At 42.2% G+C, this 71,598-nt stretch overlaps 3 protein-coding genes and 2 pseudogenes across 4 annotated transcripts; all 5 read right to left on the bottom strand.

The window, feature by feature from the left end:
- Positions 1 to 9,739: 9,739 nt before the first annotated feature.
- Positions 9,740 to 28,331, bottom strand: Taf7l (TATA-box binding protein associated factor 7 like). Its single transcript, XM_059250814.1, has 13 exons — positions 28,065 to 28,331; positions 24,513 to 24,577; positions 23,640 to 23,718; positions 23,039 to 23,172; positions 21,961 to 22,090; positions 21,690 to 21,745; positions 18,378 to 18,419; positions 17,555 to 17,627; positions 17,025 to 17,126; positions 16,344 to 16,604; positions 15,903 to 16,015; positions 14,592 to 14,651; positions 9,740 to 10,313 (listed from the first exon to the last, which is right to left on the bottom strand). The coding sequence occupies exons 1-13, from the start codon at positions 28,069 to 28,071 to the stop codon at positions 10,269 to 10,271; spliced, it is 1,167 nt and encodes a 388-aa protein (XP_059106797.1). The 5' UTR covers positions 28,072 to 28,331; the 3' UTR covers positions 9,740 to 10,268.
- Positions 28,079 to 28,948, bottom strand: LOC131900092 (elastin-like). The gene is made up of 2 exons (XM_059251493.1): positions 28,177 to 28,948; positions 28,079 to 28,123 (listed from the first exon to the last, which is right to left on the bottom strand). The coding sequence occupies exons 1-2, from the start codon at positions 28,906 to 28,908 to the stop codon at positions 28,079 to 28,081; spliced, it is 777 nt and encodes a 258-aa protein (XP_059107476.1). The 5' UTR covers positions 28,909 to 28,948.
- A 2,637-nt stretch (positions 28,949 to 31,585) lies between these two features.
- On the bottom strand, positions 31,586 to 32,258 carry LOC131899850 (small ribosomal subunit protein eS8-like; annotated as a pseudogene).
- Positions 32,259 to 39,110: 6,852 nt separating this feature from the next.
- Positions 39,111 to 52,218, bottom strand: LOC131900093 (osteoclast-stimulating factor 1-like; annotated as a pseudogene).
- Positions 52,219 to 57,527: 5,309 nt separating this feature from the next.
- On the bottom strand, positions 57,528 to 69,842 carry LOC131899353 (melanoma antigen preferentially expressed in tumors-like). 2 transcript variants are annotated; one of them, XM_059250788.1, is made up of 5 exons: positions 69,712 to 69,842; positions 69,388 to 69,502; positions 61,983 to 62,282; positions 59,975 to 60,559; positions 57,528 to 59,220 (listed from the first exon to the last, which is right to left on the bottom strand). In XM_059250788.1, the coding sequence occupies exons 3-5, from the start codon at positions 62,270 to 62,272 to the stop codon at positions 58,707 to 58,709; spliced, it is 1,389 nt and encodes a 462-aa protein (XP_059106771.1). In that variant the 5' UTR covers positions 62,273 to 62,282; positions 69,388 to 69,502; positions 69,712 to 69,842; the 3' UTR covers positions 57,528 to 58,706. The 2 variants fall into 2 exon arrangements, with proteins under 2 accessions (XP_059106771.1, XP_059106770.1); XM_059250787.1 differs by lacking the exons at positions 69,388 to 69,502; positions 69,712 to 69,842 and having other exon boundaries at positions 61,983 to 62,619.
- Positions 69,843 to 71,598: the final 1,756 nt, after the last annotated feature.

Consider the following 71,598-nt stretch of genomic DNA (forward strand, 5'->3'; position numbering starts at 1 on the left):
CAGCAGGAGTGAGATATTTGGAGTTCTGGTTTATAAACCTAGCCATGGTCAACATGTACAACTGCTAGGAACCTAGACTGATTTATTCTGGGTACATAGAGCAGTAGCTTGACTCAAGAAGCCAAGATTGCATTCTCCCCAACTAAGCTACAGGTTTAGGGGTCAAATTTCATGTCTGGAGGTCTCTGGGCCCAATAACTGGGTATCTGTTTATGTGGTGAGCATTTGGTAAGCAAGCATCAAACACAGAGCCAGGTCATCATCAGAATGAGGCATCTTTGTAGGGGCCTAGATTGTGGGCAGTATTCAGATAAATTTGTTGTGGAACAGAGGACTCAGAAACTATCAAGTGTGTGCCTCCCTATGCCTGCGGAGGACAGATGCTACGGAGCCATCTTTTATGAGAGTCCTTTCCTTAGCCTCCACTAAAGAGCTCTGAGGCTGCTGAGGGTCTGTGACAACTGCGTTGGACTGGAATTGGTAGAAAAGATGTTGATCTTGTCATGTAGGATTTGTGCTGGAGGTAGACCGAAGCAGCAAGTCAGGGTTGAAGCCTCGCTAAGGGAGTCACTGGCACTTTGCCATCTTGTGTTTAGCCGCAATGCCGGAGGTGAGCACATTGCTCAAGGGTCCACTAGCAGTCCTGGCTGCACACGTAGGCAGCTTGCATGCCGTGATGAAAAAGGCTCCTTGGACAGTGTAAATCCACACTGGAGATGAAGTTAGCAAAGATGCGTTCTATGTTTTGGGGGAAGTTGTGTGTTGTAACTCCTAAAGGAGTCTTGTGTAAGGCATGACTGGGAGGTAGCTAATGAGTTGCTGGGTTAGTAGCCTAAGGAAAACCTTCTGACTTAAGAGATTAGTATCAGTGATGAGGAACGTGTTTACTGGACGTGTTATCAAATAGTGGAGGCAATTTATTCTGGACAGAATTCGATAGAGAACAATAAGCCATTGAGAGGGTAGCTGTGCTTTCAGTTAGAGCAGTGATTGGCAATTGTTAGGGAAGGCTGACTGGCTGGAAAACGTAAGGCTGTGGTACACAGTTCGTTTCTTAGAGAGTGTTCCACCAAGGAGGAAATGTGCTTATCTCTTCAGAATGCAAAGGTTGCAATAAAGGCTCTCAATGTATCTCTCAAGTCCCAGAGTGAGGCAGTCTTTCCCTATGGAGAAACCTGCTTGCGATTGCAGGTGTTTTGTGAACTGGTCTGGCAGACCACACTAGTTAAAAACAAACTTAGGGGAAAGGCAGGGGCCGAGCCCGGGAGATCTTTATCACCAGATTAGGTCTAAGGAATAGCCTTGCTTCCTGGGGTGTGTGGGGTACGTGTTTTAAAAGGGTTTCGGGGCCTCATGTCCAGCTTCGGGCTAGAGCATTTTTTGAACTCATATTTTCATTGGCAGAGCTGTGGCCTTTGGGACCATTTTCTGTCAGTAATTCCATCCAATCTCCCTTGATACTGTTGACAGATAGCCAGCCAAGTTGCTGCCTTATTATGAACAGTCCTGGGAGAGAACCTGGAGGCACTCCCCCAAGTCTGTGGGCATTTAGCTCCTCAGCTGGGTTGCCCAATCTGTGGACCTCCCTGCAGAAAGCTGGTACTTGGAACAAAGAAGTACTTCTTACTGTTTTGACACTTGTGACTCAAGGCCAGGGCTCCTGTCCTTCTCCTCCTCACTTGTCATGTTTGGGAGGAGACCTGATGGATGGCCTTGCTGTTCCCACGGCAGTATGAAGGGCAGACTGAAATCGGCTGTGCTGTTTGCTGCAGGAACGAATCGAAAGGATGAAAATTAGGGATGGGATTGGGGAGGAGGTGTTAAGAATGGCATGCAATCGTCTAAAAGTTTGGGATTAAAGGTCGGGGCTAGGAGCAAATGGGTTAACATCAATTGCCACTCACTGTGGTGCTTTTCCCATTTTATCCTTGAATTCTGCTTTAAAAAGAATAAATTTGTATTTGTTTACTTCGGTCCCTCTGGTTATTTTCTCCAATTATGACATTCTACTCTCCTCCAATATTTCATCATGGAAAGAGAAGAGCTAGGTCAAGAAGCCACAGAGAGAGACACTGTCACACTGGCCTAGTTAGCTCTCTTCATGGCCCCTTCAAGTGTCCTTTTCCAAGAAGAAGAGCTCACTTTACAGGATAAGTAATGGTTCCGAAATTTTCTCATTGATCTGAGTTTTTTCTAGTAGGTGAAACAATATGAGAAAAATCAGGACCACTGCCATGAGTGTCCGTGAGAACATATCCATTCAGTTACCAGGGCCACTGCCGTGAGTGTCCATGAGAACATATCCATTCAGTCACCAGGGCCACTGCCGTGAGTGTCCATGAGAACATATCCATTCAGTTACCAGGGCCACTGCCGTGTCCGTGAAAACATATCCATTCAGTTACCAGGGCCACTGCCATGTCCGTGAAAACATATCCATTCAGTCACCAGGGCCACTGCCGTGTCCGTGAAAACATATCCATTCAGTCACCAGGGCCACTGCCGTGAGTGTCCATGAGAACATATCCATTCAGTTACCAGGGCCACTGCCGTGTCCATGAGAACATATCCATTCAGTCACCAGGGCCACTGCCGTGAGTGTCCATGAAAACATATCCATTCAGTCACCAGGGCCACTGGTGTGAGTGTCCATGAAAACATATCCATTCAGTCACCAGGGCCACTGGTGTGAGTGTCCATGAAAACATATCTATTCAGTCACCAGGGCCACTGCCATGAGTGTCCATGAGAACATATCCATTCAGTTACCAGGGCCACTGCCGTGAGTGTCCATGAAAACATATCTATTCAGTCACCAGGGTCACTGCCGTGAGTGTCCATGAAAACATATCTATTCAGTCACCAGGGCCACTGCCGTGAGTGTCCATGAAAACATATCTATTCAGTCACCAGGGCCACTGCCGTGAGTGTCCATGAAAACATATCCATTCAGTCACCAGGGCCACTGGTGTGAGTGTCCATGAAAACATATCCATTCAGTCACCAGGGCCACTGGTGTGAGTGTCCATGAAAACATATCTATTCAGTCACCAGGGCCACTGCTGTGAGTGGCCATAAAAACAAATCTATTCAGTTATGCTCTATCTTTTATTCTGAGATTGTGGCTATATATATTTTTTGTGTTAAAATGTCCCCATGTACTTATGATGATCATTTTTTTAATGCCATTTCATGGCAAAATAAAGCTCTATTAGTCCTTCATCTGCACCAATTTTTCTTTCCTTGCCAGTCCATAGCAATGCTGTCCAATACAAATGCAAGTCACATCCATAATTTAAAAATTTAAAGCACATCTAAAACATAAAGCTAAATATGGGGAATTCATTTTAATATTTTAGCTCACTGAACAAATACTATCCTTTCAACTATAGATTTATAATTAATATTATTAATCTAAACAATTATTTTAATATTTTGCCTGTTTTTCCTAAGTCTTCAGAATTGTCCAGATGTCAGCTTGTGATAAGATGAGAATCCAGATACATACAGTTTATTACTTACAGAGATAACAAAAACGGAATAGTGCTATAAGCCCCCGGGGCCTTTTGTCTCAAAGGATGCTGCTGTAATTAAAGGGTTCAGATGACATAGGAGATGGTGGACCCCCTGCTGTTGAGTTGCCAGTGTTATATTGTAGCTGAGCAGGGCTGTGGCCCGTAGCTGGACCCCAGAAGCAGAAAGCCCTTCATCCTACAATGAGGAAGGCTGATGAGACACTGCGTTATGGTAGCCTCCATCAAGATAGGGAGGTGAGTAAACAGTCTTGTAGTCACCTTTATATGTCACTTCCTGTGTCCTGGGAAAGTCACAGGGTCTTCCACCAAGACCCTCGTCAACTTGACACTGAGCTTTACCTGCATGGCCCATGTGGATGGTGCAAGATTTCAGGGTACCAGCACCAAGCAAGCATTTCTCCTATAGAAACCCAGTATATAATGCTCATTTACACACATCTCAGGTATGGATAGCTATATATTAGGCATGGCTTGCAGATACCCTACTAAAGATCACAGGACTCTAACATGTCAAGCAATCAGCGAGCTGGGCAAAGGAAAACCTTATAAGATGTCAGTGTGTATACATACCTTAAAGTATGTGTATGCCCACGTTAAGTTTGGCGAATCATGGCAACAAACACTTTGTGAAGGAAGCAATGGGAAAGCAGTCCCCGTGGATGACACTGAGGAGTGGCACTAGAGGGGACAGGGGCACTCAAGATGTGCAAGCGTGTCTTTATCTGTTTGTATCGTCCGACCTCCTTCCCTGCCTCTCAGCAGAACTCTTGGCTGCTCTCCAGCCACAGTATTGGACAGAGCCTGCGTGAAAGGTCTCCTCCACCTCTCACTCCCGAATGCCACCTGGGGCACACATGCCACCCTTACTGCTTCAGCCTGTCCAGTGTGTGTTTTAGATCTTTCTGCTGTCCCAGTCCTCCACCTTGGCTGCCCTGGAACGTTTGTCTCCATTTCAAACTCAACCTCTTGGCCTAGCCTGACATAGAATTTCTTTTCCCCATTATCCTTCTCTTTCTTCACATCTTTTCAGTTCTATGTGTTTCTAGAAAACAAATTTATATCATCTTTGCTTTTAAGATTTTCTCATACTTCTCTTCTCAAACAAGCTTGACTTTGTTTGGACATGCTTATGTCCTTTGGTCCTACTTCTTTCCACGTATTTCCCTTAGCATTCCTGCTGTCTTTGGCCTATGTTCCCAGGCCCCACCCATACATACTCATTTACTCTTCTCTTCCCAGTGCTTATTTTCATTTGGGAGAGAGCACTAAAGATGGTACAGAGATCCTAAGTGTGTGTCTCTTAGAGCAGCGTTCACTTTTTCTATTGGAACCAGACCTGGGTCTAGCTGGGCAGTAAAAACCTACAAGGCCTCCTGGTGATAAACTGGCCACCTCTGATAACTAGGTGACGGCTTGAAGAGGTGACCTACCTACAAATGGTGGAGCTGCAACTGCAACCATGTATTCATTCTACTACATGAACATTTGGTTCAAACACTGGAGCTGCTAATTTGTATTCCTTCTCTCTATCTTTTTCTCCAAATCCCAGTGTTACATAGTTATGACGTGATGGCTTGCTCGTTTCAAAGGGACATAGGCTGTTTTGTAACCCAAGAACTTTTTGGAAGGACTCTCTAGTATTGATGGCACCTTATGTCATTTCCCATCAGAAAATGCTACACTGTAAATGTGTCCACCTAACATTTCTATGTTAAAACGTCAGCTACAATATAGTGTTTTTAACATATGGGGCTTTTGAGTGCAATTAGGTCAAGAAGGCCTGAGTAATACCCTTATAAAAGAGGCCTGGAGAATATTTTTGCTCCTTCTTCCATGTAAAGATGCTCAAGAAGTCATGATCTGTAAGTCAGGTTGTATGCCATCAGGGTCAGATTACATCTGTGGGTGCCTTGATATTACATTTCTCATCCTCTAGGGGTCTGAGCAATAAACTTCTATTACTTATAAATTAAGAAAACTATGGTATTTATGGTATTTTTGTTATGGTAGCCTAAATGGACCAAGGCAGAGTTTACTGTTGTGTTTTAATACGATCCTGATTCTTGTACAGCAATGAGGGTAGGAGGTTTAGCTTAGTGGAACAGTACTTGCTTAGCTTGTGCAGAGCCTTGAACTTGATCACAAGCACCACAAAAAAATCGACAGACATTTGTTTCAAATAAACAGTTTTTTTCTTAAAGCACATGTACCAGAATATCATAATGACATAGCCCTTAAGAAATCCAGGGTTTATGAACTGCTCAGTGTCTCTAGACCTGGCAGGCTCTGGAGGACAAACACAGAATTCACTCACAAGCCCATCTGGGTGCAGAGGCACCAGGCTATCAGACATTATTATGGTGAGTGAGTACAGGGTGGCAAAATGGGAGAGAGAGAGGCAGGACAATTCATGTGCTGTGGAGAGAGACAGATCTGAAGAAGCAAGGGTGGTGAGGAATGGGCTGAGGTAGATGCCCTGCTTGCTACCCAGGGCCATGGCGATGTTTGGGCCTGGGCTGCAGCCAAGGGCCATGACTTGGTCCATGAGCCTAATGCAGCTGTTAGGGTCTGTGTTGATATCTATGGCTCCTGCTACCACTGAGGGCCTTGTGGTTGCCTTTGAGCCACTATCTGTGACCATGTTGATGTCCAAAGGATGTGCTCCCCACAGGGGCTATGCCAATCCTGGATTCCTGTACTGCCACCCAGGACCATAGTGACATCCAGCCAGACTGCTGCCTGGGGTCATGTCTGGGTCCGTGGCCCTGCTGTGGCCAGGCTCTGAGTTGACATCCACTGCTCCTGTTACCACCAAGGGTTGTGCAGAGGCCCTCAGTCTGGGCTGACACCTGATACCATGTTGGTCTTAGAGGGTTAAGCTGCCACCACTGGGACCATATAGAACTTGGTGGCCCATGCTGTCCCCCCAGGTCATGGTGTCCTCTGGTCCTGAACTGTGGCTGTGGGCCATGTCTGGGTCTATGGTCCTACCTCAGCCAGGGTCTTTGTCAATGTCTGTGGCTCCTTTTACCTCTGAAGGCTGAACAGATGCCCAGGGTCTGGGCTGCCACCTAGGAATGTGCTGGCATTTGGGGGCCATGCCACCACTGGGACCATGATGATCTGGGTGATCTGCAATGGCAACTAGGGCCACAATGACATCCAGGCCCAGGCTGTTGCCAAGGACCATGTCTGGGCCTGTGGTTCTACTGCAGCCTGAGTCTGTGCTGATGTTCATGGCCTGTGCTGCCACCAAAGGCCACACTGATGCCTGGCATCTGGGCCTCCCCCTGTGGCCTTCTTGGTGCCTGAAGGCTATACTGCTGCAGAGCCCATATAGACCTGAGTGACATGCACTGCCACCCAGGGCCAAGGTGTTATATAGGCATGAACTATAGCCAGGGCCATGTCTGGGTCCGTGGCCCTGCCATAGCCAGAGTCTTCGATAATATCTCAGGCTCCTGTTCCCATTGAAGGCAGTGCAGATACCCAGGATCTGGGCCCACACCTGGGGCCATGTGGGGGTTTGAGGACAACAGGGTTGTTGGGTCCATGCCAATATAAGTGACCTGCACTGCCAGCTGGGGACATGGTGACATCTGGGCCCTGGCTGCTGCCAAGGACCATGTTTGGATCCGTGGTCCACCCACAACTCGAGTCTGTATTGTTGTCCATGGCCTATAGCGCCAATTAGGGCCACACAGATGTCAGGGGTCTGGCCACCACCTAGGGCCATGTTAGTGTTGAGGGTTGAACCTCTGCCAGGGCCATGCAGATCTGAGTGGCCTGTGCTGCCACCCAGGGTCATGGTGTCATCCAGACCTGGGCTGCTGCCAGGGGCCCTGATACAGCCACAGTCTGTGTTGATGTCTGAGTGGCTCCTGTTACCACTGAAAGCAGTGAGGATAGGACTGCCGAGTTGGCCCAGGCCCTCAATAGCTGCAGCTCTAGGGAGAACTGGCCCTGCCCCTCACCAACTGTAGCACTTGGGAGATCAGGCCTTGCACCTCCCCAGGGCAGCACAGTAAGACTGTCCCTGCTGGCATGGGTGCAGGTGAGCTGGCCCTGAAGACACGAGAGAGGGCAAGCTAGTCCCACGGTCTGTCACATGGTGGCACGGGTAAGGGAAAGATAACCCCCTTGCCTCTCACCCTTTGCCACCTGCTGCTGGTGGGAAAAGCTGGTCCCGGGGTCACGAGTGGGGGAGCTGATCCTGCCCCTTACCAGATGCAGCACCCAAGACAATGAGCCCTGCACCTAGCCCAGGCAGCACAATAGAGCTGACCCCATTGATGGGGGCAGAAGAGGTCTGGTGCCTCAAACTTGCATGGGAGACCTGGCCTCACCCTTCATCTGCCATAGGGTAGTGGAAAAGAGATGACTTCTCCCCTCCCCCACCACTTGCCACCTGTGGCGGGGAGTAGAGCTGGCCCTGAGGTCCTGAGAGTGGGAGAACTGGCCTCCCCCACCAGCTGTAGCACGCAGGAAAGCGGCCCTGCACCTCCCCTGGGCAGCCCAATAGAGCTAACCTTGTTGGTGGGGGTGCAGGTGAGCTGGCCCAGCGGTTATGAGAGCAGGAGGATTGACTCTGCCCCCCTCATCTGCCATTGGTGACATGGGTGAGAAAAAAAGCCCTCCTTCCCCTCGACCCTTGCCACCTGTGGCAGGTGAGAGAGCTGGCCCTGGAGCCATGGGAGGGAATAGCTGGTCCTGCTCTGCACTAGCTGCAGCACACAGGAAGTGGGCACAGCACCTCACCTGGGCAGCACACAGGAAAGTGGGCACAGCACCTCACCTGGGCAGCACACAGGAAAGTGGGCACAGCACCTCACCTGGGCAGCACACTAGAGCTGAGTCTGTTGGTGGAGACACAGATGAAATGGGCCTGTGGGTGTGAGAGCAGGACATCTGCCCCCCCCTTCCTCATATACCTTGGGGTGGCAAGGGTAAGGGAAATGTGCTCCCTGCTCCCCCCACTACACCTGTGACAGGCAGGAGAGCTGGCCTCAGGGGCATGAGAATGAAAACAGAAGAGCTGGCCCTGCCCCTCACCAAGTGGAACAATCCGCAGAGTGGGCCCTGCACCTCGCCTGGGCAAAGCAATAAGCTAGCCATGGTGGTTGAGTATGGGTGAGCTAGACCCAATGGTGTGAGAGCAGAACTGGCCTCACTCCTTCCTGTCTGCTACATCGGGTGAGCTAGCCAGGGGCAGCGCTAGAGAGCTCACCTGGGTGGTGATGAGGAGGGAAAGCTGGCGGGCTGACCAACCCAGCTACCACCTTGCCCAGAAGCAGCACCACAAGGTAACCTACAAGGTAGCCCACCCCAACATCCATCTCATCTATGATCTGCAGGGGCATGCGAAGGGGCTGGACCTGCAGATCCAAAGCTACAGGATCTCCATGACACAGGGCAACAATAAGATATCCAAGAGGAGTCCCACTGAGGGCCCAGTATCGATAGTGTAACACAAGCCAGATTCCTCAGACCAGACCAATGACTCATAGCAATGAACACTTAAAAGTAAAGATGTGTGGACTAAAGGGCTTACTGTGTGACTCACTGGGCCACTCTACAGCTTCCAAGAGATTTTTTAAATTTGATTTTTGTTTTGTTTGTTTTTTGTTTTTACGAGACAGGGTTTCTCTGTGTATAGTCCTGGCTGTCCTGGATCTCACTCTGTAGATCAGGCTGGCCTCGAACTCACAGAGATCCACCTGCCTCTGCCTCCTGAGTGCTGGGATTAAAGGCGTGCGCCACCACCGCCCGGCTCTTGTTTTTACTTTTAAATTTTGTTTTTTTTAGGGGGGTGGAAGTGAGGGGACAGGGATATGAGTGGAATCAGGATGCATGATGTGAAATCCACAAAGAATCAATAAAAAGTTTTAAAAAAAAATCCAGGGTTACTAAGGAAGTCTTCATAGACAATACAGGAATCTACTTCTTACTAATCTTTTCTTCTGGGAGTTACAGTGGGAAGACATAGAAGGAGAGTAACATCTTTGCTCTAATTCTTCTCTTAGCTAAAGAATAACAACCAGCTACAGCCCTCAATACCTAATCATAGAGCAAAGATAAGTAGCGAGAAATCATCGGTGAGCAGGAAAGCAGCCTTGAACCTGAGAAAGGAAGAGCACAGCCTAGTACTTATTGCCGAGAGAGAGGTAGGCATTTAAATAAGTGTGACAGGATCTAGCCCTTGATAGAAATTAGGGGTGTTTTCATTTTTTATTTTGTTTTGCTTTTTAAGACAGGGTTTCGTATGTATCCCAGGCTGGCCTTCAACTGTGAGCCTTCTGCTTCTGCCTTTTGAATGCTGGGATATCAACCTGACAAGCTGATTATTTTCTATATTGTAGGAAATACTTAAAACAGAGTTTCAAAAGCTAATATCTGTAAAACAGTCAAACATCCTTCTAGGCTACACCATCTGCCTTTGACAAGCATGGTTGAATGATCTCATACCATAGAACGAAAGACAAAGATATATACACACACATATATAACCTCAAATTGACTAAGTAAAACAAAATCTCATGGTGAGTGGGGTTTCTAAACCTACTGTGCATTTTATACTGTCCCTTCTACATGACTATGATCTTTAAATTTACTGTAACTAGTGAAAAATATTCAATTAAACAAATACAGTTGGTCAAGATAAAGTAACTCGTGGTTCCACTCGGTCTTCATCTGGAAGGTGAATCCACTTTATATGCTAGACTGAGGGTTTCCTTACTCCTTCAGAAAACATTTCAGTTGTTCTTGTAGGTGATAAATCTGTAAGGAAAGAGAGGTAGAGAAACATTACAAAAGCTATATGAACTTTTTCTGGTATTCCAAACTTTATTTTTAAAAACATCTGTAATTACAATTTCAAAAATATGATAAAGATCCTTTTTACCATATGAAAGAAATGATAAACTTGTACAACAGGACAAACCCATTTTAAGAATATTCAAAAGGTTAAAAGGTAATGTCCTTAGGCATTTGTCCAACTTTTAAGATATAACATAACATTCAGGCAGTTTATTTCAAGGTTATTAAGGCTGCATAAATCACCCACATTTATACCTTAATTCCTCTACTTCGGATCAACCAAGATGTAAAGAAACACAGATAGTTTAACAAAGGAAAAACTGTTACTGACTGACTAGTATTTCTGCCTGGCCTCCTAAATATTCAACTTGAGGTGATACCGAGTCAGTGCTCCTTGGATTGTTTCCTCACATGTACTACAATTATTTTCTACCTTTTTTTCGTAAACATAAATCTAAATGTTCTTTGAACAGAACATATTAATGAGATATGGTCTCTGATATTTAAAGTCCCTGGTTCGTATGCAGATGAACTTTCAATGAGAATGACCCACATCTTAAAAAAAGGTTAAGAAGGTAAAGGATTCTACTTAGAGAGTGGTCAGTCCCTAGATACAACTCATAAGCACAGAATTGCAGCTCATCCACAAAAGGTTTTCTAATTTTGACCTGTAGCCAGTATTCAAAACAATCTCCAAATAAATCAAGACCCTAAACTGACACACAAAGAAAAAGAAACAAACAAACAAAAACCTCTCAACATGATAGAATTCCTCACTGCTTCATATCACAAACCAGAGGAAAACAGGGAACAGGTTATCTGCAATACTAAAATGTATTACTTCATCTAGTATTTACTTATATAGACCAAAGTAACTGTTTACTTGGCATTTTTCAGATCATTTTAGTTTTCACAACATTCCAAAGAGTAGTCACACTATCAAGAACTCAAGCACAATGCTGTGACCATAATGTCTTTTATTATACCAGACTTATAAAGGGAAGCTTAAAATTGAATATGCTCCAAAACTGAATAGGTTAACTGTTAAGAATCTAGACTTCTATAAAAAAATATACAGAGGTCACAGCACACAGTAAAAGAAAAGAGAATATCACTGTAGTCATTTTGTAAGAGTCAGATGATAAAGCGATTGGGATAATATTTTCTCAAAATGAACTTATGCTAAGTTTTTAATAAAATTTTTATGATTATAATTACATCATTTATCCCTCTCTCTTTCCTCCTTCCAGTCCCCCTCCCTCCCATGTATATCATGTAACACACACACATACTCCTAAATATATCGATGCAACCTGCTCAGCTTATATGTTACCTGTATATATATGCTTTCAGGGCTAACCATTTAGTACTATGACACTAAGGTAACCAACTGGTGTGCTCTCCCTGGGGAAGACAATTTCTCCCGCTCTCAGCATTCCTTAGCTGCCTGTAGTGCTTTTTCTAGGGTTGAGGCCTGTGAGCCTTTGCCAAGGTTTTTTTTTTTTTTTTTTTGTTTTGTTTTGTTTTGTTTTTTACAACTTTAAAATGTTATGTATGGGTAGCGGATGCACACATGCCACAGTAAACATGCTGTAGAGAGGGGACAACATGCTGGAGTCAGTTCTCTCCTTCCACCATGTAGATCCTAGGAGTCAAGTTTAGGTTGTAAGGCTCAGTAGGAAGTGCCTTTACAAGTTGAGCCATCTTGCTTCAAAAGGTTTTGTTAGAATCTACTAATTTTACATACTAAGGGTTGCATTACGGTATTTTCATACACGTACATACTGTACTTGTACTACCCCTCCTCCTTGCCCCGCTCCCACTCTAGTGAATCTCCTCCCTATTCCCAACCAGCACCACTTCTATTTCATGCTTTTAGACCCAGTGGTTTCATTAGGGTTCTTTATAGTGGCATGTGTACATTACGAGAAAAAAGTGTCTCTACTTCCCCCACCAAATGTTCTATGTAAATCCTCAGGGATAGGTGAGACCCTTCCATGACAAGCTATCGACAGGCCCAAATGCAACAACTGTGTCATGTCCAGAACTCAGTATCCTATACCAACCCCCCGCCCAGCTTTCTCTCTGTTACATTCTTTCTGTCCCTTCTTCCATGATGTTCCCAGAGTCTTGGGGAGGATGTTATGGATGGGTTGGGCATTCAATAGTAATTTAGTCTCTGGACTTTGCCCAGTTAATGAGACTCTGCCTTCACCACTGATGACTAATGCTGAATCACCACTAACTGACTACTGGTGCCAAGTTTCATTTGCTGCTCGTTGCCAGGTTACAGGACAATTTAGCAATTCAGAGTCCTGACCAATCAGCATCTTATATTCTACTCATGCTTTCTAAGTCAGACGTACAGGATCTAATATTTTAAAAACTTGAAATGGTAAAATGCATGCACGCACACACGCACACATACCCTCTTCCTCCTCTCCAGTGAGAAGGGGAGGGAAGGAGATATGAAGGACAATCATGGAGGCACAAGGTGTAATAATATATGTATGCGTATGGTAAATGTCATATGAAACCCATTATTTTGTATACTAAAACAATTTTTAAAGTTTTTTTAAAGATTAAAAGAAAAAAAATCCCTAACCTCTCATGAGTTTCCCTAACTGAAGTCAGAGACAAACTCCCTTCAGAACTTAGCTTAAATTAGGCACCAAATAAATTTTTAGTGAGTAAAGTTTACAACTACATTTCTGTGTTGGAAATGGCAGTTCTCGATACCAACTACTGAACATGGATGAAAACAATATAATCGTCGAACAACAAACTGGTTGTCTGGTTTGCTGAGAAGAAAGACACAAATTGTAAGAATGCCTCTGGCCTTGTAGAAATAGGGGCAATGAGCAATACCTTTACCATAAGAGCCTCATAATATAAACTCCAGACTCTTTCAAGTTGTTACCTGCAGGACTGTATAGTGAGAACTGTGCATACTATCTATATAGCTTCATAAGCTTAACTCATTTTACATTTTTCTCCCTTCGCTTCCCATGGGAAACTCTTCTGTGGCTTTGAACAACAGTCACTCAAGTTAGAAACCTGACATAACTCTTTTAATACTTTCTTTTCCTGCATCACCCTTTAACTGACCTAAGTCCTATCAATCCTTTAAAAATATATCCTCTCATATGTAAATGGTCACAGCAATATTATTTGTAATACTCAAAGAGCAGAAACAAATGAAATGTCTATCATCAGAAGAATAGTTAAATAAAATGTGGTTTATAAGTTCTTCTGAGTCAACTTTTAGGTCTGGTGTAGCCTGAGGCCTTGGTTGTTAATGAGATCGTTCAAAGATTCATCAAAAATGTCTGGGTCTTAGGCTAGCTAGATGACTCAGAATTTAAAAATGCTTGCTGCACAAGCCTGAAAACTTGAGTTTGATCCTAGGACCGACTTGAAAACTGAGTTTGATCCTAGGATCCATATGATGCAGATAGCTCATTCCCACCAGTTGTCCTATAATCTCCAAACACATGGCGCACACATACACAAAAACATGCGCACACATATATTTATAAAATAAAAAATTTAAATAAAAGTTTAAGCTAGGTCTGATTTTCCTGCTTCATACTCAGCAAGAAATTTCTTAAACTCACTTAAAACTAAAACCCATCTTTCCTATCCTAGCCTACTGTCAAGTGATGTAACTTCTGCTTTATTTTGTGATCTTATTGTAAAAAAACTCTCTTCATGGCTTTAAATGACTCACAGATCATCAAGTAGTCAAGTTCTCTTCCTGTGTGAGACCTTGAATATTCTCCACCCAAGGGGCTCATCCTACTGTTAGACTACTCTTCCAATGTAGGCATAAATATAATTTCCTCGGGGAGGTTTGCCATGTTCTTGTAATTTAATCCAGGATTCTCCTTATTCTAATGGGAATAGTGACTTTTTTCCCCTCATAGAGCTTCTTTGGGATTTGTACTTCAATATTTATATGATAATTGTTTACCATCAATCTCCCCTGGAAGACCATTAGCTCTATGAGGACAAGTATTTTATCTAACTTACTCAACACCCTTTATCCAGTGCTTTTCACTCCAGAGGTATTCAATAACTGTTAAATGAACAGATTTGCAAAAAGACCTTGATCCACCCTGCTATTCTCACTCAGAATATATGTTTACCACTATTCTTATAAGACACACAGCCCGAAAGTAGGTTAGAGGTGGGTGAGTTCTTCATAGCAAATTACTGATTTAAAAACATACTTCTTACCTCCTCCCACTTTTGTTTTTCCAATATGTTAAGCTGCTCCAAAACATACTGGAAATGCCTCTGGAAAAAATAAATTGTATCAGTGATGAAAGATGTATCTTAAAGGAAGAGAGAGCCACAGAACACAGTTTGTCACATATTTGATAAGAAATCTGTCAATTATGGGAAGAACACACTTTTTAGAAAAACTGGAGCACAAAACTTCTGCCTAACAATCCAATCTTATTTTATGTACTCGCCACAGCATTTTTTTCTTGTCCTAAAATAAATGGGTGAAGTGTCTACATGCTACATTTTCCCTGGTGTTGGACAAATCCTCCATTCCCCCTCACCAGAACAGAACATTACTACTCCTAATACTACACACAATAACACTTAATAGGTAAATCAAACATATATCACAATAGTACCAGACATCTGAATCTTTTAAGATGTATCTATACCTATTATCTTTGGCTATTCTAAAGGACTACAGCCAAGTGGATATAGCTCTATGCCAAGCTGCTTCCCTTTGATAACTACTGCTCCACAAAAAAATGAAATCTAGCAAAGGGCTCTCTTAGTGCTTTACAATCACCTTACTACCAAGATGGGAGCAAATGTGGCTTAACAATATATTTTCCTTTCACTGAAACTCTGAAAAATGTATCCATAAAAATAAAATAATTTCTTCACATTTCATCATATATAAGAATTTTAAATTAATTTGCTCCTTTTTTACTGAAATAAATGTATTTTGGTATAAACAACAGGTTTATTCTATGTATTGCAAATTACTATGATTCCTCTTGGAATTTTAATTCCATTTTCCTTTTTCTTTTCTTTTTTCTTTTCCTTTTTTTGATACAAGATCTTATTGTGTAGCCCTGGCTAATCTGGAACCTGTTATATAGACCAGGTTGTTCTCAAATTCATAGAGAACCACCTCTGCCTTCCCAGTACTGGCGATAAAAGGCATGTGCCACACGCCCAGCTAGTTTTAATTCATTATAGAGTGGGAATGGTGACAGTATCTACGTTTCAGGGACCTGAGGATTAAATGAAACAATAATACATAACTCTTTTAGGCACTGTTTGTATAGTAAATGCTCAATATTGGTCATTATCTCAGGTCACCTGGTCCCACTCCCCATAAAAATGCTTAGATTATAAAAATTACTCAGATATAATAAAACAAGGATATTCTTAGTGGATGTTTCTAAGAAGTTATTTAGGTTTATGAATGAACTACACAGTGATGACATGAGTGGAAACAGAGATGGAATTTTGAAAGTAGTACATCAGGATGTCTAACAGCCAAAAAGAACTTACCTTAAGGGTCAAGTTTTCCACATTCCTAAGGAGGTCTTTCTGTCGTTGTGCTTTCTTATAAATCTGTTGAAGCTTTTTTTCTTTGTAATAAATCAATTTCTGAATTCCTGTGACTGAAAGAGGTAGAGAAAGGATTTTTGTATATAAATAGAGTTTTAATGGATCAAGAGTTCGAGGCCAACCTGATCTACAGACCAAGATCCAGGACAGGCACCAAAACTACACAGAGAAAGCCTGTCTTGAAAAACAAAATAAATAAATAAATAAATAAATAAATAAATAAATAAATAAATAAATAAATAAAGGACCATCACAAATCAAGTGGAACTCTAAGGACAAAAGACTTCTGAAAACTAAGCATTGCACATAATGCACATTCAAAGTTAGCCTTTTATACCGCCTCCCAGCCTCCCTGATTCCTCTGTCTTTCCTCTGGCTTACTTATTGAACTGTAATCATAGTCTTTGTTTGCTTCTTCGGAGCTAGATTGAATAAATTTGGCTTGCAGCTCCCTTTCTAATTCCGCTTCCCAGCTGTCTATCTTCTTTTCTTCTTCCTCTTCGTCCTCTTCATCGTCGTCGTCGTCATCATCATCACTCTCCTCTCCATCATCCTCCTCAGCTTCAATTTTATCAGCCTTATCTTCCACCTCATTACTGTTACTGCGAGAATCACCAAACATCTCTCGAAGCATATCATAGTCTATTGATTTTAAGCAAGGGAAAAATGAAGCAATCTCAAGCTTTGGAAATAACCATAACCCCAAATAGAAGTATATGCCTTACTATGTAATTCACTGGGCAACCAGTGAATTTTATAAATTATTTTCCTATGGGAAGATTATTCCCTTTGTAAAATAAGAACAAGGAATATGAAACACTAACATTCATCTGTATTCAATTATCAAGATATCTAGAGAATCTAAGGGCCCATAGGAAGTTGAATACCAGGGTATCTAGGACATTAGAATTCCAATCTAAAACCCTAAAAGCACAGGACCACCAATGAGGAAGAAGGACAAAAGCATCTTTTTTTCTGTGATTGGTCTGTGAGTCTGTGGCCCCGTTACACAGTTAACACTTGCCCTTATCGGAAGCTCTTCCTCTGTTTTTGATAAAGTACCTGATGAGGGAGGGCCACTCATTTGTGGGGTTCCTGAAATGCCTGAGATGCATCCTTGACTTTCTATTTCCTTGGTTTCATCATCAGCAATGACTTCCCAGCCTGAAAGCACAGCAGTCAAGGAAAAAGCAGAAGAGAGAGAACACACCTTGAAAGGGAAGTGGCTCTTTAATTAAGAGTGCTCTTAGTACTTGATTTAGATCATTGTATCTGCATTCCAAGTGTGGAAAACTGCCTTATGTTAAATTACACACATAATAAATACACTTCGATTGTCTGTATTTACCATTTCTAGCTAGAAAATAACATTTCAAAAATCTTAAGTTATACACATCAACCAGGCACTCAAACATTACAAGTGAGGACTAAGCATACTGCTCAGTGGTGCATGGCTTACCTAGTATAGTAAGGCTCTGAATTTGATCCCCAACATCTCAACCAAAAGCAAAAACACCAACCAGAGGTGTGATTTGTCAGAACATGCACATGAGATGAACAGACTACAGGGAAATATTTGATATAAAGGATACGGACACTGATGGCTTCAGCATCTGAGCAGAGCAGTCTCTTCATTTCTTTTTCCACATTTGGAGATTCAGGGCACTGAAGCACAGCATGGAAGGAAACACCAGGAATGTCACTGAGCACTCAGTTTTATTAAATACCTTTTTCCTATATATTAATGAACTGAAATGACTGGCCTTGTTAGATGCTCATCCAACAAAAGTTCTACTTAAATAGTGCTATTTATGAAGAAACCAATCCAAAATCTGTATTTTTGCATAGCAAGCTCATTTTTCAAATTAAATCACTTGAAATATTTAATCGTATCTGTCTATAACTCTATGGAAAAGATTTTCAACATTCATGTTTTATTATTTGCCTTGACTCATTGGCAAAGAACAATAATTGCATGTTAGTTACTTATGAATAATTTGGTTTAAAATCCAAGACTTCATTTTTCCATCTTTATTATTAAAATGTTCCTACAAAAATTAGATCCTATCTACATGTTCTCACTTGAATACAGTTTTAAACAATTACTCCACAGCAATTAATTCCTCATGACACAAATATAAATCAAGGCTTTTGATGAGAAGTCCCATTAGTTCAAGCAATTGTTAGTAAATTGATCCCTGGACTCCAAGGAATGGCTTTTGAAATGAAAATAAGGGGGTAAAAGCAGTTTGCAACGCATGGCAACACTAGCAAAACTCTTAATCTTTTACCCTAGAAGTTGTCATTAGACATTAAATAATTATTTCCCAGTGAATAAAATCCAGTGTGCATATGTATATATGTTTATATAAAGCATAGTAAAGTAAACAATGAAGATTATGAGCACTGCTGTACCTCATTGAAGCTGATTTCATCCATTTGTTTGACACTGGGGAGCTATGAAGTAAAGAACAACAAAGAACAATGTTATATTTTGATTTTTCTACTTAAGTCAAGCTTAAAGAGCTCTACAACTATATTTAACTGCTTTGACATTTAGTAGACAATAAATTTCATTGACTGGCAGGTTATTAGGCCGAATTAGGAAAGTTGATCTACAACTTTAACATGGTTTCTTTCAAAATTCTGACAATGTTTTCTGTATACATATACAAGTTTATTCTAAAATTCATATGGAAGGATACTAAGATTTTTAAAACAATACTGAAGCAAACGAAGTGGTAGCAATCAATCTTCTGATTTCAAGACTTACCACATTATAGTATCTGCGGAAGGATTGACACATGGATCAATGGAACAGAATAAAGAACCCATAAACAGTACCATACAAATATTCCCAAGGAAGAGGTGGTGGAGGAGAGGGAGAAAGTAGAGGAAGAAGAAAGGGAGAAGGGGAATCTTGAATTAAAACTCACATTTTATAAAACTGAAATATAGATTTCAGGCATAAGTATAAAATCTTCAGTATCTACGCTAAGTAACAACAAAAAAGTAAAATCCTTAGGATAAAAACATCAATAAATTCAGCCTCATCAAAACGAAAAATATTGCTGTCTACAAGTGCTTGTGAAGAGGACTAAAAACTCAAGCTACCAGCTATGAGAAGGTATTAATAAACTATGCATATATGATGAAAGACTGGTATACAGAACAGAAAAAGAACTCTCGGAATTTAACAACAAAAAGTCATTTTAGAAAATGGGTAAAAGAAGCTCGGTGTCATGGTGCATGTTTGCAATCCCAGCATTCAGACACTGAGGCAGAAGCATTGCTGTGAATTCAAGGCCATAATCTATCCAAATTAATTCCACATGAAAATCACTACACACATAAGAATGGCTAAAATAAAATAAAATAATGACAAGATCTAATGCAGGTGAGGAGGTGGAGAATTTGTATCATCCATACACTATCAGTGTTAATATAAAATGATAGTTCCTCTGAAAACAGTATGGCAGTATCTTAAAAAACTAAAAACACTTGTGGCTAGTGAAGTGGCTCAGCATTAATATGCTTGCTATCAATCCTGATGACCTGAATTTGATACTTAGAATTGATTCTCAAGTTTTCCTGTGAGCTCCATTTGTTGCACACATGCATGCACACACACTAAATGAATGTAAATAATTTTTTTTTGAGACAGGGTTTCTCTGTGTAACAGCCCTGGCTGTCCTGGAATTCGCTTTATAGACCAGGCTAGCCTCGAACTCACAGAGATCTGCCTGGCTGGAGTTAAAGGTATGCGCCACCACCGCCTGGCTGAATGTAAATAAATTTTAAAAGCTAATGTTTGGCAAGTGACATGCCTCAGTTGGTAAAGGGTTTGCTTAATGTGAACTAAGCTCTGGGATTAATCCTTAGCAACATATAAAACAAGGTGTGGTGATAAATTCCTGTAACGCTAGCACTTGAGAGGTGGTGGCACAAAAAAGTTCATCTGTGACCACACAACAAGTTCAATGCTAGCCTGGACTACATGAGAAAGACCCTGTCTCAAAAATATTTGTATAAACCTGCCACTTGTGGGGGCTATAGAGATGGATCAGTGGTTAAGAGAACTTGTTGCTCTTACAGAGGACCACTTTATGGTGGCTCACAACCATCCTTAACTCAAATTCCAGGCAATCCAATAGGCACAAGCAGTACACATATGTGCATGCAGGCAAAGCATTCATAGACATTATGTAAAATGAATAAAAATCTAAAAAAATATTTTAAAATATGCCACTATCATATGATTCAGCATTATTCCTGAGCATTTATCCGAGAGGAATTAGGATTTAAGTTCACACAAAAACCTACTCACAGCCTTATTTATAATTGTCAAAAACTGGAAACAATACAGTTATGTTTTAATGGGTAAACAGTTAAACACATTGGTTATATTCACCCCATGAAATACAATTCAGCAATAAAAAAGAACTACTGATACATGTTATTCTTAGATGCTATACTGTAAGTTCAAATTTATTTAATGTCATAAAAATAACAAAACTACAGAGATAAAGAAAAGATTTTTAATTGCTAGGCACTAAAGATCAAGAGTGTAAGGCAAGCCGGGCGCATGCCTTTAATCCCAGCACTCGGGAGGCAGAGGCAGGTGGATCTCTGTGAGTTCGAGGCCAGCCTGGGCTACCAAGTGAGTCCCAGGAAAGGCGCAAAGCTACACAGAGAAACCCTGTCTCGAAAAACCAAAAGAGTGTAAAGCAGGAAGAAAGTATAAGTAGTTACAAAAGGACAAATATGAGAGATTTTGTGGTGATGGAACTGTTTAACAACTTGACAATGTAGGTGGGTCATGAATCTAGCCATGTAGCAAAACTGCATAGAACTAAATATATATACAAATACATAAGTATAGGTAGATGAGAAATTTCATTAAGACTGGTGAATTGCAATAATGATAATTTTATTTGTGATATCGTTCTCTAGTTTTGTAAAATGCTACAAAGGGGTAAAGTGGGTAAAGAGTACATGGTAAACTTCTATTTATTCCAACTGCATATGAATATCTGATGATTTCAATGTTTTTCATTGAATTTTTTAAACGAGTCCAAGGTACCATACTCTTCCTGTAGCTCACCTGAAGTAAGGTTACAGATTTAAGCAGAATTCCTACTTTATCTGGTCCTAGATGAGTTCAATTTAAAACTTGATCTTTTTTAGAAAAAAATCTCACTGTGTATCCCTAGCTAGCCGGATACTGATGACGCAGCCCAAGGTGTCTCCCAACTGAAGGAAATCCTTTCTTCAGCTTCTCAAATGCTGAGATCACAGGTCTTAATCAACACGCCTGGCTTTAAATCTATAGCAGTTGAAAACTAAAAGCATGAACTGAAATATCAAATTCATGATTCTTCTAAATCCCTAACAATGAGCCTATGACCTAAAGAACTGGGTCTATTTTCATTCACTGCTGTCGTCAGAACTGCTAGCTCATAATTCCGGGGATTGTGCATATTCTTCACTTTTTTCATTTTTGAGACAAGGTCTCATTCTGTAGCCAGGGATTGTCTCTAACTCATGATCCTTCCACTTTAGCATCCAGGTGCTGAGATTACAGGTAGGTACCACCACATCTGGTAGGCATTCTTTATTGGACATACAAGTGAATCAATGAATTCCCAACTGACTTCCTACCTTTCTTTCTCCCTCATAGTCCTCTCCTAATTCACCCTGCAGAAACACAAGTAACATGAGACTAACCTTTTTTGCTGTTTTCCGGAACCTTTTCTTTCTGACATTCTTAAGTGGTGGAGTAACTAAAATAAAAACATGATGAAATATACCATATGACTGATGACTGTCCTATATCTACATGAATTTGATAAAGAAATGTGTCATGCTCATGGTATGACTTCTTTCTTTAAACATAAGAGGTTAATAAACCAGGTAAGAGGTCCCTGATTCATAGGGATTTGCAATTTAATAGATAAAAATGTAGTCAGGCAGAAGGAGCAAGGGATCAGTGACTTACTGCCATGCTTCCAGTTATATTTTTTTTTCTGTGTCTTCCCTTCACCTTTTCCAGTTACAGGAGGATCAGTAGAAGCAACTGGTTCTTCCGGGAAAGGACGAGGCTCACTATCAGAACTGCATACAAGCATCTATATTTAGCAAAGACAAAGAAGTTTACTACTGCCCCAAATATTGGTTAATAATAAATCATGGGCATACTACCAGACATGTGGAGCACAGATGATTCTTGGAATTTCCCAAAACCAAGTACATGTAATATACCTTCAGGTTCTTTAATATATCCTTTCCCATCCTCTCTTCCACCCCTCTCTCTCTTCTCTCTCCTTGAAGCATGATATGTAGATAGATTTGACTTTTACCTAGTGTTTACCCCTGCAGAAGCAATATCATGAAATGCATACGTTTTAGCATTACAATTTAGAGAGGCAATCCGAAAGCGCCAGTAGAGATAAGTAACTAAGTTTCTTTAGAGTTAACACACTGCTACAGTACAAAGTGCAGAAAAAGACCTTAGCCATTTATATTTTTAATTAATAAAAGTCACTATAAATGGCAAACAGAGAGCAGGAGTCTGTAAAAGGAAAGAAATAAAAAAAAATTAAGTATCAGATATCAAACCAGAGCATGACATTATGTTCCCCTGCAATTGATCTGGTGATTATACATGGTAAATAGCCATTTAAAATTGGAACAGAATACTGGCAGAAAGACTGAAGATTCCACAAAGGGTATGAGAACTAGAAGGTTAAGAAAATCAACCCAGTGGTGGTGATATAGCTCAATGGTAGGTAGAGCACTTGCCTAGCATGCATGAGGCCCTGGTTCTCAGCACTTAAAAAAAAGATTTTGTGGATCTGGAAATATCACTCAGTTGTTAAGAGTGTCTGTCTAACATGCACAAAGCCCTAGGTTTGGTCCTCAGCACAATTTAACAGTCAAGAAAGGCATGTCCGTACGCCCAGCAGCACCTGGTAGTTGAAGAAGGATGGATCAGAATTTTAAAGTCATCCTCAGCACCATACTGAGTTTGAGGCTATCCTGGAATATATGAAACCGTGTCTCAAAAAAATTCATACCTGAGAAATATCTGCTGTTTTATAAAATGTTTTTCTATCAACAGTTTTCAGGCTTTCGATGACACAAGGCAAATTAACCAGCTTAGCAGACAGTGAGACATCTTCTACCTGAACAACTGCATTACGTCCATCAGCTAAAGGAAAGTAGATAAAATTAATATTGACATTCCAATGGACTGTTCAGTCTCTAAGAATTTGAATAATGAAGACTTATGTGGGACAGACAAGTTCTTCGATAAAACTTACTATTTTTGAAAGGCTAGAAATCAATATTCAATTAGTAACTTCCAGAAAAAGAAGAGAGTATCTATAGCTTGTTTTTACATACTGTATGTCACTAGTTCAAAAAGATATCTAAGTTTCTTTCCAATGGTAGCAAAGGTGAGAAAGACAGCAAGCAACTGTTTTCTTGTTATCACCAAAAGCAAATTTCATTCATTTAAACACATTCCTTAAAAAAGAAGGAAAGCATTCGATTGTAACATTGTATGTTTTCTAAAGGTTGGAATGCCTAGTATAGTGCCTGGCACATACCAATATATAGCAAATTATTGTTTAATATATTAATTTAATATTTAATATAATGATATTAACTACTTACAAGAAAAGTCGATTTTTAGTTTATCCTTCAAGGCAGCACCTCTAGAATGTATCATCTTCCTGACAGTATAAGCATGTTCCTAAAAAGGAGGCAAATTAAAAATCAGAAAGATTGTCTAAGAGTCTTCCTTAAATAAAACCTTACATTTCCCAAATGTTAACTATGCTATGTACTGTGAGAGCCCATGCATTGTATAAATCAAGTCAAACGAATTGAACTCAAATTTCATCTTTATCTTTTAGGAACTACACTTGGTGGCTTCTCCCAGCTTTTCAGTTCTACTTCTTACTGCTTATTCTTCCATTGTAGATGCTAGGGAAAGGCTTTAGCTACAGTTCACTAGATATATTAATGAACTATAATGGATAATGGCTTTCTGACCATCTCTATCATAGCCTCCTAAATGAAATAATACTTATCAATGAGATAATGCTTATCAATGAGAATGAATATGAGAGTCAAGCCTAATGTTAAAATGAGTTTGACAACCTTGCTTGGTGATGAATTTGCAGGTGACAGTGGTAGTTCCTCCAACTACCTCTTCTGAGATGACAGAAAGAATTTTAGAACAGTCTTACCTTGGCTGTCCAGAAAATTGGCTGTTAATGTTTGTGATAAATGACTGGATGATCCATAATTGTCACTGTCATAGTTGTTTTGACAGGGAATTAACCCACATGATTGATGATATATACAGGAAGAAAGAAATATTGTGAGAAGGATACATACTACAATAGGACTACTTAATAGAACATGAGTTCTGGGAAGCAAATGGTCTGAGTTTTTATAGCCTAAAATGTATGTAAATTTTACCTAAGCACAACTACACTTTTACACTGAAGACATTTATTCTGAGATATAAAAGTTACTTACAGGAGGCAGACGCAATATAAACTGTTCCTCAATATCTTCGGATTCATCATGAATTAAACTCATGGCTTGTTTTTGAGTTCATGAAAACAAAGAAAACAAACAAAGTCACTACAAACTCTTGCTCACTCTGCTGACCATCTCTGGTTATATTATACTGGTTATATTTTATTATGTTGGTTATAATATACAAGACCTTACCATAATTCTCGCTGAAAAGAAGTGTGTACAGTTTAGAAATATTTTATTTGACATCTTGATTTTTAAAAGTCATCATTTCCAAAGTGAATCCAAATTACATGATGTATCTTGAACAAATTAATTAAGCTGTTGTGAAACATGATTTAATATTTTTAGTAATATTCTTGTACTGTCAAATAAAGAGCAAACTTCAACTAAGTGGCCTCTGTGGGGTTGAATGCAAACCAAAGAATGAAATCAACCCAGAACCCATATGCAGACATGCTAATTTGAGGTGAACATACTTTTCAATATTTCATTTACCCAAATAGACCAATAGTAGTAATTAGGCAGTCCATGGGATACCAAGAACCTTTTTATGGCTCAACTGCAATGGTTCAACACTTCCTTGGGAGAAAGGAGTCCCGTGCTTATACATCTTCTATGAGGATATTTAAAATAATCTTAAGATAGATTTGTTTCAGTATCTCATGCATGTTTAGTATGTACCCAGCACAAGAGGAATCTTTTTTATTTTAAAAATATATCTTACGTAAAATGAACAGTCTAATTCAAATTAGAGGGGTTTCAGACCAATTATGTGTACCTTATACAGTAAGCTTTTACAGGGTAAAAGTTCTAATTAATGCACAGCCCTCAATACTTTGTAAATCATTAACTGGGATCTGAGTTTTAAATCCAAATCTTTCTTAAAAAGCACTGTAACAGCCAGGCAGTGGTGGTGTATGCCTTTAATTCCAGCACTCAGGAGGCAGAGGCAGGCGGATCTCTGTGAGTTCAAGGCCAGCCTGGGCTACAGAGTGAGTTCCAGGACAGGCTCCAAAGTTACACAGAGAAACCCTGTCTCGAAAAACAAAACAACAACAACAAAAAACCCACTGTAACATTCTTTTAACACATAGGAGTATAGGACTCTCTTAGGGTGGAAACACACTAGTTAAGATTCAAATCACTTAGTATAAAACTGGGAAAGGGAGGGTTAAATAGGGTGAGAAGAAAGAAAGATAAAAGCCTGAGGTGCGGGGTGACTACCAGGAAACAGTGTTTTGGACACAACAGGGCAGCTGAACATATGAAATCACAATGATTAGGACAGCATGCTCAAGGCCTGTGCTAGCCAAAGTCCCAGCATGGAATTTGGGGAGGTGGGCACAAAGTCCCACCCCTAGCTGAGAAGCTTTGTCATTCTGTAGTTGTTGGAAGATGAGCATTGGTGGGCTGAACATATCCCAGGGCAGACCCCATACCCAAGAGTAGTTAAGCAATACAAATTGTACTCCAGTGTTTCTTTAAGAAAAAAAAATATTACAAGATTAGGTCTGTAGGGAGGCAAGAGAGGGTCTAGGAGGAGTTGGAGGAGGTATATAAATACGATCAAAATACATTGTGTGGAATTATTAAAAATCAGTAAAATTATTTTTAAAATTAATTCCTTTTCTAATAATTTGGAAATTATTAGAAAAGTATAGAAAGCACAAAAAAAGGCAGGAATAAAAAAAAGTAAGACATCGAGGAAGGGGCTAGAAAATGCATTATTTTTGATAGTTATTTCTATTTTATTGTTTATAAATATGTATGCACATGTATATAAATAATGAAAAATAAGTATAACAGTGTATATGATCAAAATAATCATATACATATGCAAAATATCAATGAAACCCCTTTGTACAATTAATACACACTTGTGCAAAATTTTAAAATAAAAAGTAAAAGAGGCCGGGCGGCGGTGGCACATGCCTTTGGTCCCAACACTCAGGAGGCAGAGCCAGGCAGATCTCTGTGAGTTAGAGGTCAGCCTGGTCTACAGAGTGAGATCCAGGACAGGCACCAAAACTTCATGGAGAAACCCTATCTCAAAAAAAAAAAAAGTAAATAATCTTGGGGCTGGGCATACACAAGAAAAAACAAAATACTCCACACTAGGAATACAAACGCAGAATTTAAGGAAAAAGTTGCTAAGCAAGATTTTATCAGATCAGTAGTATCTTTTAAACTTCTCAGCAGAACAAGGATTAGGTCATTTCATTCATTTTAACGCCTTTTTGATAATTCCTCTTTTATAGAATAAAAACTTCAGGAACTTAAATTATTTCAAATTATTTTCTTGTTGATAGCCCCAGTAAAAATGTCTGAAGGGCGAGAAGGTGAAAAACCTAGTTGAAAAGAGATTTAATAGTTTTTTTTAAAAAAAAAAACTGAAAGAACTGCATATTAAAGAAAATGAATCTGCTTTCCCCCAGAAATATTCATTTTTCTTAATTTGTATTTTTTTTTTAATTCCACAAGGCACTCTTGGATGCCTAACTAAATGAACAAGATTACTGTCCACCCATTCACATCTGGCTTATCTCCCTTCAGCAGAACAACTGGGATGATGCCGCGAAGGAGCGCAAAAGCCCTTGCTCCAGGCAGCACACGCCAGCGCAAACTTGGTCCCGAATTTATTTTATTTTTTTTTTTTTAAAGTTTACAACCACCACGAGCTGCCTTTTGGAGACAGTAACTGTCTGGGTTCCATCTTTTTTCCTGGGGTAACCCAACAGAAAAGTTCCGCTCCTGCCGCCTCTGCTCATTTGTGCCGAAAACTACCCCTACAAAGCCACAGACGCCTTCGCACCTCACGGCCAGCCGGGCCGAGGCGCGAGGCTGCCGAGACACCTTCCCACCTTTCCGGGGTCCTCCGACTCACCTGCCGGCCGGGACGCACACGCACACGCACACGCACACGCACACGCACACGCACCGAGAGCCCGAGCTAGCACGTGGCCACGCCCAGGCCCCCGTGCCTCGGCCCGCCCGCCCCGCCCCCGGGGCCCCCCCCGGAAGAGGGCTCCAGGCCTCGAAGCCGCTAGGCCATGTGTGGGCTCGCCGCCGGCCAGCCCGAGATCAGCACGAGAGCTCCTCGGCGGAACCCGCCAGGGGCCTCCGCAAAGCAAAGCCCAACCGCTGACTCGCACACTGGCAGGGGGCGCAAACTAGGCCACCGAGGGGCTGGGGAGGTGGGGGGGGGCCAACACATGCATGCGCACGCACGGGCTCGCGTGTGTGTACACACACACACACACACACACACACACACACAAAGAAAAAGTCGCGCAAGTGCTCGATCCTCCGACCTGAGACCCTGTCCCTTGGCTAGACCACCTCTGAATGTCCACTACATCACCCCGTGAGGCCCAAACTGACCGGCCAGCTCTGGGCCCTCCTCAGCGCGGCCGGCCATTACGTCCTGTGAGACAGGCCAGGCTGCGGCCTGCACCTTCTCCCGGCAGGTGGCTCGCGGCAGAGCACCTTCGAGGCTCCCAAGTCCCCCCGGTACATTTTGAAAAGAGAAGCTCGAAAGCCACTCACCTTGCATGGACTTTTCAACAGACCGAACACCAGAAGGCCTGCGGCGGTTTCCCCGGGCCCTGGCCCGATAGACACCGGTTATCGGTGGGCCTTGAAGCCCTCCGGGAATCACTAGGCCTCGAGCCCGTCCCGAGACTGCTGGGCCTCGAGCCCGTCCGGGAACTTCTGGGCCTTGAAGGCCTCCGGGAACGGCCAGGCCTCCGGGAACCGCCAGGCCTCCGGGAACCTCCAGGCCTCCGGGAACGGCCAGGCCTCCGGGAACCGCCAGGCCTCCGGGAACCTCCAGGCCTCCGGGAACGGCCAGGCCTCCGGGAACCGCCAGGCCTCCGGGAACCGCCAGGCCTCCGGGAACGGCCAGGCCTCCGGGAACCGCCAGGCCTCCGGGAACCGCCAGGCCTCCGGGAACGGCCAGGCCTCCGGGAACCGCCAGGCCTCGAGCGCAGCCAGGAACTTCTGGACCTTGAATGCCGCCTCCGCCGCCGGGAACCACTGGGCCTCGTGCTCGCCCACGCCCACCGACCGAAGGGCCTCGCCCACGCCCCGTGGCGCCTCGCCCACGGCCACGACCCGTGGAGCCTCGTCCACGGCCACGCCCCGCGGAGCCTCGCCCACGGCCACGCCCCGCGGAGCCTCGCCCACGGCCACCACGAACCGCTGGGTCCCCAGGACCTCCGCTGTCAGATGTGGCCAAAGCGCTCTCAGCACCAAGGCTGACAGCAACTTGGGGTTCCTGGGAGCCCATGTCTCCTGATGTTGAAATGGCTGTTGGAGGGGCTCCCGGAATGTCGGGGCGCCCCGCCTCTGCCAGAGCCCCATCAGCGTCTCCTCCCTCAGCGCGCTCCATGACCCACACTACCTGGGAGGAGGAGTCTGGGGGGCTCAGGGGTGGGCTAAAATGGCGTCGAGTTTTGTCACGTGGTGTAGCGGGTTCCAGAATGTTCACGAAATTATGCAAAAATGTATACCCCTTAAAGAGACAGCGACACTAATAAGACGTTTCATTGCCTATCAAAGATTTCTGTGAACTCTCTACTGTTTGCCTTTAATCCCAGCACCCGGGAGGCAGAGGCAGGCAGATCTCTGTGAGTTAGAGGCCAGCCTAAGCGAGTTCCAGGAAAGGCGCAAAGCTAAACAGAGAAACCCTGTCTCGAAAAACAAACAAACAAAAAAAACATTAAACAAAACTTAATTTTAAGGGGTGCTTTTTTGACAGATTTGTACAATCATTTCTTCTAGATACATACTTGATTTTTATGTTCAATAAAGCTACATTATCGGTGCTTTAAACCTTCAAAAAAAAGTTTTGGTGAGTTTTGGTATCCACTAGTATACTTTATGATGGCTGCTAGAATGCTCAAAACAAAATTTGCAACCTACCTCTAAAATACTGAACCTAGGGCAGGAGAGATGATGGTTCACCAATTAAGAGCAAAGATTGCTCTTGCAGAGGACTACACTTCAGCATCCATATCACATTGTGAGAAATTGTCTGCAACTCCAGCTCCATGGGGGGATCCGATGCCCCTAGCCTTCAAGATATCTACATTCATGTGCACACAGACACTCACTAAGAAATATACAATTAGGGGCTGGAGATCTGCTCAGTGGTTAAGAGCACTAACTGACTGCTCTTCCCGAGGACCGGGGTTCAATTCCCAGCACCCACATGGCAGATCACAACTGTCTGTAGCTCCACTTCTAGGGGAACTGACACCCTCACACAGACATACATGTAGACAAAACACTAATGCACGCAAAATAAAAATAAATAAATTATTTTTTTAAATACACAGGGGCCTGGAGAGATGGCTCAGCAGTTAAGAGCATTGGTTGCTCCTCTAGAGGTCCTGAGTTCAATTCCCAGCAACCACATGGTGGCTTACAACCATCTAGAGTGAGATCTGATGCCTTCTGGCATAAAGTCATATGTGCAGATAGAGCACTCATATACATGAAATAAATAAATAAATAAATATTATAAAAATACACAATTAAAAAATAAAATCTTAAAAATAAAGTACTGAACCTTCTTGGAATGTGTCAACCAAAATCTCTTTACTTTCCTTGTTGACTGTTTTCATGTTCAGTACATAACACTGAAAACTGCTCAAAACTTTAAAAAAAGAATCAGCTCTAAATGCTAGATAAATAGTGCTTTAGCAAAAATGTCTAATGAAGTATTCTTTGGATGGAAAAAGGGGGCTGTAATAACAGTTTCCTTATAAATGTAATACTCCTAAAAGCATTGTGTGAGAATTTATTTTGTTAGCATAGTAATTGTATATATTGTAATGGGTTGCATTACAACATTTTGAACGTGCATTTACATGCATTGAAAATACCCCCGCTAGTATCCTTTCTCATCCATCTCACCCTTCCTACTTTGCCCCTTTTAGAGCAGAACATAATTTTCATTAACTTTTTCTTTAAATAAATTTAGGTTTGCATAATGACATTTAATACATGCACGTTACTACACATTGACTTATTTGTTCACTGCCCCCTCTGACTTCCCCTATGCCCTCTATACACCACCCATAGGTTCCCTTCTTTTCCCCAGAGCCCCTCATTTCTTAAGCTCATTACTTTGTTCCCTCTCTTTTTAAAATTTATTTATTTTTATTTTATGTGCATTGGTGTTTTGGAGTTACAGACAGTTGTGAGCTGCCGTATGGGTGCTGGGAATTGAACTCAGGTCCTTTGGGAGAACAGCCAGTGCTCTTAACCACTGAGCCATCTCTCCAGTCCCCTTGTTCCCCTCTCTTAAGATCTCTTCTTCTCCTCTATGATCCCCTTTCCACTTTAATGACTCCCAACACATATGTAAACACACAATACATGTACACAATTTTAATTTTTTAGATTCGTTTATTCAATGTGTATGAGTATTTTGCTTGCATGTATGTACACCACATGCATGCCTGGTCCCCACCAGATTCCCTGGAACTGAAGTTACAGACAGTTGTCAGTCACCATATGGGTTTTGGAAACTAAACCCAGGTCCACTGCAAGTGCTCTTAACTGCTGAGCCATCTTTCCAGCCCTATATACAAATTTAAATCTAGGTTCTGCATATAGGAGAAAATATGTGGTATCTGAGTCCAGATGATTTCACTTCACATAATGATCATTTTTTTTCTGTAAAAGTTATGATGTCATTTGGTTATCCTATGATCTCATTTTTATTAAAAATATATTTCATTTTATAATGCCTGAATAAAATTCCATTATGTATATGTACCACAATTTTATACACTCATCTGTTGATGGACATCTAGGCTGATTCTGTTTCCTGGCTGTTTTGAGTAATGCAACAATAAACACGGATATGCAAGTATCATGTTGACTTAGTCTTTCAGGTATATATCCAAGAGAGGTATATTTGAATGATATGGCATTTCTATGTTTAGTGTTTTGAGAAACACCCTTACTGATTTCCATAGTGAATGTACTAGTTTATCTCCCCACCAGCAGTGAATAGAAAGGTTTCTCTGCAACATCTGTTTTCTTTCTTTTTTTTTAAATATAGAACAATAAACACCTTTATTACATGAGCTATGAATGATGTTTTATTTGCCTTTCCGGGCTTCGATCTTCCTCAGATAGAACTCCAGCTCCTTGCCTTCTAGCACGTAGCCATCTGCTCTGCCACACTGGCCTGGTCTTGAGGCAATACAGGCAAGAAGCTTGCCCTGCTGGACTGCTCCTCCAGAAGACTGCTGATTTTAGCGTTCTTTTTCCTTTCATAATATTTCTTTTAGATTTTCTTTGATCATTTTTTGTTTAATATTTCTTCCTCTTCAGGAGTCAGCTTGGCCCCCTTTTTGCGGCCCAGGGGCAGCGCATAGTGAGACTCATACCACTGTCGGTATGGTGCGCTGTCGACAAGCAGGATGCAGTTCTTCACCAGGGTCTTGGTGCGGACCAGCTCGTTATTGGATGCATTGTAGACAACATCAATGATCCTTGTTTTCCGAGTACAACACTCGGAGCCCCAGGAAAAGTTCCCCACATCCAATCTTAGGGCACGATACTTCATATTGCCTCCTCAGACTCGGACTGTGTGTATACGACGAGGGCCAATCTTCGTGTTGGCAGCAGGCCGTCCCAGCTCGTACTTCCGCTTCTTGTGGTCGGGCTTTCTCTTACCCCGGTCTTGCAGCGCTTGTACCAGTTGTCTCGAGAGATGCCCATCGCTCGGCGCTGGCTGGAAAGAGAACATTTGTTTTCTTGATGGCAGTCATTCTCACTGAGGTGAGATGGAATCTCAAAACAGTCTTAATTTGTGTTTTCCTGATGGCCAAGAATGTCGAACACTTCTTCAAATATTTATTGACTATATTTCTTCTTTTGAGAACTTCCTATTCAGTGCATTTGTCCTTACTGATTGGATGATTTCACTTTTGGTGTTTAATTTTTGCAGTTCTTTATATATCCAAGATACTGTTTTAATTTTTTTTTCAATTTTACATTTACTTATTGGCTGTGTGTGCCCGTGTGTAGGCATGTGTGCCATGGTGCTCATATGGTCATATGACATCTGATGAGAATTGGTGTTCTTGCTCCATCATGTGGGTTTTTAGATCAAATTCAGGTCATTGGTATTGGCATCAAGCATTTATACCTGCTGGGCCATCTCGCTATCCCTATCCTAGATATTTTTTTAATAACTCTTTTTTTTTTTTTGCAGTGCTGGCTGGGGAGTGAACCAGGGCTTTGTACATGCCAGGCAAATGCCAAACACTGAGCTACTACCTCAGCCCTTGTCCTTTTCCTTCCATGTCCTTCTTTCTCCCCTAAATACCACATAGGTAAATAAACACTTAAACACGAGATACTTGCCTGTCAGTCTAAGTTATCTTGTGCAACATGATGTCTCCATTTCCATACGTTTTTATGTGAAAGAGGTAATTTTGTTCTTTTAAGAATGAATAAAATTCTTTGTGCATTCATCTGTTTGGGAGCTGATTCTGTTACTTGGATATTGGGAATAGCAATAAACATGATCATACAGCTAAACCTATACTAAAGCAACCTGAATTTTGATGAATCTACATACTGATCTATATGCTGGCTGTATGAATTAATACTAATTTAAGGGTTTGGGTTCATTTTCCCCTACGTCCTTTCCACCATTTGTTCTTTTTTGTCCTCTAACTTTGGAGAAGTGATCCCACTAACTATATATATAGCTCAGATGGACTTCAGACTGGCTATGAAGCCCAGGCTGGCTTTGAATTCAGTCCTTCTACCTCTGCTCAGCATAGCTGAACCCCCCACCCCGCCTTTATGTTCATAAAGCTCAATTCTTTCTACTTCTCATTTGTTTGCTCTTCTAGTAAGATGTATTCATTCTCAGGCGCTTGTGCATCTGTGTGCATTTCCCCCCATTCTCTGTGTAGTGTTTCTTCAAGTTAATCCTGTAGTCATGCGCTGCTTTAATTTGTGCTTATCATGGAAAGTCCTTATTTCTCTGTCCATTTTAAAGGATCACTTTCCTGGTTATAGGGATATTGATTGACATTTATTTTCTGTCAGAGATTGAGATTAAATCATTCGATGATTTCCTGACTTTAAAACATCTGGCCGTGAAGTCTGTTGTAGGTCCCTTGTAAGGAACTTGCCACTTTAATCTTGAGCATTTGGCATTCTTTCGTAGAATATTCTTACCATTTTCCACTATCATATTATGCAGAGAGGTTCTCTTCTGGCCATGCCATTTGGGGTTCTAAATACCTGCTCTACATTCTTGTCCTAGACCTGGGAAATTTTCTTCTATAATCTTACTGAATCAGTTTTCTATGCCTTTAGTCTGTACCTTGGCACACTCTTCTACACCAAAGATTTATATGCCCTGATCCCTTGTATCTGAAAGGCATTAAATGTTGAGATAGTGAATTGTCTCTTCTTTAGTTTATTAGTTTTTTTATGGAACGTTGCTAGGGATTGCAACATTTCCTACGAATTGCAACATTTGCTCTGAAAGACAGAATCTTATCGTATCTCCATAGGAAAACAGGAAGTAAATCAAAGGTCACAAGTCTAGATGAACAAAAACTTAAAAGATTCTTGAGGGTCCCTACCAACAATAGAAAAAGTATAGGCATTTACTAGGGATGGAAACTGAACAGCCAAACTGTAGAAAGAAAAATAAGACATTTGGACTGGAGCTGCCTGCAGGCTGTGGAGAGAGCAGGAGGTTTGCAGCTCCCCAAGAGGTCACCCATGTCTGGGTGGGCTTTCCAGTGACGCAACAGCTTTTGAGTATCCCTGCTCCTTGTAAGTGAGCTCTTACCCATACTCCTGTTAGTAATTCCACTTTAAAAATCCTCATTGGCTCATCAAACTGGACATGGACACAATCATTACTTTTGTCTACAGTGGGGCTCCCTTTCTGGGCTGACTGACTGACTGACTGACTGTGTGTGTACGTGCGTGCGTGCGTGCGTGCGTGCGTGCGTGCGTGCGTGTGTGTGTGTGTGTGTGTGTTTTTTCCAGGACAGCAGGATAGCCAGGACTGTTACACAGAGAAACCCTGTCTTGAAAAACAGAAAGAAAGAACAATTGTAAAGTGTCCCATAGTTCATCATTATTACATATAATTAACATATGCTAATAAAAACCTTTGGAGAAAAGAATTTAAGGTATCACTGAGCAAAACAAACAAACAAACAAAAAACTTGTGTAATTTCTCTCTGCTTCATATTGATAGCTGCTCTGGAGCTGTAGCTGAGTTCCTCATAGTTGACCCTGCCTGTGGAAGGATCCATGACTTTGGGGTTTTGTGTTCCTATTCTTTAAGTTGGAGTATCTACTACTGTTTGAACCAGAATGGGTTGGGGCTGGAGTTTGCTATAATTACTCTCAACCGAACTGGTAGTATACCTCATTAGCAGAGAGCCTATCCAATGCACAGAAGGCCCTAGTCTTGATCTGTAGCACCACAGAAAATATTTAAATACAAAAACATTTTCAACAGGGGGCTGAAGAGATGGCTCAGCAGTTAAGAGCACTTGACTATTCTTCTAGAAGTCCTAAGTTCAATTACCAGTAACCACATGGTGGCTCACAACCATCTAGAATGGGATCGGATCCTTCTCCTGGTGTGCATGAAGACAGAGCACTCATGCAAAGACAGAGCACTCATGCATAAAATACATGAATAAATAAATCTTTTAAAAAACATCTTCAACAACAAGGGGAATGACAGAAGAGGATTAAAAAATAAAATAAACGAATGAAAAAACAACAGAGAAATGACATTTTTAAAAAGAAAAAAACCTATTCTTCCCAGTCAGGGTGACTAGATAATCAAAGGCAGGCAGGTGATCATGGCGTATGCTGAGGGCTGCTTCCCTGTGGGTCTTTTTAGGGTTTGCCATAGAGATGTATATTCTTTCTGTTTCAGAACCTGCCAAGTCTCCAGTGGAAAGCAGGGAGGCGAAAGCTAGCTAAAATTCCTTTCAGCTGGGTTGCACCAGGCAGAGATTCTCTCGGGAGATTATTGGGCTGTGCAAACCAAGGACAGAGCACAAAACAGAGTTGCAGAGTGCCCCTGGGTCCTTTTGAGGCTTCATGGCGCATGGAACTGTGGCATTCTGTGTTGGGAGTGGGGCCATTTGAATCTTAGGATCTGCCACTCTGGATTCTAGTTTCCTGCACGCAGGATCACACTGGAAACCATTAGTTATGTTCCTAGACTCAGAGGGCAGGTTCCCTTGTTGAAGGACTCTACTACCCTCTACATCACAGCTCACATTCCCTACAGCACAGAATTCTCAGCCAGTTTGTACTAGTGTCATTTCCCAGAGTCAAGACTGTCTCAAGAGGCAGTCAACCAACCCCTGATGCCATATTCCAGTGTTCTGGAGATGGGAATATGCAGAGGTTTTGGCCCTTGGAGCAGTACGGGTAATAGTATCCTTCTCAAGATGGTTCCTAGCATCAGTTCACCTAAATTTCTCTGGGAAATGTACCACATTCCTTTTTTTAAAAAAAATTTTATTTTGCAATACAATTCAGTTCTACATATCAGCCACGGATTCCCTCGTTCTCCCCCCTCCGGCCCCCCTCACCTTCCCCTCAGCCCACCCTCCATTCCAATCTCCTCCAGGGCAAAGCCTTCCCCGCAGACTGAGATCAACCTGGTGGACTCAGTCCAGGCAGGTCCAGTCCCCTCCTCCCAGGCCAAGCCAAGCGACCCTGCATAGGCCCCAGGTTTCAAACAGCCAACTCATGCAATGAGCACAGGACCCGGCCCCACTGCCTGGATGCCTCCCAAACAGATCAAGCCAATCAACTGTCTCACCCATTCAGAGGGCCCGATCCAGTTGGTGACCCCTCAGCCATTGGTTCATAGTTCATGTGTTTCCGTTCGTTTGGCTATTTGTCCCTGTGCTTTATCCAACCTTGGTCCCAACCATTTTCACTCATATAAACCCTCCTCATTCTCGCTAATTGGACTCCCAGAGATCCACCCGGGGCCTAGTCATGGATCTCTGCATCCAGATCCCTCAGTCGTTGGATGAGGTTTCTAGCACGACAATTAGGGTGTTTAGCCATCCCATCACCAGAGTAGGTCAGTTCGGGCTGTCTCTCGACCATTGCCAGCAGTCTGTTGTGGGGGTATCTTTGTGGATTTCTGTGGGCCTCTCTAGCACTTTGTTTCTTCCTATTCTCATGTGGTCTTCATTTACCATGGTCTCCTATTCCTTGTTCTCCCTCTCTGTCGTTGATCCAGCTGGGATCTCCCGCTCCCCCAAGCTCTCTTTCTCTCGACCCTCGCCCTTCATTACCCCCCCTCACGTCCAGGCTGTTCATGTAGATCTCTTCCATTTCTCCGTCACTGGGCCATCCCTGTGTCTTTCTTGGGGTCCTGTTTTCCAGGTAGCCTTTTTAAAGGTCACCGGCTGCATGACCCCAAGTCTCTTTGCTGTTTCAGTTGTGTGACTGTGTGACGCCCGCTCCTGCACCAGCAGAACTGGCTGAGACCCTGCTCTCCTAGACTTTCACTTCCGCCAATTGGGAGAGATTTCCCCTTCCTAACCAGGGTTCCAGAAGACAAGCCCTGGGGCACTCTCTTTCTCTTGCTGTGTGTGTCCCAGAACTTTGGATTTTACTAGGTCTCCATGTCTCTGTTGCTGAATTCAATTGCCACTAACCTCTGCATGCAGCTGTTCCAGTAGCTCACCTTTGTGGAAGAGGTGAGTCCTGGTGCCCATATTCTAACATTGTGCCGGCCAGCTTTATGTCAGCTTGACACAAGCTAGAGTCACTGGGGAAGAGGAACTCTCAACTGAAAAAAATGTCTCCATAAAATCTGCCTGCAGGCTCCTCTGTAGTTCATTTTCTTTCTTTCTTTCTTTCTTTTTCTTGTTTGCTTGCTTTTTTTCTTTTCCTTCTTTCAAGCATTCAAATACCCCCAAGTGGTCTTTATTTCACAAAATTGTTCCCACTAAAGTTATTTACATGCTACTTTCACTGAGATGCTAATTCTATTAAAAAATAACTGGCAAATTCACAAATGATGCTTTGTAAGTCATTCTTCTGCCTTGAGATTGCCCATGTTGGTATCAGCTTCCAACCTAGGCCCAGAAAATTCCCAGTGCTCCTATGTTCACCTCAGCTTAGCCTCACATTAGGTACACACACCACAGGACATCTTAATCATCTTGCCAACCTGGGCAGAAGCGTGGACTAGAGCTTGCTTATTACTGACAGGCTGGTCTCTGAAACCCAGTCTCCATGAAATGGCATCTACTTGCACTATGGACATATGATGAAGACAAGCTGTCTTGGGAAATGAAAAATGAGGGAAGCTTCCGTGTCCCCAGTTCCTGATTCTTCTTACTACTGTAACAAACTACAAGCATAGTGGCTTCATGTGGTTTTACTACCTGACAGTCGTCGGCCCTGACTTGTGCTACTCCCTGTGGGCCAGGACAAGATGTCCCCAAGACTAAGCTCCTCTGGGGTGCTCTGGTGGAAGTGTTGCACAGCTTCTGAAGGCTGCCTGTGTTCCTTAGCTTGTGACCTTTTCTTTCCCACGTGGCTGTTGATTGTTTTTTAAGGGTCTTCCATACCAACTTTTCTGCTGCCTTTTTCCAGTTAAGGAATTTTTTGAAGACAGAACCTACTGAGATAACCCAGGATCTGGTTTCAAATTCATCTGGTTAGTAAACCTTAATTCCTTTCTACAAAGGGTATCCTCAGGGGCAGGATGGTCTGCTTGCTACAACCTATGCAGTACTAATAGCTTGCAGAGCTGAATGCATACTCTCCTTTAGCAGACAACTGTGTCTTAGACAGGTAATTCAGGTTGTGGAAATCTGGCCTCGGGGCAAAGCCTCATCAGCTCAAGGGGAGACAGTGCAGAAATCAGTTCAAGAACAGAGTGGTAGAAACCAGGAGACTTGGGTGACTGCTGGAGGGAGATTATAGATAAGGATCACCAAATGGTGAAAAATGCCTACCAGGCTTGCCTGGAACTCACAGAGATCCACCTGCCTCTCGAGTGCTGAGATTAAAGTTGTGTGTCACCACCGCCTGGGCAGCAGACTCTGTTTAACATGGGGAAATTATGTTGAAGAATGCAGTGTTCTGGGTCAGGTACAAGTCATGTAAAAAAAAAAAAAAGGAAGAGTGGGTTGAGCCTCTACTGGTAGGACAGGAGCCTAGTTAACGGAAGTGTAGCATTTTCTTGATTAATGATTGATGTGAGCGGCCCCAGATTACTGGGAGCCATACCACCCCTTGGATGGTCCTGGATGGTATATGAAAGCAGGCTGAGAAAACCATGAGGAGTCAGCCAATAAACAGCACTCCTCCTGCATCAGTTCCAGCCTCTAGGTTCCTACCTTAAGTTCCTGCCCTGACTTCTCTGGATGATGGACTACAGGCTACAAAACGAAATAAACCCTTTCCTCCCCAAACTGATTTGGTCATGGTGTTTATCACATGAGAAAAGCTTATTAGAAGCATGCAGGTGCCCAATAGCCACATGTGTCTAGTGACCACTTTCTGAGATAGCAGAGATAGAGCATTCCACTACAACAGAACATTCTGTTGGGCATTGCCGTTCTTGAAAATAATAAAATCTGCATAAAGAATGGAAAAGGGGATTTAACGATCTATTTTTTCCCTTCAGATCCGCTCTTATTTTCTTTTTCCTCCTCACATACAGAATTTCTCCACACACATTTCTTGAAGCTATAAGGTTGCCTGGTGTTGGCAAGGAACTATTTTATCTCTAAAACTTTTTGGTATCAAAATATGAGAGTTACCAGTGTTAAATGCATAAAATGTTTACTCAGCACATTAAGCTTTAGATGTTTGGCAGTTATGCTACATAAGAAGACAATACACATGCACTGCACATGTACACACACACACACACACACACACACACACACACACACACACGCACGCACGCACGCACACATGCACACGTGTTTTGTTTGGAATTGGGAGCTCACTGGTCCCTATCTGGTGACTGTACACTGTTTCAAAGGGCAGCAGAGGCAGCAGAGAATTACTTCAGAGGACACTGAACGTTATGTTCTAGAAACACATTTTGTGTCCACACCAACTCTCCCAGGGTGCCCTCCAAATCCTAGAATGGCAGGTTCAGCTGACACAAAATGGAGACAGAGAGAACAACATTTATGGTGTTGCCCTTCTCCTAAGCATGTACTGTGACTTTGAACACAACTCATCCTCACCCTTGTTTTTCAGGTGTCGAGATCCATCAATTTTGCATGCAACTATTACTTCTTTCTTGGTAACTAGGTCCAAAGATGATCTGGAAGGCAACTAAGGGTTGTGATTACTTCACCTCTACTGTACATACTATGTGTGGATCTCATCCCGGTTTTAACCCTATTATCCTGTTCATCTTTACAAGATTGTTCTTTAGAGAAGCCCCAAAGAGTATCATGCACATCACTATATTCTTGGGAAAAAAAACAGGAAGTTGACACACAATATAAACTGGACCCTTTTTACAAAAAGTACTTCTTCAGGGCGGACTTCTGTGAGATGCTTCTGTTCTTCTAAGGAATGTGGCTTTAGGAATTCCTGAATGTTTGCAAAGAACCCTGCAGATAAAAGTGCTTCAGAAACACTATATGTATATTACAAGGTGGTCAGTGATTTTAGAAAAATCCTAAGTTTTGGACCAGGAATCTGTTCTCGATATTCTGGAATTTCATCATTCGGAGTTTGTAGCATGTAGCATGTAGCACAGCCAAGAACCTATTTTTAAAAACCCTCTCTATAAGAGCAAGATCAGACCCTCCTCTTGGCTGTGCGTCCCCGGAACTCTCTGCTGTTCGGGCTTTGGATAAAGAGCTCCTCCACTCCACCAGGTTCTGCAGCAGGACTTCTCAATCTACATCGTGTGTGTGTGTGTGTGTGTGTGTGTGTGTGTGTGTGTGTGTGTGTGTGTGTGCAAGGTAAGAGAAGGCCATGGGGTTGGGGTAACTAGGAGCTCGCCTGTGCCTCCCAGCCGAGGACCACAAGGACAGGGACACCACCTCATTACAAGACAGCTTCAGGTGACTCCATTCTGCTGAACTGGCCAATCTCCAGGGCAGCATGGAACCTGCCATCTCTGCCAACTGTGGCCAATCCCAACAGCAAAGATGCCACTGCCTCCATCCCAGCTGGACCCTGTGAGAAGCCTATTCTTTTCCTCTCTCTTTAAATGTTCCTTTTCATTACTGTTTTGTTTTCATTTTTGTCAGACTTGCTGACAATTTTCTGTTGAGAATTTTGATCTGTTGTTATACTAAGTATTTCTGCCCTTGAAAAACCCACTCAGAACATCACAATCCTTGAGTTAAAGAACTTTCTTTAAAATCCTGATTTTTTTTCATTTTTCTTTATTAAGAAATTTTCTACTCACTCCACATACTATCCACAGACCCCCCTCCTCCCTCCTCCCACCCCTCAGCCCTCTTTCCCAAGCCACCCTGAATCCCCACATCCCCCAAATCGAGGTCTCCTATGGGGAGTCAGCAGAGCCCAGCTCACTGAGCCTAGGCAGGTCCAAGCCCCTTCCCACTGCACCAAGGCTGTGCACGGTGTCACACCCCAGGCACCGGATTCCCAGAAGCCTGCCCATGCACCAGGGATGGATCCTGATCCCCCTGCCTGGGTGCCCCCCAAACAGTTCAAGCCAAACAACTGTCTTCCATATCCAGAGGGCCTAATCCAGTCCCCTGGGGGCTCCACAGCCACCAGTCCACAGTTCTGATTTTTTTAAGAAAAAATTTCTTAAATTTCCTTTAGCTTGACAAACAGAAATAATCTTTTGTTGTTGTTGTTCTACTCTGGTGAACATGAAAGAATCTGGTCACTTATTGGCAAGCCACAGGTGAGACTAGCTCATGTACATGCAGACTCATCACAGATCACAGTGCAATGGTGCCATGTTCATACAAACTTTCAAAAGAAGTTATCAAGAATCTTCTGGCAACACAACCAAGGTTTGGGAATGACAAAAGCAAAGCAAGTTTAGTGATCGAAGCAGCTCTGGAAGGAATCAGTCTGAGTCCTTGTCACAGCTCTTCACAATTAATGGCTTCTGGATGGGGGCACTCAGTTTTCTTTAAGGTGCTGACCACTGGGAGTTTGACCATGCTCCAGTGAGTATATAGGCAATTCAAAGTGGCCTTGGTGGAATTGCTTTCTTGGTGGAGAGTGAACCTTGGAGGAATGGGAAACAAGTGCATTGTGTGAAATTTCCAAGAAATTAATAAAAATGTTATCTTGGTAGGTGAGGATAGCGTTTGGTGTTGTTCGAACTCCATCTGCTCCCTGATTCTTTTTCATAAGTGATTCATAGGCGGCACTGGTGGCCATGTTGGAGGCCAGCTTCTTATCAGCGTTTCTTAAGTCTGTCCTGGAACCTTTTGCCAACAGCAAGTGGACAATGTCTGCATAACCCTTTCAGGCAGCTGCATGCAGAGCTGTGACTCCCTGCTTGTTTGTTGGCTGGTTCAGCCCAACATTTGGCTGAGTAAACAGCACCTCCACCATATCTCTGTGGCCCCCATGTCAGGCCCAGAACAGGATGGTGTTTCCAGTGGCTTGGACAAAGCCAAGCCGTCCACACCCACGTGATTGTCCAAAGCACTCTTAACCAGCTCAAGCTATCTCTTTTTGAAGTTTCATAAAATGTATTGTCAATGAATCCACCCTGCTGAGCCACATAGTTGCTCAGGATCAGTCCTGTCTTGCCTTTGCAGATTCCTTTCCACCATCTGGTGTCATTCATGTCAGTGATGTAGATAATATCTCCTTCCCTAGACGATAACTCCCTCCTCAAAGTACAAGTCATCTAGAGTTCTAGGTTCAAAAGTATACAGAACTCTGAAGACTTTAACTTGCCCTGGTTTGACTGGTGTAGGAGGCGGGTTGGATATAGCGTTGTGCAGAGTGGCAAGCCTCAGCTGTGGGACCCCACATGCTCTGGGAAACTGGGAGCCAAGCTTGCAATTGGCCACAGCTGCTTCGGATCCTTGCCCAGCCAGCGTAGGTCACTGGAACTATCATGCTCCAGCCTATTTCTTTTTAAAATATGAATTCTGTACCATTTGATCACTTTCTGTGTTAAGATTTATTTATTTTGAGTTTATGTGCATGAGTGTTTTTCTTGCACATGCTTAAGTGCACTGCATGCTTGGTGCCCATGGAGGCCAAAGGAGGACGCCAGATCCTCTGGAGTTGGAGGTTGTAAGCCACCTTGTGGGTACTGGACACCAAACCCAGGTCCTCTACAAAAACAAGTGTTCTTAACTACCAAGCCATCTCAGTCCCCCTGCTTCATTTTGATAGTGTATGTCTGTATGCATAGAAAGCCCAAGACACTTTAATTACAAAAATATGTAGTTAATAAAAATAACTTGGAGGGGTTGGGGATTTAGCTCAGTGGTAGAGCGCTTGCCTAGTAAGTGCAAGGCCCTGGGTTCGGTCCTCAGCTCCAAAATATTAAAAAAAAAAATAAAAAATAAAAATAAATAACTTGGATTCAAGATGGACAACAACAATCTTCTGGATGAGAACTATTCACATTTGCAAGCTCAAAAATACTACACTTACAGAAGTAGCAAAAAAAGAAAATGCTTTGTAGGGCATTGGAGAGATAGATCAGAGATTAAAAGCAAGTGTTAGTCTTCTAGAGGACCCAAATTCAGTTCCTAGCACTCACCACCAGGTGGCTCACAACCACCTGTAACTCCAGCTCCAGGAGGCCCAATGCCTCTAGGCTCTGAATGTACCTGCCCTTCTATGCACATATGCCACACACAGGCCCCATCACACACACACACACACACACACACACACACACACACACACACACACACACACACACACACACTCTCTCTCTCTCTCTCTCTCTCTCTCTCTCTCTCTCTCTCTCACACACACACACACACACACACACATATATATATAAAATTTAAAATAATAAAATAAAGTGCTTTGTAACCTGGTATTGTGACAATGCTTGTAATCCCAGCACTCTTGAGGTGGAGGCAGGAGATTAAAAATTCAAGAACATCCTTGGTTATACAGAGAATTCAAGGCAATCCTGCTCTATGTGAAAGCCTATCTCAAAAACAGAAATAAAAACACTTTGTAATGAATGGAGTCAGAAAGGGCAGGGCCTTTATACAGAAAACCATAAAATTTCATTATAAATGTTTTGTAAAAGTCAAACAATCTCTAACTTCATAAAAAGAAATGTGCATTATTACTTTGGATTTTGGCTCTTTTGAAACAGTGTTTCACTGTGTAGCCAAGGTTTGGGGGTTGACTTGGAGTTAACTATGTAGTCCAAGTTGGCCATTATCTTATTATCCTCTGCCTCAACTTCCTGAGTGCTAGAATTACAGGCATGAGCTACCACACACCACTACATGTATCGTTCTGAAATGAGACGACATACCATGATGAAATGCTGATTCTCCAAAAATTAAGGCATAAATTTAATTCAGTTCCAGATAATATCACATCAGGTCTTTTCCTCCTTTTCTTCCTTCTTTCAGAATTGAGTAAACAAGAAAATTCTGAAAAATGAGAGCAGTGAAGGAAGATTTTCCTGGCTAAGTGTTGAGAATAGCAAATTAAGCCATTGTGATCAAATTAATACTAATACCAAATTAGATAAACAGACCAATGGAACAAAATAGCAAATCTAGGATGAGATTTTAGATTATGTGAAAAGCTGATTTATACTAAAAGCATTAGTTAATTCAAAACCAATACTCACACCAATTGGAAGAAACAAGTTGTTTGGAAGAAACAAAATGCATTCCTTTCTTACACAGTGTAGACTAATAAATTCCAGACATTTTAATACTAGATGTAAAAAGAAAAATGGTAACAGTAGAAAGTTTGTAGACTTGTGGTTATAGTGCAGAGACAAGGAAATCCAGTTAAAGAAGAGATAAGTCTATTCAAGCATAAATTTAGAAAGAAAAACTAAAGGCCCCCAAGATGGCTGAGTAGGTGAAACAGAGATGGCTCCGAGGAAAAGCACTGCTGGGCAAGCCTGGTGTCCTGAGTTCAAGTCCCAGATCCCATGTAAAGGGGGAAAGAGAACCAGTTCCACAAAGTTGTCCTTGATCTCTCCACACACACATATCATGCATGCACACACACAAACACACACAATCATAAATAAAAATTTAAAAGAAAGAGAAAATAAAGAGGCAAGTGTGGCAGTGCGCATCTGTAATCCTAGCATTCCTGAGCCTGAGGCAGGAGGATCAAAGTGGGTTCAAGGCCAGCCTGGTCTACATAACAAGACTGTCTCAAAAACCAAATAGATACAGAAAGAGAAGTGGGGTGGTGGTGGTATGAGCCAGTTCATAATGGTATTTCCAGTTCAAAGTAAACTTACAGAATTTAATTTTTACAGCAAGGTCTTACTATGTAGCACAGACTAGCCTCAAGAGACTCCTGGTTTTATCCTGAAAGTGCTCAGATTATAAACTACAATCCGCCAGAAGTGGTAGCACACATCTTTAACCCCAGCACTTGGGAGGCAGAGGCAGGTGGATCTCTGAGCTGGAGGCCAGCCAGGGCTACATTAAGAAACCCTGTCTGGAAAAAAAAAAAACCCTGAAATTCTTGGTTTTAAAATTGTACATTTTGATCCAACTCTTTTTGTGTGCTGGAGTTAAACCTGTCCAACTTATTTAATGTCATATTTTTATCTCTTCTTTTATGCAGAAATTTTTTTTTATTTTAAGCATAATGTTTATTGATTCTTTGGGAATTTCACATCATGCACCCCAATCCCACTCATTTCCCAGTCCCTCTGTATCCACCTTTTCCCCTTGTAGCATCCCCCCAAAGGAAAACTTAAAAAGAAATAATAAAATAAATAAATAATACAAATAAGAATATTAATTAAAACATACAAAAAACCCAAAAAACAAAAACAAACAAACAAGCAAAAAAAAAAAAGAAATAAAACACTTTGCTTCTCGATCTTTCCCTCCTCTCCATCTCCTCTTCATTTGTCTTAGTGGTATTGGGAGCTGCTGTGTATCTTTTGCCCAAAGAGCTTTACTTGCAAACGTTCATTGTGTTGTTGGTCATGTTCAAGGCCTCTGGCCTCCGGCATACCATCAATATGAGACCCTCACCAAAACTCCTCCCAGATATCCTGCTGTTGCCCAGAGTCATGGAGATCCTGCAGCTATGGTTCCATAGGACCAGTCCCTTCATGCACTCCAGCAGGTTATAGATGGGGTAGATGTTAGGGTGGGCCTGGGTGGTAGCTGAGTTGGTCAGTCTGGGCTGCTGGGCCAACACCTTCAGCTCTCCCAAGCCTGTGGTGAGGGGTGAGGCCAGCTTTCCCAAGGCAGGGCAGCTCTCCTATGAGAGGTGAGGATGGGGGGGGTCAGTTCTTTGGTGGGGGGAGGCAGTTCTCCCTGTGCCAGTGAGGGGCAGGATCAACTCATCACAGCCCTCATACTTCCACACATGGTTCAACACATGGATCACATGGGCCCCTGTGGTAACACGGCCAATGTACATCAGCACAGACCCTAGAAGCATCAGGACTATGGGCCCAGTTGTCACCACGGCTCCCAGTGGCAGTGCAGGTCTCTCAGATCAGAGTGGGCCCATCAGTAGCATGGTCCCTGGTCTCCAACATGGCCCCAGGTAGTCGCATGGCCTTCAACGGTATCAGGAGCCACAGACACCAACACAGACCCTGGCTGCAGTAGGGCCACAGACCCAGATATGCCCACCATACCTACCTGGATCCTGATGTCACTATGGCCCTGCGTGGCAGTGCAGAACACTCAGATCGGGTTGGCCCCTTCAGTAGCATGGCCCTCGGATACCAAAGTGGCACAAGTGGCATCGCAGACCCCAGGCATCCTCAAGGTCTTCAGTGCTAGCAGGAGACACAGACATCAGCACAGACCTTGGCTGCAGCAGAGCCAGGGACCTAGACATGGCCCTTGGCAGCATCCCAGGCCCAGAGGTCACCCTGACCACGGATGGCAAGCAGGCCTCCCACATCAGCCTGTTCCTCACCACCTTCCCATCTTCAGATCTGCCTCTCTCCACAGGACATGAACCATTCTGTCCCTCTCTCTCTCTCTCTCTCTCTCTCTCTCTCTCTCTCTCTCTCTCTCTCTCTCTCTCTCTCTCCCATACCCCACCATATATTTGCTCACCATAATGGTGCCTGACTGCCCTGCACTGCAAGGTGCCCAACTGGCCCATGGTTTCTCTTCCCCACCTAGGGCAAGCGACCTCGGGCAGGCATGTGAGTGTCCTTCATTCTCCAGGTCCTAATGGCCTGGGCAGGCCCATAGTTTCTCTTCCTGTGCAGAAAATCTTAGTTGCCAACTATATTAACCTATTTATTTCATCTTAAGTACATATTTAGTAGTTTTCAAATGACAATATCAGTATTATTACTAATAATTATTGTTAAATGCAATTTGAGATGTATGATTTGCTTTGTCTTTGAAGATACATCTCATCAGTTTAGTCAAACTCCTGTGCTTTAAAATTACACGGAAAAATTGGTTGTGTTAGTCTCCCAACAACTACTAGCACATTCATTTTGCTTTAAATAGTTATGAATAATTTTGGCTTGACTTTTGTTATAATTATGCAAAACATTTATATGGCTTCATCATCTGAACTATAGAAAGTACACTTAGAGAAGTCTGACTTTCATTTCTCATCTCTAATAGCCTGTGTGGTGGTTTGAATGAGAATGGCTCCCACAGGCTCTTATATTTGAATACTTAGTCCCAGATTGGTGGAACTGTTTGAGAAGCATTAGGAGGTGTAGCCTTGTTAGAGGATGTATGTCACTGGAGACAAACTTTGAGGTTTCAAACAGCCCATGACATTCCCAGTTAGCTCCCTCTCTCTCTCTCTCTCTCTCTCTCTCTCTCTCTCTCTCTCTCTCTCTCTCTCTCTCTCTCTCTCTCTCGACCTAGGGACTGTGGATTATGATATGAGCTCTCAGCTACTGCTCCAGTGTCATGCCTACCTGCCTGCTATCATGATCCTGCCATTGTGGTCATGGACTCTAACCTCTGGAACTATGAACTCCAAGTAAACGTTTTATTCTGTAAATAACCATGGTCTTATCATCATGTCTTATCACAGCAATAGAAAAGTAACTATAACAGTGTGTTACCTCCTTCCTCTTAGAGGTACACATTTTTATTAGCCTTTAGAGTATATTATACTGTTTATTTCTAAAAACTTAAGTATATGTTCCTGTATTCCCCCTTTATTCAATAGAAGATAACATACACAAACAACTATAAGCAACTGAAGAAAGCTGAAAGTGGGAGAAATGGCCTTCTCCAGGGAAGAACACAGCAATTGGTTGTCCAGTGCCAAATGGTCATCTCTGAAAACACACAGACAAATTTATTACTAAACATTATGTTTAGTAATAAATATTCATATACATAAATGCATAGAAAAATAATTGGTGAAGAAAGCAGCCATGACATTGAAGGAGAGTGAGAAGAGGTCTTTAGGAGAATTTGGAGGGAGGAAAGGGAATGGAGAAAGGTTGTCATAATCTAAAAACAATTGAAAAATAAAAAAATAAGTAAATATACTCTATGCTATGGTTTGCTGGTGGTTTCATCTCTTAAAGTTTTGTGTATAGGATGGTTGGTCACTAGTATACTGATTTGAGAAGCAGTGAGACTTTGAAGAGTCTAGTGGGTTGTCCTTAGGACTCTGGTGGGGCTTCCCTCAGGAAGTATTATATAGCTGTTATCCAACTGCTGTCAATATTGTTCTGAATAAATAAAACACTGATTGGCCAGTGGCTGGGCAGGAAGTACAGGGGGGACAAGGAGAGAGGAGAATTCTGGGAAGTGGAAGGCTGAGTCAGAGAGACACTGCTAGCCGCCGCCATGACAAGTAGCATGTGAAGATGCCGGTAAGCCACGAGCCACGTGGCAAGGTATAGATTTATAGAAATGGATTAATTTAAGATATAAGAACAGTCAGCAAGAAGCCTGCCACGGCCATACAGTTTGTAAGCAATATAAGTCTCTGTGTTTACTTGGTTGGGTCTGAGCGGCTGTGGGACTGGCAGGTGAGAGAGATTTGTCCTGACTGTGGGCCAGGCAGGAAAACTCTACCTACATCCAACTGTGTCAATTCTCATGAGAATGAATTGTTCTCAAAGCCTGAGTCTAACCGCTGAATTACTCTTTGGTTTCTTGTCTGGTGATGTCATCTTTCCATTCCTCATGTACTCCTATCATCATGCCATCTGGCCCTTACCTGAGGCCAGTGGAACCACTCAATCTTGGATTCTCAGCTTTCCAAAACTGAAATAAACACAGGACATTTTTGGTAAATATACAGACTCCAGTAACTTAATATAGTAATAAAAGTGGACTAACTTATGTGATTATCTAAAATCTAGAAGGCCAAACAATGTTTATCTGAATGTTGGAGAGAGCCACAGAACCCAGTGGGTGTTCAGGCTAAGAGCTGGAAGCCTCAGAACAGGGGAACCAATCATACAATTGTGATCTGAGGCTGAAAGCCTGAAAACTCCCTAAAAATTGTAACAGATCCCCAGACCTTAGCACAGCTGACTCCATGATGGAAATACCATCCAGGCCATAAAACTCACCACAAAATAAAAACAAAGACCTAATCCATCAAAGTCCGTTGTTCTAGGGAAGTCTGTAAAGGTACTAACCTTGCCTTTTTGGCTTCTGTGATTCTGCTTCTGGCTAACTGATCTTGTTAACTGAAGTATGCCAAGTTTAAAAAAAAAAAAAAAAAAAAAGAGCTCACCCTGAGAAAGGGCTGAGATCCAGAACAATGGAAGCCTACCAGCCAATAAAAACTTTCTATTGCCTTAAAACCATGTCCATGCAGTCTTCTCCTGTGAATACCCCATGACATTTTTGGAGGTTCCACTGATATCTCCAGAGACCAGACCTCAAGACACCAGGTAGGGTCTCCAGAGCAGTGGTCAAGGAACTACCAGGAGGTGTGCCATCTGAGTTCTAGGTCTCCAAAGACTGCCTTTGGTCAGCCGCTACCTAATGCTTCTGAGGTATCACACACCTCCACCCCAAAGGAAACAAATCAAAAAGTCACCTGGTCTGTCACCTCTGGAGGGAAGTCTGGCTAAGGTGCCTTCTGTTTAGACACATAAAAGAGGTCAACATGGCCACTGATCCAGTGTCCAGAATCTGTGTGGGTGTATGAATGTGTGGTTGTCCCCTGATTGTCTTCTCTATGCCCTCTCTCTCTCCCTCTCTCTGTCTCTGTCTCTCTCTGTCTCTCTGTCTCTCTGTCTCTCTGTCTCTCTCTCTCTGTCTTTGTCTCTCTCTGTCTCTGTCTCTCTCTGTCTCTCTCTGTCTCTCTCTCTCTCTCTCTCTCTCTCTCTCTCTCTCTCTGTGTGTGTGTGTGTGTGTGTGTGTGTGTGTGTGTGTGTGTGTTTCTATGTTTTCCTGTCAGTTTTGTTTTCCTGTATTGACCAGTAGCTTTCTCTGGCGTGGAACTCCTCACCCCTACCCCGCTGGCTTAAGATCTGCCCCCTCTTGTTGAGGACCCAGAGAAACAACAACAAAACTCCACCTGTCCCAGTCCTGAAGTGATGCTTCTTTCACTGCTTGGCTCCAACTCGTGGTGCTGGGTTATCCTGTGTGGGGTTGGTCCCTGTGGAGTAGGGGATTGGCTGAGCCTCTTATTCAGGGACCCCTGCCATCTAAGCAGAGTGAATGCAGGGAAATAGTTCCCTGTGGTACACATTGCCTCTGCTCCCCTGCCTGCTCTAAGCAGACCTGAAGAAAGCAAAAGGAGAACGTTCCATGCCTTCCTTTCATGATTTATGTCTGCTTTTCAGCCAGTGATCCATATAATTAGAAAACTCAAAACCCACTGTTCTCTGAAAAGAAGTAGAAAACCTGCTGCTGGGCTGGGCAGGTGAATTGACTGACAGACAATGCAGCCTGGATAGAATGAATTTCCCTTCTGTCCAACACTGACCAAAAGGACTTTAAACAATCTTTACTAGGTCCTTTTTAGAAGGATTAAAGACAGCTGCTAAAAAGATTTCCTTTGTCACCCAGACGGCTCCAGATATTAGGGAGAAGTTATAAAGTAGGAAATTTTAAAGATACAAGTAGGTCCCAGCTGTTGGAGGTTGGTCAAAAGGTATTTAACAACAGAGAATTGATTGGGACAAGACCTTTTGCTTAAACTGAAAGCTGTTGTCACCTTCTGATGGTGAGATGCAATTAAGACTCAGCAAAATTTTGGTGACTTGCCCTCAGTCAGAAGAATATCTTCTAGCGGAAAGTCCTGTCCCTAATCAAAAGATACAGGTAGACTACCTCTCAGATTGACAACAAAGACTCCAGGGGGTATGAGCAGAAACCAACCCCCAGGACTGGCCCAACACCAAATTCCTATAATTGTTCAACTAACCAGTTCAGCTACTCCCATCTGGATTACGCAATGCCCAATGATCCTGGAAACAAAAAGGGAACTTGCAGTCCATACTGCCTACAGAGTCAGGTATCCTGGTGCCCTGCCAGTCACCCTGGAATATGCATCTCCTCCTGGGACCTCTGATTCTCATGAGTCTGATTCCTCCAGAGAAATGTGTACACTGTCTCGGACCAGAAAGATGCATTCTTCAGCCTCCCATGGTGGAGGTGAATCAATCCATCTATGTTTTTAAATGCATAGACTCACAGGGAGGTTACAGCGTGCAATATAACTGGACCAGGTTGCCCCAAGGATTTAAAGACACTAAATGATGATCTCTTGCCCTTCTGTAAGAGGTTCCCCAGGACCATACCCTTATAATATATACATGACCTTCTACTAACCCCTAAAACTAAAACAAATTATAAAAGGGCCACTGAGGGACTGCTGCAAGAGTTGCAGACCTTGGGCTACAGAACGTTGGCTAAGAAAGCCCAGTTTTGTCCATCAGAGTCTACCTATCTTGGCTATCAGCTGAGAGGAGGCAAAAGGCCTTCAGATCTCAATTCCAACAACTAAGAGTCAAGTTTCAGAGTTCCTAGTTGAGGGTAGGTATTGCTGCCTTTGGATACCAGAGTTTGCAGAAATAGCAAGGCCTCTATACACCAGCATAAGCTGGCCACTGAACTCCTAATCTGGACTGAGACTAAACAAAAGGCTTTGAGTCTTTAAAACAGCTCTGACTTCAGCTCCATGCCTAGCACTTCCAGATATCTAAAAAATATTTTCATTTTTTTGTTCATGAAACAAAAGACATTGCAAAAAGGGTTTTAATCCAAACTTTGGGATCATGAAAACGCCCTGTGACATACTTGTCTAAACAATTGTACCCTGTACCCACCAGTTGGTCCACTTGTCTAAGACCTGTGGTGGCTACTGCTAGTCTAATAAACAAACAAGCAAACAAATTAACTCTTAGTCAAGATCTTATACTCACAGTACCCACACTGTGGAGGTCCTCTAACAAGGACCACCAGAACACTGGCTGTCTAATACCTGTGTGACCCAGTATCAGGCTGTACTCCTGGCTCACCCTCCAGTCCAGTTTGAAAAACCTGCCATCAATCCTGCTACCCTCTTGCCTGATGACGACCTGCAGGTGCTCATCCATGGCCATCACGAGATGAAAGATGAAACCAGGTAGCTGGAAGCTGCACTAGTTACTTTAACTGGAATGCTTTGGGCCCACGCCAGGTTCCTCAGCTCAGAGAGCAGAACTGATCGATCTAACCCAGGCTCTGAGATGGGGAAAAGGAAAGTTCACCAACATACACATGGACAGTCGCTGCACTTTTGCTACTGTGGATGTCCACGGTGTGACTGATAGAGAAAGAGGGAGTCTCACCACTAGGAGAAAGGACATTTTAAAGAAAAAGGAAAAAATCTTGGCCCTCCTAGAAGCTATTTGGCTTCCCCTACAAATTGCTATCCTCCAATTCTGGGCTGCTGAGGTGGCTGCCTGAAAATGACCTTAAGATCAGTGGGGCCTATTGACATTCTGGAGATAGACCCTGACTTGGTGCTGCCTGAGACACCATGGTAAAGAAGAAATGGACAGCTCCATCCCACAGGATGATGAAGGACACCAGAAGCAAAGATCATTATCTTAGTTAGGGTTTCTATTGCTGTGACAAAACACCATGACCAGAAAGCAAGTTGGGGAGGAAAGGGTTTATTTGGCTTACACTTCCAGATTATAGTCCATCATTGGAGGAAGTCAGAATAGGAACTCAAACAGGACAAGAACTTGGAGACAGGAGCTGATGCCGAGGCCATGGAGGGGAGCTACTTACTACCTTGCTTCACATGGCTTGCTCAGCCTGCTTTCTTATAGAACCGAGGACCACCAGCCCAGGAGTGGCACCACCACCAACAGGCTGGGCTCTCTCCCATTGATCACTAACTGAGAAAATGCCTTACAGCTGGATTTCATGGGGGCATTTCCTCAACCGAGGCTCCTTCCTCTCTGATGACTCTAGCTTGTGTCATCTTGACACACAAAAACAGCCAGTACAATCACTCTCCAAGAAACACCTGGCAGGACTCTGGGAGCTGACCTTCACCAGGCCACTCATCTGGGGTCCACAAAATTTTCTGAGTTTCTCGTATCAAGGTATGTTATACCTAGACCGGACAACACAGTGTGGGATGTCACAGCCAGATACCAGGTTTGTGTTCAAGTAAATCCAAAACAGAGAGCTCTTACCCAGGAAGAGGTCCAAATGAGAGACCAACACCCCCAAGAATTCTGGGAAAACTGAATTCACCAAGATTTGACCTGTTGGGGAAGGATAAAAGTACTTGCTAGTTTTTATAGATATCTTTTCCAGGTGGGAAGAAGCATTTGCCACAAGGATTGACACTGCTCCAATAGTGGCTTAAAAGCTCCTCCAGGAACTGGTCCCCATTGCAATGGGGTCTGACAATGGCCTGGCTTTTATAGCCAAAACCTCTCAATTAATAGCTAAAGCTTTAGGGATAGATTGAACACTTCATTGTGCACATAGACATCAGAGTTCTGGGAAGGTTAAAAACAATAAACAGGACATTAAAAGAAACTAACAAAACTCATTAGAGTCTACAACAGAATGGATAGGCCTCCTTCTTTGCTTGGCTTCAGCATGCTGAACACCATATAGGGAGGGATTTACCCCGCTATGGGATTACGTTTGGAAGACCTCCCCCACTGCTTCCCAGGCTCAAAGACCAGCAGTTGGAAACCTCTCTAACCATTTCTTTCTCAAGTCACTACAGACGCTCCATTCCTCCAAAAAGGCTATTCATTGGACTTTCCAAGAGACCCAGCCAAACTCTGAATCCACCACCTGTTTCCCTCTGTTCAAGTCCAGTGATACTGTCTGGGTCAAGTGAGTAGCCAATGGGGCTCTGGAACCAACTTGGAAATCACCCTACATGGTGATTCTCTAAACTCCTACAGCTGAGAAGGTAGCCGGCATTACACCATGGATCCACCACACCCAGGACAAAAATGTGGAAGGCACACACAGTGTTGCCAAATGGACTGTCTTCAGACTATGGACCCATTGAAATTAAGGTTTCATTGAGTCTGGGCCCTTGCACTCCCTGGCCCTCTACCTCCTCCTGAGACTTGTGTTTGGTATGAATACAAGGTTATGGTCCAACCCCACAGCCCTCAGGCCTGGACCTGGGAACTAAGAAAGAGAGATATAGGGAAGGTGATTGCTAGTGTGACTACAGACCCGAAACCCATACCTATCTTGACCTTTACATAATAATACCCATTTTCAATGTCTTGTAACAATTCTATGCATGCCCTTCAGCTTGGCCCTCTAGTTGCCAGACACAAGTGAGTTTCCATTACAAAAATTGGGTTTGTGAAACTGAGGCTTCCTGAAAAAGTCCTTCAAAAGATTCTGGCCTTTGGAAAACGGGAAAAACCTGGGTAATTGGACTCTATACCACAGAAAGGGACCCTAGGGATAGAGTTAATCATTCTCAGCCAGAAATAGGCCATGATTGCTGGTTATGCTTAAGACATCTGGCCCTTGTACTACATAGGGATAGGAACTAGCCAGACTGTCAGCCCATTGACTGATAGAACTCACTGTGACTGGGGGCAGCCCAAATTAAGTTAGAGGACTTAACCTAGGCATTTCCCCTATCTTGATACCTGCTATTCTGCCTTGAAGGTTAATTAATCTGGATAACGATGATATTCCCGAGCCCCCGAGATTACTTGATGGGCATGTACCAATGGCTTAACTAAATTTTCTTCTGCTGTTCCTTTCCAAACTAAGTAGACAGGTTTATCAGGACCGAGAGATATTAAAAGTTTCCATTTCTGAGTTAAAACAACAGGTTCCCTTACTGAAATGGTCCTACAAAATTAGAGAGCACTTACTTCTCATGAGACAAGGGGGACTATGTACGGCTTGGGGGAAACCTGTTGTTTCTATGATAATTGATCAAGAGTAATTTTTATAAAAGTCTGGCCATGGTTAAAACAAAACAAATCAAAACAACAAAAAAAACTAAAAAAGAAAAAGAGACAAAGACATAAATCAGATAATTCATAGCAGTGTCTGTCTTCTTAGCCCCCCTGGCTAACTACTCTGATATCAGCACTGGATGGGCCTTTAATTATCATTCTGATTGGATTAATGGCAGGCCCTGCATCTTAAACTAGATGGCCAATTTTGTAGAGTTCAGTAAAATTAATGGTCCTTAGGACTAACTACCCTCTTTACAGCAGGATCAGTCCACAATTTGACTCATTCACTAAGACCAGTGGGGAATGTAACAGGGCCCCAGACCTTAGTAGGCCCACAGACCTCAGCACAACTTACTCCATGATGGAAGTACCATTCAGGCTGTGAAACTAGGCACATAGACAGCACCATGTGACAAAACTAAAATAAAGGCCTAATCCATCAAAGTCCATAATTCTGGGAACATCTCTAAAGTACTAGCCTTGCCTTTTGGCTTCTATAGTTTTGATAGATTTGATTTTTCTGCTTAAATGTTCACCCTGAGAAAGGCTCAGGGCTATACTGGGATCCAAAACACCCAGTGTAGTCACAGGCCAGCTAATAAAGACTTTCTATTGGCTATCTGTGTCTGAGCATCCTTTTCTGGTAGATACCCTACACAATTATAATTACAACATTCCCCCCTACCCTTTCCTCCCTCCAAACCCTCCCAAATATCCCTTCTTACCCTTTCAAATCCATCAGTTATTTTTTTAAATAATCCTAAGAGCACATAATTTTATCAGGATTTTAATTTCCTAAATCATCTACAAAAACCAATTGATACAAGATGGTCTGGTAGAAAAATTCCACTTTTAACGTCTACTTCCTTTTAAGAAAATGGAAGAAGGGATCTGAAGACAGCCTTGTACCTAAAGAGCAGCACCTTAAAAATAGAAGAAAACCTTCAATATGAATAATCATCGCAGACCTTCAAATTTAAATGCATCTGTCCGGTTGGACTCAAGATTAGTAGAAGCTGGTAACATTTGTCCCTTTCTAGTCCTCACTTTTGGCTTGAGGATGTCTGTCACTAATACCCCAGCCTCTGTCACTACTTCAAACATGGGTGAATGCTGTGTGACAAAACTTTTCATATGCAGAGAATATACTAAATGCAACATTAGGATGAGGGAAAAAAAATCAAAAGATAAAGTTAGAAGAAAGAAGTGAACTTAAGTTTTAATAACATTTTATTTTAACATAAAATGCTAAAAATAATGTAATGCTAACAAGAAAACAATATAAAGCAATTGCTTATTACACTGACATTTTAATAGTTTTTACAGTCTGTATAAGTAATATGAAAGATATAAATAAGTCACTAAATCTTCATTTTTTTCAAAGTATGAAATATTATGTTAAAAGGGAAACTGTATACGTGAATTATATTTTTATAATTTTTCTTCCTGACAATCAAATGTCATTTCTTATCACAAAAAACAGAATTAATATAAATGGTTTTAACTACTTGCTAAGTTAACTTTTTATTGTTGTCCTTGTTTGTTATTTCAATAGGTATCATGAAACAAATTCAGTTTAATTTTAATTTACTATTACTTGTATTATCTGTGTGCATTGTGTATTTGTGTATGTGTGTGTGTGTGTGTGTGCGTGTGCGTGTGTGTGTGTGTGTGTGTGTGTGTGTGTGATGTGTGTGAGTACCGAGGCATCAATTCCATGGAATGCATGTGGAAGACAGAGGCCAATCCTTGGAAATCCATTCTCTCTTTCCACCATGACATTCACCTGGTCAAACCCAATGATTGTACATACTGTACCATCCCAATGACCTGAAATCCAATTAATCGTAACCATCTTTACTGAGTAGCTCTGAAATTTAGTATGTTAACTTTTAAAAATAGAAACAGTATAAATTCATTATGTTCACTTTTTCTTTTTTACTACATCTTGAAAATGCAGTCCATTTTATTGCAGTAACACTAAGCACAAATAGTTTTTTACAATTCTTTAGTTACTAAGTTATTGAATGACAGTAATGTTACCATTTCAACATGTGACTGCAACTAGGTGCTAATTTCAAAAGAATTCAGTATGTTAGTTACCATTTCAATATATCAACATTACAATTATTAATTACTGACTTTATACCCTTTGTTTCTTCCTGTCTTTTGGATATACAGTACGGCATTTCTGTTTATGGTGCATCACATTTTGGAATGACCAAATATTTAGGACTCAGTATACAGATTTGGTTAAAATAAAGCACAACAAATGAAGCAACTATAGTGGAAAAGCAGCAGCAAGAAACTCAACCAGAATCATGTATACCAGGACGGAGATGGAGATGGTGCAGTAAGACAGAACAACCAGGTGTGGAGGAAAGTATCTAAAGGAAGAACAGCTGTGTTGTGCCATGGATCCTAAATGTCTCCCAAGTTAATATGATAGAAGGTGGAATTAAGTTGATGGCTCCATGGCAGGTGGGTGAAATTTTTGAATAGGTTAGCTCAAGAACAGTTCCCAGGGCAGGTGGTAGAAACTTTAGAGCAGGCTAGCTCAAGGAGGCATATCAGTGTAGTCCCACTCCTGAAGGCTGTACAGGGACTCAGGCTCCTGCTCTCTCTGCTTCCTGGCCTCATGAATTGAAAGGATCTCCCTCGGCCACAAGCTCTTTACCATGTTCTGCCTTGCTGAAGTTCAAACCAGTGCAACTAAACAATCATGGTGAAATGTCTAAAGCAGGGAAACAAAGTTCTCTTCCTTACTAGTCTATTATGTCAGGCATTTTGCACAATGACAGAAGGCAGACATCAAGCAGATATTTGAGAAAGCCTCCAAGATGTTAACATTGAATCCATGAATTCTGTTGAGAAGAGTCAACATCATAGAGCTCACTTTGCATTGAACAGACCATGTAACAAGAACAAGGAAGATAAATCGGGGTCCAAGAGTGTAAAACAACTTTCTTCTATGCACTAATGAACAGTGGAGGAATAGATAAACCACAGAAACATTCAGCCTCTGAGTGGCTTGAGACAGGGACCTTGTCTTGTTTGTCTGTTCATTCTTGCTGCCTACAATAATATCGCAAACCGATCCTTGGTAAATGAGTATGAAATAAAGAAAAACTGAGCCATTCAATGGGTAATGGGCACAGATTCTTTTTCTCACTGTTAAATCCAGATGGTTTCCTATAAGCAATTGAAAACATCTTAATAGAGAAGCTTAATACAACTCTGGGGATAAAAGCATCGGTTTCAATAACCACCTGCCCTCCAAAAGCATATCCAGGAAAGGTTAGAGTGTCATGTCTGGAGTCAAGTGCCCAGAAGTAAATCTCAGTAAGGACAAGGCTGTGGTAATTTATGATGTAGTCTTTCCAACTCTTCTACCTAAAACTTTAGTAGGAAGGATGAAGTACTATCAAGAACAATAGTCAAGAGACTCACAGACACTCTCAGAGTCCTCCATCTTCTTCTAAGTTATTCTCTATAGAAATTAGTTACATACCTATATTTAACTGTATTTTGCTACAACATAATAACCTTATATAGTCAGTCAATAGGATCAAGAAAAAACATTTAATACTTAAAGGGAACATATCAAGGTGAAACTGTGTTGGACTGTAAATTTAATCAGAGAAAGTGATCCAATGCATGTCGTTCCTTTCCGCCTCTTGTAGCATTCTTTTCAATTGTGCCTGCACATCAGCAAGCTTCTGTCGATCTAAACTGTCCTGAAAGTGCCATCTCCCATAGCAATGCACGGGGATAGGATAAAACACATATTTAAGCTGGACCAAGGATGTTAAGTGCTCAAGAATCCTCATTAGCATAGTCATGGTAAGTGGATTGGAGGAAAAGTTGAGGATTCGGAGTTGAGAACAGTGATTTAGTGCAGAGATGAGAACAGAGATCGTAGAGTCTGTTAAAAGGCAATGATTGATTGCCAGCTGTTGCAAGGTGCTAGAGTTATTCCGCAGGAGGTTATAAAGGGGCTCACTATCTTCCCAGTTCATTGGGTTGTTACTGATATTCAGGAGCTTTAAGTGGTTGGCTTGAGGGCACTCAGACAGAAACTTGAAGTCGTTGTAAGAAAGTCCACAGAATGGTAGATGTAAGAATTCCAAACTAGCTGGTAGGACTCTGCAGGGAGGAAACAGAAAAGTATTTCTGAAAAATGAGGACTAGAAGAGGGGAACTATATCTATGAATCTGAAACAAACTACTTTGTACATGGATTGCATCAGCAGCAAATGATGTGAGCTTTCACGTACTTAGTAGACTTGTGGGTCTATGAAAGACACTTTACCAACCTGACAAGTAATATTTTAACCTTGACATTGTGTACAATATATTGTTATACAGTTGTGTGAAAAACTTGGTGAAAAATATTATCTATTAAGGAATTACTGAGCTAGTTCACCTGCTCAGAAGAGATAGGACAGAGGAGCAACCAACTGTTAGCTCCCTGTGGCCAGTCCACAAGTGACAGCCTGTACAGTCACGGCCTGAACCTTGGAGATTTTCCTAATGCTCTGACATTACTGTCTATGGGTAGATGGCTATGTGCACCTGTGCCCAACCTGAAGTCTTTCTCTCAATTCCTCCTCTTCCTCTCTCGATGGCCAGAGGAGGACTGCATTGTTCTTTTCACCTGTATACTTCTGGAATGAGCACACTGCCCGCACATGCTCAGCTGACTAAGGGTTTTGTAACCCCATTTTCTCTTCAATTACAGAAAGATACCCTTCCCTAGCTGTTTTTAAACTCCCAGCATAGTCCATGCTGAGGTGGAAAGAGAAAGTGCTATGGGGAGCTTAAGAATATTGAAGAATTATTTCTCTCATCTTAAAAACAGGCTATTATTGGAAATTCAGTATCCATCCCATACCCTTACCTCAGGACATTTTCAAGATGATCTGTGAGGCAGAAAGAGGACAAGTTGAGCTCATTGAGATGATCCATACGCCCAAGCTCAAAGATAAAATTTCGAAAGGCTTCCCCATTCAAAGATCTACAAGTGATTTTACACAGACAAAGTCTGTCCAGGTGCACCACCTGGGCCAGAAGGGTGGTGACCTCACTCAGAGAAGCCTGGTCAACTGCCAGGTGATCAATACATTTCAGATCCAGATAATGTAGGGTGTTTCTACAGTCACACAATTTGTCTATTTGCAAATCTCGGCAGCACAGGTGCAAAGAGCCTGAGCTCTGCTCTACTTTATTCAGAAGCAGAACCAAAAATTCAGTTTCCCTTAAGGTTCTACCAAGGGAAAGGTTCACTAATAATTCCATAGCCTGCTTGGAGGACTGAGCCCCAGGTTCTGAACTTGCCATACTAAACTGTCCTTCGATTTTCAAGATAGAGTGCTCAGAGTAAGCACAGAAGTGAAAACAGGCAGGTGACTTAGCACTGCTCTCCGGGCAGATGATCTTGCAGCCAACATCCTGCCTTAAATCTAGGATCCTCAGTTTAGGGCTCCTGCAGGGAAAAGAGAACACAGAACACTAAGAGGTAGCAAACATTAACATAACTGAGCAGGATCACTGATAACACGTAGTGACAAAATCATCTTTTTTTCTTTTTGTTATTCCATATACCAGCAAGACTTTCTCATTCAAATACTGTATCCTTTACTATTTTCTATGATCAACTAATGCTCACAAGTCTTGCTATTCCTGTCTGTAGCTAGAGTTTTCCTGCCTGGCCCACAGTCAGGACAAATCTCTCTCACCTGCCAGTACCACAGCCGCTCAGACCCAACCAAGTAAACACAGAGACTTATATTGGTTACAAACTGTATGGCCATACCAGGCTTCTTGCTAACTGTTCTTACAGCTTAAATTAATCCATTTCCATAAATCTATACCTTGCCACGTGGCTCGTGGCTTACTGGCATCTTCACATGTTGCTAGTCATGGCGGCGGCTGGCAGTGTCTCTGACTCAACTTTCCACTTCCCAGCTTTATTCTCCTCCTTGTCCCGCCTATACTTCCTGCCTGGCCACTGGTCAATCAGTGATTTATTTATTGACCAATCAGCAACACACTTGACATACAGACCATCCCACAGCACCTGTCTTCCATGAAACATCTCTATTACATATCTCTATCAACAGTAGCCTCACTCACATCTATTACAAAATTAAAACCCTCTGTAAGACATTAGAGTTTTTAAGATAACTTCAACTGATGTACCAACCACCTCACATTGATCTTCAGCGTTCACCATTAACTGTGAAAGATTACCCAGTCCTCTCTTGCAACAGGCTACAGGATAATGTTTTGCTATCTTGTCATATACCCATTATACACATTCTTACTGAAAAGCTGAGTTTTGGGCAGTAACACCTGAAGACCATCAAGCATGTCTTTCAGTTCACCATGTTTCTTGTATGCTTAATTTTCTAGTGTGGAGACAAAAAAGGGCCAAGCCCTTACCATTGCTGTCAGTGTCTTCTCATGGCCATCCACTGAGGAAGCAGCAGTGGACAACAGAACAAATGGAGACAAAAAAGGGCCAAGCCCTTACCATTGCTGTCAGTGTCTTCTCATGCCCATCCACTGAAGAAGCAGCAGTGGACAACAGAACAAAATTATCAGTAAACAGCACACACTATTTTCTCTTCTATTCTCCACCAATCCTCAGCAGTCTTAACACTCATGTCCTTCTTCTACGTAATAGTAACACCATAATGCGAATCCATCAACAGTGCCCTCAATCGCTTACATTCCATATCCAACCTTGTAAGACACTTGTTCTCAAAGAGACCTCAAGCACTGGACCATCAGTCCCATAGTCTTTTTCACTGTTTCACTTTTTGCATACTACCTTTGGAAGAGTAGCAGGCTGTGGCATAACCTCCTGTGTCTTACCACATCTCTGTTATAATACAGGGTCTTACCTAGAAGCCGAGTTCTGGACAGGTAGGAACTGAAGACTCTCGACCATGGCTTTCAGGAGTTCCCGCTGGGACTCCCGTGTCCTTAATGACCCAATGTGGAGACATACAAAGGGCCAAACCTTCACCATCGCTTTCACTATATTCTTATGCCCACCCTTGAAGGCAGCAGAGAACAATGGAACAAACAGCTCCCTTGGGATCTCCTCGAGAGCGTGAATTGCTGCAGGCTCATTATTCAGTAGATGCTGTATAGCAAGATTCAACAGTGTGGGCAGTTCCTTGTTGTCCATCTTAATGAACCTGCAGGAGGGTGAGAAACATTAGAAAACTTGACAGATGGCCACAGAATCTTCTTTGCAACCACTGTTAGCGATATAGATAACTATTTGTAGAATAAATAAAACAGCCATTTCTGGATACCTGCCTCTATTTGTAGGCAAAAGAAATTGGTTTGTGAGTGTATTAAGGTCTATTTGTGTATGAATAGACATAAAACCAACTCCTTTAAATATGTGTATAAATAAATATTTGTAAGTGATCAAATACCAATAGAAATGAGCACTAGGTTAGAAGAAGACAATTTTGGTCGCTTAGCTTCCTGACTTCTGATATTTCATCTCAATAGTATAGAAGCCATCACAAAAGAAAGGGTAAATCTATTCAAAAGTGATGCCATCATCATTATCTTGGAAATATAAAATACTAAGACATCCAATTAACTGTGATTAAAGAAAAAAGAATGACATTCCAGCCCATGACTTGTCATACTTGGATCACTTTTGTGGCATATGAAGACACACCAAAATTGCAAGAGATATGCACGAAAGAAGATGGTTAGGGGCTTCAAACTGACCTGAGCCTATGGCCAGAAACACCAGTCCCAACATAATACTACTCAGCAGAGAAAAACAATGACATCATGAGGTTTGCAGACAAATGGATGGACCTAGAAAAAACCATCCTGAGTGAGGTATCCCAGACTCAGAAAGACAAACATGGTATGTACTCACTCATAACAGGATACTAGATGTGGAACAAGGATGACTGGACTGCTACTCACATCACCAGGCAGGCTACCTGGAAAACAGGACCCCAAGAAAGACACAGGGATCGCCCAATGACAGAGAAATGGAATGAGATCTACATGAACAGCCTGGACATGAGGGGGGATAGTGAAGGGCGAGGGTCGAGGGAAAGAGAGCTTGGGTGAGTGGGAGATCCCAGCTGGATCAACAACAGAGAGGGAGAACAAGGAATAGGAGACCATGGTAAATGAAGACCACATGAGAATAGGAAGAAACAAAGTGCTAGAGAGGCCCACAGAAATCCACAAAGATACCCCCACAACAGACTGCTGGCAATGGTCGAGAGATAGTCCGAATTGACCTACTCTGGTGATGGGATGGCCAAACACCCTAATTGTCATGCTAGAAACCTCATCTAACTACTGAGGGATCTGGATGCAGAGATCCATGACTAGGCCCCAGGTGGATCTCTGGGAGTCCAATTAGCGAGAATGAGGAGAGTTTATATGAGAGAGAATTGTTGAGACCAAGGTCGGATAAAGCACAGAGACAAATAGCCAAACAAACGGAAACACATGAAATATGAACCAATGGCTGAGGGGTCACCAACTGGATCAGGCCCTCTGAGTGGGTGAGACAGTTGATTGGCCTGATCTGTTTGGGAGGCATCCAGGCAGTGGCACCAGGTCCTGTGCTCATTGCATGAGTCGGCTGTTTGAAACCTGGGGCCTATGCAGGGTCCCTTGGCTCGGCCTGGGAGGAGGGGACTGGACCTACCTGGACTGAGTCCACCAGGTTGATCTCAGTCTGTGGGGAAGGCTTTGCCCTGGAGGAGATTGGAATGGGGGGCGGGCTGGGGGGAAGGTGAGGGGGGCAGGAGGGGGGAGAACAAGGGAATCTGTGCCTGTATGTAGAACTTAATTGTATTGCAAAATAAAAATTAAAAAAAAATACAAAAATGTATCCTAAAGACAAAGGGAGAACCAGTGTAATGAAGCAAATCTCCCAAAGATGTGCAATTAAATTCTTAAGTTCTCCCCCTTATGTGGTAACAGTCTGCCTGAAAACAGAATAGAAATTCTAAGCATCTAGTAAAGGTGCCACATCAGGTGTTGAGTTGGAAAAAGAACTATATGACATGGTTAGTGTAGACTAGAGGAAGGTATGGAAATACAGAGTGAATTCCATTAAGATGTGTAATTAATATATCTTAAAAATGAATGGACTCGTTATTTTGATTTCTTTATATATTTTAGGTTCTTTACATATTTTGGATATCAGCCCTCTGTCAGATGTAGGGTTGGTGAAGATCTTTTCCCATTCTGTAGGCTGTCCTTTTGTCTTATTTACTGTGTCCTTTGCCTTAGGACAAAGAAGCTTCTCAGCTTCAGGAGGTTCCATTTATTAATTGTTGCTCTCAGTGCCTGTGCTACTGGTGTTATATTTAGGAAGTGGTCCCCCACACCAATGCGTTCAAGGATCAGAATCCATCCCTGGTGCATGAGTGGACTTGTGGAGCCCACTACCTATGATAGGACACCTCGTGCAGCCTTCAGGCAGGGGGAAGGGCTTAGACTTGCCTCTACTGGATGTGCCTCCCCATGGGAAGCCTTGCCTTCTTGTGGGGGACAGTGAGGGGGTGGGTTTGGAGGGGGAGGCTGGGGCCTGGAGGAAGGAAGAGGGGGATCTTTGATTTGTATGTAAAATGAATGAAAAAATTTCTTAATAAAAAAATAAATGGACTCAATGGGGAAAGAACAAAAAAAGAACTAATCTCAAGGTTGGTTGGGAAGTGATGGGAGAGCTGAAAAGTGTAGTGAAGGGGAGTTGATGAGGTGAATATGTTCAAAATATACTGTATGAAATTCTCAAAGAATTAATAAAATTATTTAAAAAATAAGTGAGTGATGTCATATAATGAAAACTTGAAACTACAGTCTTTGAAACAGTTTCTGAGAAAGTGTAAAGTCAAAGAGGGTGTGAGAATCATCCAAAGAAATCTGGTAATTATGGGGAAGGAAACAAAAGGGGGAAATTAAGAATCTGACAAAGCAAAAAGAAACACAGAATCAGAATATTCATAACTTACCCCTTTAATACCCAAAACAAAGAACTCACTGTAAAGAGTTGTCCTCAGACCTCCATAGAGCTCTCTGACATGTACTCACCTGCACTTAAACACATCATACAAACACACAAACAATAATTTAAAACTAATCCAAAATCAGAGAACAAACAAAACGGAAGTGTCAGGTTAAGAAAAGGTAAGACCTTAAAGTTTCAGCAGCCTCCTCTCTCGCACAGGCTGTCTTCTGCTGGGTGGGATAAGAATGCCCTGAGATCAAATCCCCAACAAAAATATCAGGGTCCTTTCCTTCTCAACTCTTAAAACACATATGAGATAATTGCATGGACATCAGCAACCTCATAATTTACAAACTGAAGAGTCCCTGGAGAGAGGGAGCACCTGTCCCCTATAAAAGCTATTAATACATAGCAGAGGTTCGTGGGACACAGGAAAAAATGAGAGCCCCTAAAAGGAAGAGAATTGTGTCAGATAACTGACCTTTGACTGGTCAGGGCTCAGCACCAACCTAAAAGTCAATAAAGGTGAAAAAATCCAAAGTCAGTTCTCAGTTGGCATACTCCAGTAGTGGACCTAGAAATAAGCCCCGTCAAGACTTGGACATTTAAAACATTTGTTTTTGTCAATTAGGTTCCCTCCTTTTCTTTCCACTATGCTTCTGTATCATTGATACTTTACAGCATTTTCAAACCTTCTAGGTTTTATCCTTTCCTTACATTTACCTAGTTTGGTTCACACATTTGTAATTATGCACTCCTATCATTGTCTCTTCCTCTTTCCCCTCCTCTTCCTCACATGCTTCCCCTTTTTCCTCCTCCACTTTCTTTTATTCAGCATTGCTTCTTCTTAGGTCCCTCCCACCCTACTCAATTCATTTAGTTCATTTACTATAACCACATGGAACCCAATTAAGTTTTAACCTCATAGTTCACTGCACACTGTTTTTGATTCCTGCTCTATTCTCATTTGGGCTGGGCAGTTGGAGTTAATAATTTTATGTCTTTTTATGGACATGGTCTACACTGGTGTCACAACTGCTACAGTGGTGACTTTTGTCTTCTGTGAATAGTACTGCAGATTTGGCTTGCAAGAGGAGGCTGCTCACTAGTTTCTCCAAATAAAACTTGAAGAGAAACCAATAGGAAATGATGAAGAAAATATAACACAGAAGCACAAGTAATATGAAAAGCAGGAAAAATGATCATAACCCCTCAAATGATGAAACTGAAGGTGATGAAGTGGTTGAACGGCTGGGCTAAGAATTCAAACTCCACATGAAAAGATACTATGTAATATCAAAGAAGATACAAAGTAGCAGGTGAAGGAATCCAACTAAGGACATGGAGATGCAAACCAAAAACACACATGAGAACACAGAAAGAAACTGAGTTTGAAAACAAACAAAAAATAGAATTATTAGAACTAAAAATAAAAAATACAAACAAAAAGCAGTGTAGAAAGGTTCACCAGTGTATCAATATCAGTTAACCTAAAGAACATTAAAACTGGAAGAAAGATTGAAGCAAATTATACCTTTAAACATCACCAACATAAAAATAAATAAATAGTGAAGGCAAAACTCAGAGAAGACCTAACTCAGGTCATGCAGCCTCCTCACCAGCCCACATTAAAAACATCATGATCAAGTTGGGTTCCTATCAGGGACATGGGGCAGTTCATGTTACACAAATCAATAAAGACTATACAGCACATAAATACATTCAGAGCAGATATCAGAGGATGATCTAAAATATGCAGAAAAGTGTGCTTACTTAAGCAGGGCACATCCTAAAACTGGAAAAACATGCAGAAAAGACCTTGAAAAAGCTAAAGACCGGTTAATGACAAAAGCCCTGAAGATTCTAAGAGCACACCTCAACATAAAATGGTTCTCCATAACAAACCTATAGCTAACATACTAAATTGTGAAGACCAGAAACCATTTTATCTAAAGTCAAGGAATATGACAATGGGATCTGCTCTCTAAAAGCCTTTTCAATATGTTGCTTGAAGGTTTTGCCCACAGTAATAATACCAAAGAAGGAAATAAGTGGGATAATGTAAAAGAAGAACTTAAATAATCTCTATGGGCAAGTGATGTGCTCATATGATTAAAAGAATACAAACACTCAAACACAAACACTAATATGTACGTAACACTTCCACCAAGGAAGGAGGGTGCACAGCAGCATAAAATACTGTGCAGTCCATAGTGACCCAAAACCCTGATACTGAGGAATAAATCAGAAACACAATCCTATGCACAATGTTTTCAAAAATTTACAATACCTAGGAACAAGCCTAACTGATGGAGTGAAGTACTGAAAAATGAAAACATTAAATCACTGAAGAAATGGAAAGAGACACTAGAAGAGCGAAAAGCTTCCCACTCACATAGATTAGCAAAATGACCATGTTACTGAAAGTTACACACAGATGCAGTGCAATGCCTTGCAAAATCCCAATTATATTTAGCTCAAAGGAAACCAAGTCCTAAAATGCAGGGACAAGAACAACAGACCATAAGTAGCCACAGCAATGCTGGGGGTGGGACTACACCTGCTCTCAGATTACACTATGGAGCTAGCAACAAAAATGAATGCTCCTGCAAAAAGAGAGAGATGTAGACCCCTGGAATAGAATAGAAGACTCAGAAATAAAACAATACAGCCACAGCCACAGTCACTTACGTACTTTTAAAGATGCCAAAAAAACAAACACCAAGGAAAACTGCTTCCACAAATGGAGTGGGTAAAACTGGCTAACTAAATCTAAATGGATGATCATTCATCCCATCCCTCACTCCTCAAAACTAATTCAAAATAGATCAAAGATCCTAATGTATGACGGGACGTACTGAAATCTCTGTATCAAAACACGAGGGAAACATTTTAAGATATAGGTGTAGCTGGAATGGCTACCCACTACACAGTCTTTCTAAAACAGGGACCCTGGAAACAGCTCAGAAAATAACAAAAATTGGTGAATGAAATTGCATGAAATAAACACGCTTCTGCAAAGCAAGGATGTAAGTAACTGTGAAGAGGCAGACATCAGAATGGCAACCATGATTTTCCACTATACATCTGACATGATTAATATTTACAACCTATAAAGAAGTCAAAACTTAATCACCAAATCAACAAATGGCAAATGCACTCGACAGTTCTCACGGGAATACAAATGGCCAATAGATTAATTAAAAATGTTCATCAAAGGCATACCGAACCATACCTTCCCCAGTCAGAAAGGGGAAAATCAAGAAAACAAGTAAGAACAAATGCTGAGGTGAATGTAAGGAAAAGGAACAGTCACACTTGGTGGTGGGAATTTCAAGAAGACAAATGTAACATGTGTTTTCCCATATTCAGTATTTAGACTTAAATAACTATTCACACATATATGTAATATATATGTAGATATGCACATAACAGTTCCTTACTTATGTTGACCTTATTTTGTCCTCCATCCATCTTGCTTTTTCTACAATCCCTTACTCTACCTAATCAGTCCTCATTTTTCTTTTTATTACATATGTACATTACATGTAATGAACTATACATATATGTATGTAAGTGTCATAACAACATGCAGCATTGTGCACACTGTGCAAAAATTGTAAGTGAGACACCTCCAAATCGACAGAAGTTTGGAAAGTGTGCCTGACCAGGAATCTTCACATATGTTGAGTTTGTAAAGTCCAGTGAAGACTGAGGAACTGTCCTACTAAAACTGACTATGGAGGAATGATGACTAAATTCACTGAGGTTATCTTGAATGGAGTCCTGGAATTCAATGACAGTATTATTTGAATAAATCATCTAATTCAAATGAAATATGTAGTTAACTTATTAACCAGCAATCTCTTTGTTTTTGGTAATTTTTTTAGATGTATAAGATATGTATACTAGGGAAATCTGGGTGAACATTTTCTTATGTACCTAAAGTCAATTTATAATTTAAAGGAAAATAATAAATAGGTCATGTTCTGAGATACACATCTGTAACACCACCATTAAAGAGACAGAAGCAGGTGCATCATAAAGGCCAGTGAGTGGTTACATAGCAAGTGTCTGACAGAGTTCCAATGAATTTCCAAAGTTCCAGAGCTCATTATACTAAATGAAATCACACTCATCTACATCGGTTATGAAACATAGGTACATGAGTATGTACTTGCTCTTCAGATGTGAAAACCAAGTTAAAATAATCAAATACTGTAGAAAGAGAAATACATATCTACACAGTTCAGTCCTTACTGTTTTAAAGGACTCGCATATAAAAGACATCTCACCACGTTATCCCTGGTTGATGAAAAACTCCAAATCATTATACCACAACTGTGGAAACGCCACCAAGTCCTCAGGAATATAAATCTTTGAAGAGGAGGAGGAAGGATGTACGGAGAACTTTAAAGAGGGGGTAGGAAATGGTCAGTCACATAATTGAAGCTACCACCATCTCAGGAGAAACCACTACCTCCCTAGAAACTGCCACACAAAACAAACCTATGCCACACGCGAGCCGATTCAAAACCCCTGAGTGATCACCCATCAAGATCACAGATTAATCCCTCTACCCTGGCCATTAACCTCAAACAAAGACTATTGTAGTTTACCTAAATGTGAGGGTCCGTTAAGTCCTCTGACTTTCCATGTCCTCAAGAGTAGCAGCCACTCATTTTCCAAGAGACGTTCCCGGTGGCAGGGATGCCACAGTCTTGATGGCGATTTCCCTCGTAACTGTTAGGCCTTCTCAGTTTAAAGCAGCCAGTGGAGAGTCCTGATTGGCTCCTCAGAGGTCAGGGGCCTTGTTTCTAGATCCTTCCGCTATGCTGTACCATGGACCGCATTGCCAGCAGGTTCAGAGTATGTGCCCATCCGCCTCCCTAGATATTCTTAGATAAGAACTTTACCTAGCCGGGCAGTGGTGGCACACACCTTTAATCCCAGCACTCAGGAGGCAGAGGCAGATGGATCTCTGTGAATTTAAGGCCACCTGGTCTACAAAGTGAGTTCCAGGACAGGCAGGACTGTTTCACAGAGAAACTCTGTCTCAAAAAACCAAAAAAAAAAAAGAACTTTACTTTTAAAAAAATAAATCTATGAGTGAGACATAACCACTTCCTGGCTACAGTTTCTACAAGGTCAGGTCTCAAGCTCAGATAATGAGCAGTCAGAATTAGTGGGCACAGTAGCAAAAGTTTTTCATTTAAAACTCACTTATTGGAAAACACAGTTCTAACTTAGCACTTCATTTTCTCTTGACAAAGGAACTTGCCAAGGTGCCTTCAGTCAAAAAACATTTAGGAAGCTGGACAGGATCTTCTCTTGGAAGCTGGACAGGATCTCTTCTTGGAAGCTGGACAGGATCTCTTCTTGTTTAAGACAAAACTGAGGAGCAAAGGGACATATTACTTCCAAAAATAAAACTACCAAGAACAGCGACAGACAGTAGATGAAATGAGTCCTGGACAATGTTTTTTTAAAAAAGGTGTTCTGATATCTCTGCAGAGAAACCATTATATTATTTATCTTGATAATTCAAGAAGGGTAGACTATCCACTCATCTTAGAATATCATTGTCAGTAGAAATGATTGTCCCTGTGGTGGTTTGAATATGAATCGTCCCCAAAGACTCATGTGTGTGAATGCTTGGCCACAGGGAGTGGCACTATTAGGAGGTGTGGCCTTGTTGGAGTAGATGTGGCCTCGTTGGAGGAAATGTGTCATTATGGAGGCAGGCTTTGAGATCTTATATGCTCAAGCTAGGCCTAGTGACACAGTCTCCTGCTGCCTGTGGATCAAGATGCTTCCTGTCATAATGATAATGGACTAAACCTCTGAAACTGAAAGCCAGCCCCAATTAAACATTTTCCTTTCTTTGTATATGTCTTAGTCAGGGTTTCTATCGTTGTGAACAGACACCATGACCACAGCAACTCTTAAAAAGGAAAACATTTCATTGAGAAGGTGGCTTACAGTTTCAGAGGTTTAGTCCATTAGCATCATGGTGGGAAGCATAGCAGTGCTCAGGCGGACATAGTGCTGGAGAAGTGTGGGATGACTCATCCCTAAGGGACTTGAGGGCCAGACGGCCCAAACAAGTAAAAAAGATACTTTCTGAGAGCCAGCCTGGGTCTGCCTAAGGGCCTTAGCAACATCAGCTGAAACATGATCTGGAGATGACCTGGACCAATGAGAGACAGCCATGTCACACCAGTAAATGCATATTCATCAGACTCCCGCCCCTGCCGGGTGGGGTGGAGGGTATATAAGGCTTGCCTCTTCCTGAATAAACTGAGCTTGTTGTTCTCCCGGAGTCTGTGTGGTTTAACTCTGCGCCTACTTGGCCCCCACCCCCCAAAGGGAACAACAGCAAGGACCCTGCTACATCTGGTGCCGAAACCCGGGATATTCGGTTCTTGAACAGGGTCTGTTTGTCTCCCTTTACTCATGTGCGGCGCTGGTTGAGAAACCCCTTTGAGCGGTATATTTCGGTGAGT

This window comes from Peromyscus eremicus, chromosome X, assembly GCF_949786415.1.
Source record: "Peromyscus eremicus chromosome X, PerEre_H2_v1, whole genome shotgun sequence".
In the NCBI taxonomy this organism is placed as follows: Eukaryota; Metazoa; Chordata; class Mammalia; order Rodentia; family Cricetidae; genus Peromyscus; species Peromyscus eremicus.

What these genes read in the sequence shown, in the direction of transcription:
- LOC131899353 (XM_059250788.1), bottom strand. Translation starts at nt 62,272, where the DNA reads ATGGACAACAAGGAACTGCCCACACTGTTGAATCTTGCTATACAGCAT. An exon ending in GTCCAGAACTCGGCTTCTAG is followed by an intron (nt 60,560 to 61,982) that starts GTAAGACCCTGT and finishes TTTTCCCTGCAG; the next exon opens with GAGCCCTAAACTGAGGATCC. An exon ending in CATCTTGAAAATGTCCTGAG is followed by an intron (nt 59,221 to 59,974) that starts GTAAGGGTATGG and finishes TCCTCCCTGCAG; the next exon opens with AGTCCTACCAGCTAGTTTGG.
- LOC131900092 (XM_059251493.1), bottom strand. Translation starts at nt 28,908, where the DNA reads ATGGAGCGCGCTGAGGGAGGAGACGCTGATGGGGCTCTGGCAGAGGCG. An exon ending in CGGGACGGGCTCGAGGCCTA is followed by an intron (nt 28,124 to 28,176) that starts GTGATTCCCGGA and finishes CTATCGGGCCAG; the next exon opens with GGCCCGGGGAAACCGCCGCA.
- Taf7l (XM_059250814.1), bottom strand. An exon ending in TTATATTGCGTCTGCCTCCT is followed by an intron (nt 23,719 to 24,512) that starts GTAAGTAACTTT and finishes CCTCCTTTTTAG; the next exon opens with GAACATGCTTATACTGTCAG. An exon ending in ATGAAATCAGCTTCAATGAG is followed by an intron (nt 17,628 to 18,377) that starts GTACAGCAGTGC and finishes GCTGTGCTTCAG; the next exon opens with TGCCCTGAATCTCCAAATGT.